The following is a 72,089-nucleotide window of genomic DNA, read 5'->3' as shown; positions in this document are numbered from 1 at the left end:
AATATATATAAAAACATTTCGTTGAAGAACCAAATAACATAACGAATGTGGGCCAAGAAGTGGTAGGCAATAGGCTGATCCATAAGTAGGCTATATGCGATAGGCTATAACCTCCTCTCCCTGCCCAGAGGGAAGAAACCTTTAATGGTTAATTATTTGCATAATTTCAATCTTACACTTAGACTATCTTTCTCATCCACAGAACTACATGTAATGCATAGGCTACCTGATATAGATTAGTTTCTTTACGAAATAAGTTAATGACGAAATACGTTTAATAAATGCCTATTAAATATGTGGAACCATAAACTCATTTTCAATTAACGGGCTTGAATGCCTTTTAACCTAGGTCATGTCTTTCATAGAGATAATAAGCTATTGCAAATGGTGACAATATTTGACAAAAGATAATAAAATTGTCTTGAATTTGATTAAAATACGAAATTACAATGGATATACCCAGTACCTACTTGTCATGCAAGACATTACGCGCGCCTGTGGCAAGGGAGCATCACTGTTACTTACTGTTACTCTGGAAACCAACTTTACCTTGTCATTTCGTTATAGCCTATCGCATATAGCCTACTTAGTGGTCCTCTGTAGCTCAGCTGGTAGAGCACGGCGCTTGTAACGCTAAGGTAGTAGGTTCGATCCCCGGGACCACCCATACACAAAAATGTATGCACGCATGACTGTAAGTCGCTTTGGATAAAAGCGTCTGCTAAATGGCATATTATTATTTCTAGCACAAGATGAACACTAATCCACATAATATCTTATTTTACAAACAGCCTACTTTTCTATGTCTTTCCACAACAGATATGGTTTCACGGACTAAAATAAATGCACACAAATTACGCGCTAATTGAGTGGTTCCATGCACCGTTTCTAAGTAGGCTAATTGCATCCATCAATTGATAGTTTTGCTGTGTTTTCTATTGGTATATTTGAAGGGGATGAAAATGGATTGCATTGTTAATTGTGTAAAGATACTTTTAATAGGCTACATTTGTTACTTACAACAATTGGTGACGGCAAAACTGTTTGCTACTTCCAGATTGTCAATATGGGGCGTCAATCTGAATTCGGGTGTGCCGAATTGAACCATTCCTATCCGAAATGCACTGTACTCCTGATCAGCACCCCTTGGAAAGAGTCCACCTGTAATAAAAACAATTGGAGATCTCAATATACTTGTGTATAGCCTATTCCAATATTTTATATTGTTGATTTATTCGATCAATTGACATGACCAGCTTTCATCATGCATTGGCAAAATCACTAGCCTACTTGCTGGAGCTATGTCCAAAAAATATAGGCTTTTATTGAAATTAACTAATTTGCTTGATACATACCAATTTGTACACTTTGAGAGCCACCAAGCACCAAACCCCATAAAACAGGTAGAACGAAAACCGATAAATTCATAATCTTAGGCATTTCCATGAAAAAAGGTTCCCACAACCACCCAAAAATGTAGATATTCATTGTTTCTCAATAATAGTCTATGTTAGAGCCGACACATATCGGACACTTGATGTCAGGAAAAATGCACTGGTGACAATTTTCTGCAGGTGTATTTTGTATAGAAAATGAGGGCTCCTGCTCCAGGTTTCCAGGTCCAGCAGTGAAGGAACGCTATAATGTAAATTAACCGTCTCTTCCGCTCCTCCTTCTCGCGCTGTCCTCCTGCGAGTCGTCGATACCTCCTTTAATGCACAGGAACACTGCTCGTCTCCGCTCCGTGCGCTGGAGATCCTTTCAGCATCATGGAATAGCGACGAATGTTAATGAGAAGCGTAAAGACACGAGAGGAGCCGAGCGTGCGCTCCACTTCACTGCCTCGCGACTTTAGTGTGTGTATGCACAGGTTTGTTTGTTGAGCATATATGTATAATAGGAGATGAAATATGTGACTTCGACTTTTTGAACCTGCTACGATTCATGGCAGACCATAAGGCAATCTCATTATCTCAGGCGTTGCCTTCGTGTTATACAAGTCATTATTGAGGGTTCAGCAGACTCACTCAAAAAATTAGGGGTTCAACAAGGGTTCTTCTCAGAACCTTAGTGTTCTTGGCACTGAAAATGGCCCTCAGAAAGTTATTCCAAGAACCCCATAGCAGGTGGGGTTCATTGAGGAACCTCCTTAGTTGGTGGGGGTTCTAGCAGGAACCTAACTGCCCAACTGAAACATTTGGATTTGAAATTGAAAGGACAGCAGGTGCTGTAAAGATCTCCTCAATTTAAGGTAAGGTTTGTCCCTTGTATGATCTAAATTGATATTGTTTTATGATGATACCATCTATCTATTAATATTTGTGCAAATCTTTCTAAAACATTAAATGGACACAATTCAATTGATATCAATCAACACAGAGGTAAGAATATGTAAGCTATAATAATATGTTGAAGGCTAGCTGTATTGGGTGCAGATGACTGAACTGCTCACTTTTGTTTCTGTGTCTGCAGGTATACAGACGAGGAGGCATACAAAGGTATGTCATTTGGTATGTTATGCAGATCACATTTACCATCCTCCTCCCTTACCCCTTCAATGAATATCCCATAAGCCTCTACATTATGGACAAGGTATGTGTATGAAAACCATCATCAAAACAGTTTTTTTCATTCACATTCACCACAAAAACCAAGGTATGAATACTGTTGTGTTAAAAAATGTACCCCTAAAGGTTCTTCAAAAGGTTCTTTGAGGATCCATTAAAAGTGGTTCTTTCTTATAGGGGTTCCCCCACAGTTTCAATTTGAAGAACCCCTAAAGGATACTCCAGGAACCTTTTCTTTTTAGAGTGCTGTATCACTCTGCACTAACAACATGGAAAAGTATGACATTAATTACATATTGACTTAACCTGTGTGTATCCTGCGGCTTGCAAGTCCACCCCTTTTCCTCCAAACATAATGATGGTCATTATGGCCAAACAGTTATATTTTTGTTTCATCAGACCAGAGGACATTTATCCAAAAAGTACGATATTTGTCCCCATGTGCAGTTGCAAACCGTAGTCTGGCTTTTTTATGGTGGTTTTGGAGTAGTGGCATCTTCCTTGCTGAGCGGCCTTTCAGGTTATGTCGACATAGGACTCGTTTTACTGTGGATATAGTTACTTTTGTACCTGTTTCCTCCAGTATCTTCACAAGGTCCTTTGCTGTTGTTCTGGGATTGATTTGCACTTTTCGCACCAAAGTACGTTCATATCTAGGAGACAGAATGCGTCTCCTTCCTGAGCGGTATGACGGCTGCATGGTCCCATGTTGTTTATACTTGTGTACTATTGTTTGTACAGATGAACGTGGTACATTTAGGCATTTGGAAATTGCTCCCAAGGATGAAGCAGACTTGTGGAGGACTACTGATTTCTTTGGATTTTCCCATGATTTCAAGCAAAGAGGCACTGAGTTTGAAGGTAGGCCTTGAAATAAATCCACAGGTACACCTCCAATCGACTCAAATGATCTCAATTAGCCTATCAGAAGCTTCTAATGACATGACATCATTTTCTGGAATGTTCCATGCTGTTTAAAGGCACAGTCAACTTAGTGTATGTAAACTTCTGACCCACTGCAATTGTGATACAGTGAATTATAAGTGAAATAATCTGTCTGTAAACAATTGTTGGAAAAATGACTTGTGTCATGCACAAAGTAGATGTCCTAACCGACTTGCCAAAACTATAGTTTGTTAACAAGACATTTGTGGAGTGTTTGAAAAACGAGTTTTAATGACTCCAACCTAAGTGTATGTAAACTTCCGACTTCAACTGTAGCTGTGCCAGCTGTTGTGTCTATATCTCTGAGACAGTTAAGTTGCACTTGATGAACTAAACAAGATTCACTTTATCTAGCTTGTCCAATAGAAAAACAATACTGTTGCTTACCTTCCAACCAAAATATAAGGAACAAAAAACAAACTGAAGATATTCATGGTTGAATCAAAGAGGAGCTGTCCTCCAGTCAATAACGGTTTGTACAGGCAGACATTTAGATGCATTTCGCTTGTAGCTTGTCAAGTGAATCTCGTCAAGGTGCGTGTGTGTATATGCGAGTGGGTGTGCAGGCATGTGTGTGTATATACATGTGTGTGTGTATTTGTGTGAGTGTGGGTGTGCGTGCGTGCATGCGTGCTCGACTACCCGTGTGTGTGCATGCATTCGTGTGTGTCTCCCTCCACTCCCATCTCGCTGGGATTAACCATCAAATGAATGCACTCTTTACCTTTGATCTATTGCTTGTTTTCCACTATACCATGCATACTAATTGGAGCCGAATCTGTGTGGCGCTTGTTATTGCCATTTTACACGGGGTAAAGTGGAACAGGAGCTCCCCTCCAGTCAATAAAAATAAATGTCATCCCTGTTCCCCGGTTTATGATATACAGGCTATAGCTGCAACTAGCTCTCACAGTCTCACGTCAGAATTAGACGTTCATCCATGTTTCTCAAATGTCGAAGTTTCAAAAGTCAAATTTCAAAGTGTTTAAGGTTAAGTTTAGGCATTAACTCCACATTTTTAGGGTTAGGGTTAAGTTTTAACTCAGAAAATGTAAGGTTAGACATTAACTCTGAATGGTTAAGGTAAGGGTTAAGGTTTGGGATAGGCTTAAAACAAAAAAAGCAAAAACAACTTTGTATCACTGGATTTGAACTTACAACCTTTGTAATCAGAGGCAGATGCTTACGCCCATCCACCATCCCTGTCCACAATGCCCCAGCAAAACCGAAACCTACTTGAAGGTAACATCACTCACTGTTGCCCCTAGTGGCCAGTTTCCATGTAATCTCCCAACATCCTCAGACATGGATGGATGTCGAATACTGACTTGTGTCACGGGTGACCTGGCTGATATCTCAGCCTCCTGAGACATACACATATTAATCAATGGGAGGTGCAAGATGTTAGAGTGGTGGAAAGCTAATGAGATTGAGAGTACAGGAGGTTAGGATGTTGGCGTGGTGGCATTCTTTAAGCAGTACGGTGGGAGGGGAAATTAAATGGTCTCATATCGTTCAGCACCATGGACAGTGGTGAAATTATATTCTCTCATAGCTTTCAGCAACATGGATAGTGGTTCACTTGCTAACTTCTTGACCTTGCTGGGGTTGACGTATCTATGGGTGTCTATGATGTGAATGGGTGCACTTCTGTGTTTATAGCGTTAAGTCATGTTCCTCCTTGACTACATTACATCTATTTCGTCACCAACAGCTGGGGCTCTGAGTCCCTTCCACATAACTAAATAAGATATTGTTTGGTTCACACATACACTGTTTTAGTAGAGATGACGTTATACTATGTTTAGTGAGTGTAAGCTATGTTTATGCATAAAACATGATCTAATTAGAGATGCAAATACATTTATATTCCAGTCAGTGTTTACTAAAATCTATAAACCAGAAATGTCAGATGAGGGTTTACTCTGTACACTGTCTTGTGATAAAAGCCAAACCCAAACAATTAATCTTTATACAAAGACCCATTACACAGCCACCCATGTATGTTTTACACCCAATTGTTACTGTCAAGTAAATACCAAGTAAGTCATTGACCTTTTGACAATTTTTTCATCTGCTTTGCTTTGTACATTTACATTTTTCATTTTCATCTTTTGAGCTTCTAGTCATGAAACCTATGCAGCCTACTCAATCACTTCTTATAGCTACTGTTTACAGGCCTTCTGCGTATACAACGTTCCTCACTGAGTTCCCTGAACTCCAATTAGACCTTGTAGTCATGGCAGATATTCTAATTTTTGGTGACTTCAATATTCACATGGAAAGGTCCACAGACCCACTCCAAAATGCTTTTGGAGCAATCGTTGACTCAGTGGGTTTGTCTCCGGACCTACTCATTGCCACAGACATACCCTGGATCTAGTTTTGTCCCGTGGAATAAATATTGTGGATCTAAATGTTTTTCCTCATAATCCTGGACTATCTGACCACCATTTAATTAAATGTGCAATCTCAACAAATAATCTGCTCAGACCCCAATCAAGGATCATCAAAAGCTGTGCTATAAATTCTCGGACGACCTAAAGATTCCGAGATGCTCTTCCAGACTCCCTCCACCTACCCAAAGACGTCGGATTACAAAAATCGGTTACCCACCTAACTGAGGATATAAATGTAACCTTGCGTAATACCCTAGATGCAGTCGTCTCAAATAAACTTTGAAAGACCTCGGCGTTACTCTGGACCCTAATCTCTCTTTTGACGAACATGTCAAGAATATTTCAAGGAAAGCTTTTTTCCATCTTCATAACATTGCAAAACTCTGAAATGTTCTGTCCGAAAATGATGCAGAAAAGCTAATCCATGCTTTTGTCACTTCTAGATTAGACTACTGCAATGCTCTACTCTCCTGTTACCCGGATAAAGCACAAAATACACTTCAGTTAGTGCTAAACACGGCTGCTAGAATCTTGACTAGAACCAATTTCCCGGACATTTCTGGGGGGAATGGCCCTAGCCCTCACCCTCCGATCCAACAGGTCCCAGGCATGTTCAATGGGATTGAGATCCGGGCTCTTTGCCTGCCATGGCAAAACACTGACATTCCTGTATTGCAGGAAATCACGCACAGAACGAGCAGTATGGCTGGTGGCATTGTCATGCTGGAGGGTCATGTCAGGATGTGCCTGCAGGAAGGGTACCACATGAGGGAGGAGGATGTCTTCCCTGTAACGCACAGCGTTGGGATTGCCTGCAATGACAACAAGCTCAGTCCGATGATGCTGTGACACACCGCCCCAGACCATGACGGATCCTCCACCTCCAAATCGATCCCGCATCAGAGTACAGGCCTCGGTGTAAAGCTCATTCCTTCGACAATAAACGCGAATCCGACCATCACCCCTGGTGAGACAAAACCACGATTTGTCAGTGAAGAGCACTTTTTGCAAGTCCTGTCTGGTCCAGCGACGGTGGGTTTGTGCCAATAGGCGACGTTGTTGCCGGTGATGTCTGTTGAGGACCTGCTTTACAACAGGCCTACAAGCCCTCAGTCCAGCCTCTCTCAGTCTATTGTGGACAGTCTGAGCACTGATGGAGGGATTGTGCATTCCTGGTGTAACTTGGGCAGTTGTTGTTGCCATCCTGTACACCTGTCCCGCAGGTGTGATGTTCGGATGTACCGATCCTGTGCAGGTGTTGTTACACGTGCTCTGCCACTGCGAGGACGATCAGCTGTCCATCCTGTCTCCCTGTAGCGCTGTCTTAGGCGTCTCACAGTACGGACATTGCAATTTATTGCCCTGGCTACATCTGAAGTCCTCATGCACATACATGCTGATGAGAAGGGACCCTGTGCATCTTTCTTTTGGTGTTTTTCAGTCAGTTGAAAGGCCTCTAGTGTCCTACATTTTCATAACTGTGACCGTAATTGCCTACCGTCTGTAAGCTGTTAGTGTCTTAATGTTCATTAATTGTTTATGGTTCATTGAACAATCATGGGAAACAGTGTTTAAACCCTTTACAATGAAGATCTGTGAAGTTATTTGGATTTTTACATATTATCTTTGAAAGACAGGGTCCTGTAAAAGGGACATATTTTTTTTTTGGCTGAGTTTACTATGTTGAAGTTTGAATAAGTCAGACTAAACCTACCTAATTCTGTTCTCCCCATCGACGACCATTTGTGAGCAGGCAAGAGGTGAGGTCTTTGCCAGAGCCCCATTGATGGGCATAGCAGCATAGATCAGCTCCTGGCCCTTCATCAAAGATACTGGTCGGTCACACACAAACAGAGCACTGATTACATTATCAATGGTGGTTATGATTAGCCTGGTGTAACCAACCTGATGGCTGCGTTCACCTTTCTATTTCACTTCAGATATGATAAAATGTGAAGTGAAATAGAATGGTGAACACAGTGATCAAGCTGGTTCCACCAGGCTAGGTTATGCCCGGGACATTACACTGAGTGTATACAACATTATGAAGCTATGATCCCTTATTGATGTTGCTTGTTAAATCCACTTCATTTCAGTGTAGATGATATTTCTTAGCCTTGAGACAATTGAGACATGGATTATGTATGTGTGCCATTCGGAGGGTGAATGGGTAAGACAAAATATTTAAGCACCTTTGAACGTCGTATAGTAGTAGGTGCCAGGTGCACCGGTTTGAGTGTGTCAAGAACTGCAACGCTGCTGAGTTTTTCATGCTCAACAGTTTCCTGTGTGTATCAAGAATGGTCCACCACCCAAAGGACATCCAGCCAACTTGACAACTGTGGGAAGCATTTGATTCAACATGATCAGCATTCCTGTGGAACGCTTTCGACACCTTGTAGAGTCCATGCCCCAATGAATTGAGGCTATTCTGAGGGCAAAAGGGGGTGCAACTCAATATCAGCCCTTTGACGCGTATGATCACGTATTTGTGATCATTGTTGAGTGGTCCTTGCAGCATATGATCTCAAATATGTGATTGGAACAGTAGCAACAGAACGTATGACGCAACAAACGCGTCTAAACAGCATTGTTGTCTGAACAGCATCTAAATATTTTTTTGTACTGATCAATTGTACCTTTTATTGTAAAAGATAAATGCGAACTTCATCATTCAAGAATCACCTTTTTATTATTTTTGTTTCTTTTTTTTCTTTATTTAATTTTGTGATTTATTTTTTTTTTTTTTTTGTCATAATTTGTTTTTGTTTTTTTCTCAACACTTTTTTTGTTGTTTTATTTTTACTTTTTTGTTAAAAATAAATGCACTGTTGGTTAAGGGCTGTAAGTAAGCATTTCACTGTAATGTCTGCACCTGTTGTATTCGGCGCATGTGGCCAATAACATTTGATTTGATTTGATCACACGGAACACATCCACAGCCAAACTCATTCCATAAACCAGTCTAAATAATAGGTTGCGCTGACAAAAAAACTAAACATAAGTTAGCGACCTAACAGCTAGACTAGTTTACAATGTACCACATCTCTGGTGAGCACAAGAGACTAATGTAATGTTGTTTAGAAAATAAATCTGTGTCAGTTTATGATGGCAGCCATGTTTGTTGATGTTTGACTTGGCGAAAACTCCCTAATCCCAGAATGCCATTCACTATAAGACGCAAATAAACAAAGTCAAAGGCTCATTGTCTGAAAAATATTAACTTAGTTTAGCCACTTTTCAGCATATTACAAATCGTTGATGTATACAAAAACCGGAGCACATGACTTGACAAGTCGTTTACCGGTTTTGACAAATAACAATGCAAATAAAATGTTTTCACCTCACAGATCATCACACCAAATACAAGCCTACTGCCTAGCCTAACCGTAACGTGAAAGCTAAACAGGGATGAAACCATTTTAGGGGGGTTTGTGGGGGGGTTTTCAAGTCCATGGGGGGTAGAAATGGGGGAAGGTATCATGGGGGGATATGATGTAGAAAATATTACTATGATGGGGGATTTATCAATAAATGGGGGGCAAACACAAGAAAAGTTTATACACTAAATAAAAATTAAACCCCTGGAAAGGGGGGTCTGAGCTGGCAACCCTGAGGTACCCAAGTTACAATCTGATGCCGCATTCAAATCAACTGGGAACTGGGAAATCTCTGAATTCCGAATTCAGTGCGTTCAAGACAACTGGCAACTCAGGGAAAAAACGAGCTCCAACTGGGAAAAATTGTTTTGAACGGTCATCCAACTCGGAATTCCAACTCGGGAACTCGGGCCTCCGACTTTCCGACTTGAAGATCATTGACGTCATGATTTTACCTAGTACCAGAGTTCACAGTTGTCTTGAAATCACCATAAGTCAGTCAAGTGAACTATCCCTTGTTATAACATCTTTGGTCTGACAGACGCTTACGTGACTACCAGAATGCATTGTATAATGTCAACAAACATGGCGCCACACATAGCTGGCAAATAGCTTAGCTCATCATAATCAGTACAACATTCCAAAAAGTATTTAAACACATCATATGTGTCCATTACAATCTATGCAAGAATCTGAATGCATGATTTGTCACCAGTACTTGAAAACATGTAAATTAAAACAGTAAATACATTATGATCCATACATTCATACGGTGTGCTACAGCAGAAACGACAACACAATATGCAGAAAATAAGCGACTTACTTTAATAGGAACTCACACAAAAGCCTCAAAAATAAATTGTCCACAACAGTGAAATGGGCTACTTCTTATGTGAATTAACGAGGAGGCGGAACACACCTCAATTCAAACTTGTTCGAAAATAATTTGTTAAATTGAAACATAGCCTATAGATAATTAGCAGGCAGCATGCCTTGGTTTGAGGGGAGCGCGAGTAACTGTCTTGTTGCCTAACAATCACATTTTGGAACAGTGAGAGCATTCTGACATCACACACATGAAAAAATCTAAGAAGTAGAACATAAGCAACAAATAATGTCAGTTTACATAAATGATGTTTCACAATTGGGTTATCAAATGTATCAAAGTAATGAAGTGGGTTACCTTCTGTATTTGTACAAATAATGAGCCTGTGAAACTGCTGACGCTGACAGGTGAAGGTTGCTGGCCGGATACTCGCAAACATGTGGCTGACTGTTCCATTCATAGGAATGCTCACAATGAGGGCATGTCTGCATGATGCTGATGAGGGCCCCCTTGCTGGTCTTCTCTATGCTGCATGTTCGGCTGCAAACTAGACATCTCTCGAACAACTGCAGCAGACAATATTATGAGGTGTGTTGACTAGGAGGGCCTGTGACAGGGTGATATAATTGACTGCCACATGGTAAATTGCACTTTGTTCTGAAGAAAGGACAAAGCTTTTTGCTAATGCAATTCACAACCAAAATGACTACTAGCTATATCTGCTTGGCTAGGGAATTAGCCTACTATTTTGTCAAGCCAGATATTTTTGAGTACTTATTCTGAGGTCTTGCCTGACAAGCTGTAAAAATAGCAAGTGAACAGTGAATGAAATTATTTTGAGATGTTGCTAAACCATTGCACTCCCATTGCTGGACATTTTATGATACCCACCTTTGCTCCTTCTGGTAGGACCCGGCATCTATTCATGACCAGGGGATCGGTATGGCACCCAACTGTGCACTTTGTATAACAGAAAAACAGGGTTAATAATTGTCATCATCCCTCAATTATAAACATTGCTCGAGGAATAACGTCATCTCGTTTGGAAGCTAATTCTATGCTTTATAGAGGTAGACTGACTGGCTCCAGATTGGATAAGATTCAGGACGGTGATGCCGTTACACTATGCAACCAACTGTGACATGTTTTGCTATGGCCCTGGGTTTGAGCTTGTTGCTGCTAGTTAGTACACTGCTGTAGTCAGACATGAGTTAGCTAGTACCACCATAGCTGCATCCAATATGTATTTGTGCCCTGGACATGGGTTGCACCTCGGAGGCTAATGTGACTGTTTAGTCTCAATTACACTAACTTACAGTGGCATGGAAATATGATGACATTGCTAAAGTAGGCAAATAATCAATAGGAAACAACTTTGCATAATTGTGATGTCGTCAAATTTACTTTAGAGAGATGGCAATGTTGCCATTACTGTTACTGTCACGGATTCTGCCGAGGCTGCTCCTCCTCCTTGTACGAGCAGGCGTCGGCGGTCGCCGTCCCCGGAGTACTAGCTGCCACCGATCTTTGTTCTGTGTGTGATTGCTTTTGTCTGTCTGTCACACCTGTGTCCAATTGTTTATTGATCACCTGTCCTATAAGTTCTGTCTGTTTGCTTAGTAGGATTGTGTGTTGTTGTTCGCCTGTCGTAGTGCTGCGTGTTTCGTTTCTTGTTTTCTGTTTTAGTGTTTTACGCATTGTTGCGTAATGCTCGCCTCTGTGTTTTTCGAGGCAGTTTGTTTACCGTTTCCTTGTTGGATTATTTGAGTAAACTCTGTTGGACTGAGCCTCGGTGTCCTGCGCCTGACTTCCACCCCACATACACCTCACCTCTTGACAGAACAACACACCATTATGGAGTCAGCAGGAGCAGTAGCGGCACCCAGGTTGCCGGAGGAGCAGTTACGCTCTCAAGACATCTTGTTCCAGCAACTTGAGGCCGCCCTTGACGAGGTGTCCAACAAGATGAGTCGCTGGTGACGAGGGAAGTGCCCACGCCATCACCCACGATCCCATCACCAACGACCAGTCCTCCTCTCTCAGCACCGGAACCCAGTGGCATTCGGCTCTCGCTCCCGAGGGCATATGACGGTTCTGCAGCCGGGTGTCAGGGTTTCCTCCTGCAGATAGAACTATACCTGGCTACTATACACCCAGCGCCCTCGGGATACGAGAGCGTCGCCGCCCTCATCTCCTGTCTATCCGGTAAGGCGTTGGAATGGGCCAACGCCGAATGGAGGAGAATAGACGCAGCTACCATCACCTACGCTGAGTTCTCCGGGCAGTCTTCGATCACCCACCTGAAGGGAAGGCGGCGGGGGAGCGTCTGTTCTACCTCCGACAGGAGAAGAGGAGCGCACAGGAGTTCGCACTGGAGTTCCGGACGTTAGCTGCGGATGCGGGATGGAATGAGAGGGCCCTCATCGACCAGTATCGGTGTAGCCTGCGAGAGGACGTTCGTCGTGAGCTGGCCTGCAGGGACACCAACCTATGCTTCGACCAGCTGGTGGACATCTCCATCAGGCTTGACACCCTGCTGGCCGCCCGCGGACGTCCCGAGTGGGGGTCGTCCATTCCATCCTCCAGCACCTCTGAGCCAATTCCTATGGAGCTCGGGGGTGCTGGCGCTAGAGAGAGGAGGAGGGAGAACCCGAGGAGGGCCAATCCCTGCACCAACTGTGGCCGTGGAGGACACACCGCGGCCAGGTGCTGGGGAGGGTCTTCTGAGAGAGGGGACAACAGGTCACGCACTGGGGAGTCATTTCAGGTGAGTAGGCGCCCCACTTACCCAGAGCTCTCTGTTGGTCACATGAGCATTCCTGTGCGTTTTCCACAGGTGGCACCTCATTCCCAGCATAAGGCGCTAGTAGATTCAGGCGCAGCTGGGAACTTTATTGATCGGGCATTTTGTGCTAGGTTAGGAATTCCCCTTCGGCCGGTAGAAGTTCCATTCCCTGTCCATGCGTTAGACAGCCGGCCGTTGGGGTCGGGTCTAATCAGGGATGTCACGGCACCGCTGACGATGACTACGCAGGGGGTCATGAGGAAATCATTCAGTTCTATCTGATTGACTCTCCTGCGTACCCAGTGGTGTTGGGGCTTCCCTGGTTAAGCACCCACGATCCTACCATAGCGTGGCAACAGAGGGCTCTTATGGAGTGGTCTGCCCAGTGTGTAGGGAGATGTCTAGGTGTTTCCATAGGGGCGACCTCGGTAGAGAGTCCGAACCAAGTGCCCGCACTGCGCATTCCCCCAGTATGAGGATTTAGCACTAGCGTTTAGCAAATCGAGAGCAGCACGGCTACCTCCTCATAGACAGGTGGACTGTGCGATAAATCTCCAGACCGGAGCAGCTTTTCCCAGGAGTCGTGTGTATCCCCTGTCTCAAGAGGAGACTGCGGCTATGGAGACTTACATAGCCGAGTCCTTGGCACAGGGATACATACGGCCCTCTACTTCTCCGGTTTCTCGAGTTTCTTCTTTGTGAAGAAGAAGGACGGGGATTGCGCCCGTGTATTGATTACCGTAGTCTCAATCAGATCACAGTAAAATACAGTTACCCACTTCCACTGATTGCGACGATGACGGAGTCATTCACGCGGAGCGCGTTTCTTCACAAAGTTGGATCTCAGGAGCGCGTACAATTTGGTGCGCATTAAGGGGGATGAATGGAAAACAGCATTTAGCACCACCTCGGGTCATTACGAGTATCTCGTCATGCCGTATGGGTTAATGAATGCTCCTTCAGTCTTCCAATCCTTTGTTGATGAGATTTTCCGGGACATGCATGGGCAGGGTGTAGTGGTGTACATTGACGACATTCTAGTGTATTCTTCTACACGAGCCGAGCATGTAGCCCAGGTGCGCCAGTATTGAGACGACTGTTGGAGCATGACTTGTATGTCAAGGCAGAGAAATGCCTGTTCTTCCAGGAGTCCGTCTCCTTTTTGGGTTATCGGTTGTCCGCGTCTGGCGTGGAGATAGAGGTAGATCGGGTATCAGCTGTGCGTAATTGGCAAACTCCAACCACCGTAAAAGAGGTGCAGCGGTTCTTGGGTTTTGCTAATTACTACCGGAGGTTTATCCGGGGTTTTGGACAGGTTGCAGTTCCCATTACGTCCCTGCTAAAGGGGGTCCGGTGCGCTTGCGGTGGTCAGCTGAGGCGGACAGGGCATTTGTCAAGCTGAAGAACCTGTTCGCTCGGCCCCGGTGCTGGCACATCCGGATCCCTCTTTGCCTTTCCAAGTAGAGGTGGACGCGTCCGAGACCGGTATAGGGGCAGTCCTGTCACAACGGTCCGGCACGCCACCTAAGCTCCGCCCCTGTGCGTTCTACTCCAAGAAGCTCAGCTCGGCGGAGCGCAATTATGACGTTGGGGACAGGGAGCTGTTAGCTGTAGTCCAGGCCCTAAAGGTGTGGAGGCATTGGCTTGAGGGGGCTCAACACCCTTTTCTCATTCTGACTGATCACCGCAACCTGGAGTACATCCGGGCAGCTAGGAGATTGAACCCTTGTCAGGCTAGGTGGAACATGTTCCTAACCCGGTTTGTGTTTAAGATCACATACATCCCTGGGTCCCAGAACGGTAAGGCAGACGCACTGTCCCGACAGTATGACACGGAGGAGAGGTCCATTGAGCCTACTTCCATACTGCCGAAGTCTTGTCTGGTGGCTCCGGTAGTATGGGAGGTCGATGCGGAAATCGAGCGGGCGCTGCGTACCGACCCTACTCCCCCCGAGTGTCCTGTGGGGCGGACGTACGTTCCGCTCGAGGTTCGTGATCGGCTTATTTCGTGGGCTCATACATCACCCTCCTCTGGACATCCTGGTATTGGTGGGACGGTGCACTGCCTTAGCATGAAATACTGGTGGCCAACGTTAGCCAGGGATGTGAGGGTTTATGTCTCCTCCTGCTCGGTGTGTGCCCAGTGTAAGGCACCTAGACATTTGCCCAGGGGTAAGTTACATCCTCTGCCCGTTCCACAACGACCATGGTCCCACCTATCTGTAGATTTTGTGACCGATCTACCCCCTTCCCAGGGTAATACTACCATTTTGGTCGTTGTGGATCGGTTTTCTAAGGCCTGTCGTCTCCTCCCACTGCCGGGTCTCCCTACTGCCCTACAGACCGCCGAGGCCCTCTTTACCCACGTGTTCCGGCACTATGGGGTCCCCGAGGATATTGTGTCCGACCGAGGTCCCCAGTTCACCTCCAGAGTCTGGGGGCTTTTATGGAACGCCTGGGGGGTCTCGGTTAGCCTTACCTCGGGGTACCACCCAGAGAGCAATGGGCAGGTTGAACGTGTTAACCAGGATGTGGGTAGGTTTTTGAGGTCCTATTGCCGGGACCGGCCGAGGAGTGGTCGAGGTATATCCCCTGGGCAGAGATGGCCCGGAACTCTCTCCGCCACTCCTCCACCGGATTAACACCTTTCCAGTGTATTTTAGGGTATCAGCCGGTCCTGGCACCGTGGCACGAGAGCCAGACCGAGGCCCCTGCGGTGGACGAGTGGATTCGGCGCTCAGAAGAGACGTGGGACGCTGCCCATGTCCATCTGCAGCGTGCCATCCGTCAACAGAAGGCGAGCGCCGATCGCCACCGCAGTGAGGGGCCGGTGTACGCACCGGGAGATCGAGTCTGGCTCTCGACTCGAAACCTGCCCCTCCGCCTGCCCTGCCGGAAGCTGGGTCGGCGGTTTGTGGGGGCCCTTCAAAGTCCTGAGAAGATTGAACGAGGTGTGTTACAGATTACAACTGCCTATTGAGTACAAAAATATTAACCCCTCGTTCCATGTGTCTCTTCTCAGGCCGGTGGTAGCTGGTCCACTCCAAGAGGAGGAGATAGGAGAGACCCCTCCACCCCCCTTTGGACATCGAGGGGGCACCGGCGTACAGGGTCCGGACTATATTGGACTCGAGGCGCCGGAGGAGTGGTCTCCAGTATCTCGTGGAGTGGGAGGGGGTACGGTCCGGAGGAACGGTCCTGGGTGCCCAGGAGGGACATCCTCGATCCATCCCTCCTGACTGAGTTCCACCGTGGGCATCCCACGCGCCCGGGTCCGCGTCCTCCTGGCCGTCCCCGAGGCCGGGGTCGGTGCACGGCTGGAGCCGCGCGTCAAGGGGGTACTGTCACGGATTCTGCCGAGGCTGCTCCTCCTCCTTGTGCGAGCAGGCGTCGGCGGTCGCCGTCCCGGAGTACTAGCTGCCACCGATCTTTGTTCTGTGTGTGATTGCTTTTGTCTGTCTGTCACACCTGTGTCCAATTGTTTATTGATCACCTGTCCTATAAGTTCTGTCTGTTTGCTTAGTAGGATTGTGTGTTGTTGTTCGCCTGTCGTAGTGCTGCGTGTTTCGTTTCTTGTTTTCTGTTTTAGTGTTTTACGCATTGTTGCGTAATGCTCGCCTCTGTGTTTTTCGAGGCAGTTTGTTTACCGTTTCCTTGTTGGATTATTTGAGTAAACTCTGTTGGACTGAGCCTCGGTGTCCTGCGCCTGACTTCCACCCCACATACACCTCACCTCTTGACAGTTACTAGCAAAGTTAGTCCAAAATAGCTAGCAATGCTAATGTTAGCGAGCTAAAATATGGTGGTCCCCTCAATCTTAGTTAGCTGGCTAAAGTTATACTGCATCTAAAGTTAATCTGGTGACATCACAATCATCAATCTATGGTAGTGTGTTGTATCGACTACATTGAACAGGGCTCGCAAATATCGATGGTCACAGACAGTCCAATTAGCATTATGCGATGGAGAATGAGGATGCTAATGCTACAATGCTTGTTAGGGTGGCAGGTAGCATGGTGGGTAGGAGCGTTGGGCCAGTAACCGAAAGGTTGCTGGGTCGAATCCCCGAGCTGACAAGGCAAAAATCTGTCGTTCTGCCCTGAGCAAGGCAGTGAACCCACTGTTCCCCGGGTGCCGATGACGTGGATGTTGATTAAGGCAGCCCCCCGCACCTCTCTGATTCAGAGGGGTTGGGTTAAATGTGGAAGACACATTTCAGTTGAATGCATTCAGTTGTACAACTGACTAGGTCTCCACCTTTCCCCGAAGCTGTATACAGTGAGTTATTTTTTACTTCTCACCCTATACTATTAGGAAAGGTTCCACTACTACTAAGTACTGTGGTGAGGATAAATGTGTTGGGCAACAGAGACACAGCTCTGTTTGTTGCTCAACCTCCCAAGGCTGATCTGAGAAACCCCTACAAAAACAGGTATTTCCTACCTGTTACCATTGGCGAACTTACCAAGAACTTCTCAAACTTCTTGTGAAAAATGGAAGAGGGGTCCGAGGCTAGGTTAGAGATGGAACATTAAAAAAAATAAGTTGCTGAGTTGACAGAGAGATTGCAACAGCAATATCGAGTGCTGCAGAAGGCACGTGAGGATCAGCGAGAAGCTATGTCGCTGGCTCATGTTGTAATCGAGCAGCAAAAGAAGGCTGCTGCACCAACTGTGTACATTCCTCGAGAACTAAAGGTAGTGGGGCCGCAGGGGAGCAGACTGTTGTGGAATGGATCGCTCTAGTAAAGTCGACCATCCGGGTCTCCCGTGTGCCGGTAAGTGATCGGGCTGAGCTAATCAAACAGCATCTGAAAGGAGAGGCCAGTGCAACGGTGAAGCTGATGTTAGAAGACGATGAAGAGGATGATGTTGCCAGCATTCTTACACTGCTTCTGGATACGTATGGGGATAAGGTTCCTCTCGGGACCTTGTTTAAGGAATTCTGCAAACAAAATTCGACAGAGTGAGGAAAAAAGATCCCAAACGTGTTGCAGACCCTGAAGAAATACTCAAAGAACAGCTGGTGTTGGGATTCTGGGATGATGCATTGCGCCGGGAGATGAAGAACACAGTCTTGAATGAGAAGAAAATGTCCTTCATCAATGTGATGAATGCTGCCATCACTTGGTCAGAGGAGTAGGAGAACCACACTCTAACCCCAGCGGTTCAGGCAGGAGCTACTTGGAGGACCATGCCCATGTTGGGCCAACTAACAGACATTGATGGCCAGGATGAGAGAAGCCCATCAACCATGGGCGGTGTGTTCAATAGGGCGATATGGGCGACGCACTGCCAAACGGGAAAAGGAAGGGATTTTTTTTCTAATCAATTATATCATGGCAACAGTAGTTCAGTGTTCACGTCTGATCTGCCAGCCACTAAATGTCCAATCAGGCTAAAGTCGTGCTTCAAATGTCCCCGCCCGTTTTGGGGCGATTTCAGTCAGGTTGAAAATCGCCCAGAAGTCTCTCATAGCCTCTAATGTAAAATATTTTTTTTTCAAATTTCTGAGCTTTCAATACATTCTCTATGGGTGTCTGAGGGCTTGCACTTACGCGCTTTCGTCATACGTAACGTAACGTAACCATGAACGGCAGACAGCAACGCTTGGACAGCGACTGGTGTAACCGACATGCACCATCTTTCAGAAAAGATTAAGAAAAATGAGCTGTCAAAGACCCACATTGATAGCTGTTTGAGATTGTCTGCTTTGGTGAGAGTGAATATTGCCACTCAACTGGATGAGGGATACAGGCTAGCTGTCCGCCGCCACAACGATGAGGTTAGCAACAGCAGAGTCGTGAACACTGTCTACGAGAATCGAGACGACCTCATAGAATGTTTTGAAGCCATCCGGACGGGTTCATTGGGTTCATTTGACCAGCCCACCGTACCAGAAGCTACAGAATAAGGACATCGATGCTGTCTTTATCAAACGTGCCCTCGACAGCTTCGCAAGCAGTGTGCAGGCCATAAGGTAAGATAAAGATTAAACAATATCATTCGATCTTTCTCAAAGCAGAGCTTTATTTGAAAATGTATGCATGAAATGAGACTGCATTTGTGTTTGAAATTACATTATTGTCATTATATATGGCCAGTGGTGTAATCTATCTTATTTTATATACTATGTGTACTGTACAGTGGTGCTCATAAGTGTATGAACACATTCTAAAGCTGACTAAAAAGAGGAATAAAAAAATAAAAAAATCATCTTTTGGAAATTGATCTTAATGACTTAATTAAAAAAGTTGGAAAATCCAACCTTTAAGGACACCAATTTTCTTTTCTTTTTTATTCCTCTTTTAGTCAACTTTAGCATGGGATCATAAGCTTATGAGCACCACTGTATACTGTGCTGAACATCCAGGCTATGTGAGACACAAAGGCTAACTTAAACACTAAAGACTTTATGCATCCCTGCCCATTTTAAGTGGAACTGAAGTATTTGTACTATACATGGATACATTGCATATACCTGTGCATCACATAGACAACAATACTGTACAAAGCCAACAAACACATTGGTCTGTTTGCCTTCAGGGACTCCTCTCAACAGCAGCTGCAAGAAGCAACAGGAGCCAAAAGACCCAGAACAGCTTTGAGAGAAGAGGAGAAGCAGAGGCTGTCTGAAGAGGTCTGCAACACCATCCTGGATCACACCAAAGAAAGGTTCTCTTTCTCTGGCCACCTTGTGAGTGCTACCTTACTGCAAGCAGACATGTTTGAAAGGTACTGCCATTCAAAAAAATAAAACATCTGTTCATGTTCATTTTTACAAATCTATACAATTGGCCAGAATATGGTTGTTCATATTTACAAATCTATACAATTGGCCAGAATATGGTTGTTCATTTTTACAAAGCCATACATATTGTTTATGCAGTGTTGAGGAATGTGAAAGAACACCCTTGATTATTTTTACTGTGATAACTTATTTTGCTTTTGTAAGCCAACACTTTTGAGATCAGTCAATAAATGCTTCTGGTATTGACTTATATGCTGCCCCTGTCTTCATGTTGTTGCTGGACATATCTTTTTAAAAATGTGTGTAGGTCACCTAAATCATCAGAAAAATTGCCCCTCCTGAGAATTTTTTCAGGAGCCGCCACTGCCATCAACCATCAGTAGTCAGTCTGCTGGTAACAACTCTTTGAAAGAAAACCAGGCTAGTCAGACCTCTAAAGCTTACAGCGGGGTGAACAGGCAGTGGCTAGGGTGGTTGATGTCCTTGATGATCTTTTTGGACTTCCTGTGACATTGGGTGCTGTATGTGTCTTGGAGGGCGGGTAGTTTGCCCCTGGTAATGCGTTCAGCAGACCGCACCACCCTCTGGAGAGCCCTGTGGTTGTGGGCGGTGCAGTTGCCGTACCAGGTGGTGATTCAGCCCGACAGGATGCTCTCAATTGTGCATGTGTAAGTTTGTGAGGGTTTTAGGTGATAAGCCAAATTTCATCAGCCTCCTGAGGTTCAAGAGGCTCTGTTGCGCCTTCTTCACCACACTGTCTGCGTGGGTGGACCATTTCAGTTTGTCAGTGATGTGTACGCCAAGGAACTTGAAGCTTTCCACCTTCTCCACTGCGGTCCCATCGATGTGGATAGGGGGGTGCACCCTCTGCTGTTTCCTGAAGTCCACAATCAACTCCTTTGTTTTGTTGATGTTGAGTGAGAGGTTATTTTCCTGGCACCACACTCCCAGAGCCCTCACCTCCTCCCTGTAGGCGGTCTCGTCATTGTTTTGTTGGTAATCAAGCCTACTACTGTTGTGTCGTCTGCAAACTTGATGATTGAGTTGGAGGCGTGCTTGGTCACGCAGTCATGGGTGAACAGGGAGTACAGGAGGGGGCTGAGCACGCATCCTTGTGGGGCCCCAGTGTTGAGGATCAGCGAAGTGGAGATGTTGTTTCCTATCTTCACCACCTGGGGGCGGCCCGTCAGGAAGTCCAGGACCCAGTTGCACAGGGCGGGGTTCAGACCCAGGGCCTCGAGCTTAATGATGAGCTTGGAGGGTACTGTGGTGTTGAATGCTGAGCTATAGTAAATGAACAGCATTCTTACATAGGTATTCATTTAGTTCAGATGGAATAGGGCAGTGTGCAGTGTGATGGCAATTGCATCGTCTGTGGATCTATTGGGGCGGTAAGCAAATTGAAGTGGGTCTAGGGTGACAGGTAAGGTAGAGTTGATATGATTCTTGACTAGTCTCTCAAAGCACATCATGATGACAGAGGTGAGTGCTACAGGACGATAGTCATTTAGTTCAGTTACCTTTGCTTTCTTGGGTACAGGAACAATGGTGGCCCACTTGAAGCATGTGGGAATAGCAGACTGGGAAAGGGAGAGATTGAATATGTCCATGAACACACCAGCCAGCTGGTCTGCGCATGCTCTAAGGACGCGGCTAGGGATGCCGTCTGGGCCGGCAGCCTTGCGGGGGTTAACATGCTTAAATGTCTTAATCACGTCGGCCATGGAGAAGGAGAGGCCACAGTCCTTGGTAGTGAGCCTCGTCATTGGCACTGTGTTATCCTCAAAGCGGGTGAAGAAGGTGTTTAGCTTGTCTGGAAGCGAGACGTCGGTGTCGGTGACGTGGCTGGTTTTCTTATTGTAGTCCGTGATTGTCTGTAGACCCTGCCACATACGTCTCATGTCTGAGCCGTTGAATTGTGACTCCACTTTGTCTCTATTCTGATGTTTTGCCAGTTTAATTGCCTTGCGCAGTGAGTAGCTACACTGTTTGTATTCTGCCATATTCCCAGTCACCTTGCCATGGTAGAATGCGGTGGTTCTCGCTTTCAGATTTGCGCGAATGCTGCCGTCTATACACGGTTTCTGGTTAGGGTAGGTTTTAATAGTCACAGTAGGCACAACATCACCTATACACTTCCTGATAAACTCAGTCACTGTTTCAGTGTATATGTCTAAATTATTTTCGGAAGCTACCTGGAACATATCCTAGTCCGCGTGATCAAAACAATCTTGAAGTGTGGATTCCCATTGGTCAGACCAGCATTGAATAGCCCTGTTTGAGTTTCTGCCTATAGGAAGGGAGAAGCAAAATGGAGTCGTGGTCAGATTTGCCGAAAGGAGGGCAGGGGAGGGCCTTATAACCATCCCGGAAGTTTGAATAGCAATGGTCGAGGATTTTAGCAGCGCAAGTACAACAGTTGATATGTTGATAGAACTTCGGCAGCCTAGCTACAATAAATGCAGCCTCAGGATATGTGGTTTCCAGTTTGCATAAGGTCCTGTGAAGTTCTTTGAGGGCCGTCGTGGTATTGGCTTGAGGGGGGATATACACGGCCGTGACTATAACCAAAGAAAATTATCTTGGGAGATAATACGGTCGGCATTTGATTGTGAGATATTTTAGGTTGGGTGAACAGAAGGACTCAAGTTCCTCTATGTTACTACATTAACAACCTAAATAAAACAGGTGGGGTTCTAGGAGAGGTTCTCAAAGACGCTCATGGGGGTGTCCACTGAAAGTTGACTAGCAACAACAACTGGGACCTAAAAGACACCATGAGCACCCACTAAACTTGCCCAAGAAGATGCAAACAAAATTAAAACCCACACCAAACCTAAAGACATGAAGCAAACCTAAAGTTGGAGCAAAATCTTTTTTTTATCAAATAGGGAGAGCTAACTAAAGGTGTTAATCCTCCCCATCTCTCTAGCCATCTGGAGCATTGGGCCAGCCGCTCTTAAGTATCATACTGACTGACGAAATGACAAGTCAGCACAGGTGTAACACATACTGACTAACGAACTGGACCAACGTGGAACGTCCAACCTCTAAATATAAATGGAAAAACCAAGGCCTGTAACAAACCCAAAACAGTCAACCTGAAATCCAGTGACAACATCTGTAAACCTGAGTAATAATTTCATAGAAGAATAAACTGAAATATTTGCATATTAAAGGCCGAGTCACTGACAAACCATGGATGTGTCACACCCTGGCTCTGGGGACTCTATATGTTGAGCCAGGGTGTGTAAATTCAATGTGTTTGTGTTCTATGTGAATTATCTAGTTGTTGTATTTCTATGTTGGCCAGAGTGGTTCTCAATCAGAGGCAACGAGTGTCAGCTGTGGCTGGTTGTCTCTGATTGGGAACCACATTTAAACAGGCTGTTTTCCCACAGTAGTTGTGGGATCTTGTTCCGTGTTGGTTTATTTTGTAGCCAAGGACTTCACGTGTCGTTTTGTTTTGTTCTTGTTATCACTATTGATAATAAAGTATGTCCGCTCATCACGCTGCGCCTTGGTCCACTCACTCTAACGATCGTGACAGAAGATCCCACCATACCAGGACCAAGCAGCGTGTCCAGGAGCAGGCAGCCTGGACGTGGGAGCAGATATTGGACGGGCAGGGGTCCTGGACCTGGGAGGAAATCCAGGCCGGGATGGATCGCCGTCCATGGAAGGAGACGGTAGAGGCACGACGGAGAGAGGAGCAACGGCGTCAACAGTGTCGTCGTTGGACGGACGAGAGGCAACCCCAAAACATTTTTAGGGGGGGGCACACGGCATGGGCGACGGGGCAGCAGGAGGCAGCTACAGGGCGTATTGGGAGGTTAGGTGAGGAGGCCACCAGGTTAAGGGGGCTATTGGTCCAGAGGGAGCAGGAGTTAGTGGTTCAGAGGGTGGAGCTACTGGAGGCGATAAGGGAGAAGGTGAGAGTAGAGGCACGGCGAGAGGAACTGTGTAGGCAGCTGAGGGAGCGGAGGGTTATGAAGAAACCCAGTCCCGCTCCTCACACCAAGCAAGTGGTGTGTGTCACCAGTCCGGTCCGGCCCGTTCCTGCTCCCCGCACTAAGTTGATGGTGCGCGTCGCCAGCCCGGCCCGGCCTGTTCCTGCCCCTCGCACCAAGCCTACGGTGCGCGTCGCCAGCCCGGCCCGGCCTGTTCCTGCCCCTCGCACCAAGCCTACGGTGCGCGTCGCCAGCCCGGCCCGGCCTGTTCCTGCTCCCCGCACCAAGCTAAAGCTGCGCGTCGCCAGCCTGGCCCGGCCTGTTCCTGCTCCCCGCACCAAGTTAATGGTGCGCGTCGCCAGCCCGGCCCGGCCTGTTCCTGCTCCCCGCACCAAGCTAATGGTGCGCGTCACCAGCCCGGCCCGGCCTGTTCCTGCTCCCCGCACCAAGCTAATGGTGCGCGTCGCCAGCCCGGCCCGGCCTGTTCCTGCTCCCCGCACAAGCCAATGTGCGCGCCGCGGGTTGATGCACAGCCTCGGTGCGTCGCCAGCCCGGCCCGGCCTGTTCCTGCTCCCGCACCAAGCCTACGGTGCGCGTCGCCAGCCCGGCCCGGCCTGTTCCTGCCACTCGCACCAAGCCTACGGTGTGCGTCGCCAGCCCGGCCCGGCCTGTTCCTGCCACTCGCACCAAGCCTACGGTGCGCGTCGCCAGCCCGGCCCGGCCTGTTCCTGCCACTCGCACCAAGCCTACGGTGTGCGTCGCCAGCCCGGCCCGGCCTGTTCCTGCCACTCGCACCAAGCCTATGGTGCGCGTCGCCAGCCCGGCCCGGCCTGTTCCTGCCACTCGCACCAAGCCAGGGGTGCGAGTCGTCAGCCCGGTACGGCCCGTTCCTGCTCCACGCACCAAGCCAGGGGTGCGCATCGTCAGCCCGGTACGGCCCGTTCCTGCTCCACGCACCAAGCCAGGGGTGCGCATCGTCAGACCGGTCCGGCCCGTTGCTGCTCCACGCACCAAGCCAGGGGTGCACGTAATCAGTCCGGCACAACCCGTGCCTGGGTCACCGGTGCCTGGTCAGGTACCGGTCAGCTGCTCCACACCGGAGCCTAAGCAATCCGCTCCTACGATGTCCAGTCCAGCTCCAGCCAGCGGGGCCAGACCGGACCAGGGGCGCTACGGGGGGATGGTTGAAGGGTGGTGGTCAAGCCCGGAGCCGGAACCGCCTCCGAGGAGGAATGCCCACCCAGCCCTCCCCTGTTTGGTTTATGTTGAGGCGCGGTCGCAGTCCGCGCCTTTGGGGGGGGGGGGTCCTGTCACACCCTGGCTCTGGGGACTCTATATGTTGAGCCAGGGTGTGTAAATTCTATGCGTTTGTGTTCTATGTGAATTATCTAGTTGTTGTATTTCTATGTTGGCCAGAGTGGTTCTCAATCAGAGGCAACGAGTGTCAGCTGTGGCTGGTTGTCTCTGATTGGGAACCACATTTAAACAGGCTGTTTTCCCACAGTAGTTGTGGGATCTTGTTCCGTGTTGGTTTATTTTGTAGCCAAGGACTTCACGTGTCGTTATCGTTTGTTGTTTTGTTCTTGTTATCCCTATTGATAATAAAGTATGTCCGCTCATCACGCTGCGCCTTGGTCCACTCACTCTAACGATCGTGACAGGATGACTTAAATATAATTTCTTGGCCCACTTTTGAAGACATTCCGTTCAAATTGAGCTTCTTGGGGAAATTAGTCCACCGCGACCTTGTCAATTGATGACCTGAGGACACTGTGCATCTGCCACTGTCTTCTAATGGCAGTCGCTGATGCCTCAGTGACTGAAATGCTCCTTGAGTATATAGTGTATACAACGAGGTGGCGGCAGGAATGCACAAAAAGGCATGAGGCAAAAAACGTATTAGGCCAAGCATATTACAAACAGCGACAATTCCCACGAGCCAACCTATCATGGATCAGCAACAAGGTCAGGAAGAGTGCTAAGATTGGCTACTCATTCTGAATCAGTTTACATTAAATATGTGTGAAAGTCTATATTACATTAGAATAGGTCATAGGCCTCTACTGTATGTGACCTTGTATAACATTTAAAGAGCAACTTCCCCTAAAAAACTACTTCTCATTTAGAAAACAGCCTATGTGGTGCCGATTGAGTCAAACATTTATTATACTGTCAAAATTGACTAGAAGGTGTAAATGGAATCATTTTGGTCATAAAGTCCATCTCATCCAAAACAGAATTTTGTGAGACTTGTGGTCGTGACTGCATCACAACGTAAATGTAGGTTGGGTTTGTTTCAATCCTGCCCACATGCCCGCAGCTGGCAGCAAACAAGTAATCACCAAATTAGAGTGCAGTTGCATGCGACCCGATCGTAATGCCTGTGGTACATTTGGATTGGCTTTGGATATCCCTATGGGGCTAGTTAGGGACCATCGGTAAATTACATAATGTACATGGGACAATATGTTACAATTCCAATAGCTCCAAATTTAAATGACTTAACCTCAAACCAACTATAAATAGAAGAAATTCATATACAAATATTGAAAGCATTTAAAGACAACTGAAAGGTGTGCAACATGAAAATATTGTCTTATTTACATTGTGTAATTATTAACTAGCCCCGGAGATAGGCTATCCAGTCAAACCAACTTTGCCATGGTCGCATACCAGTCGGCTGAATCTAATTGGCAAAATAATTTGTCTAACTCTTCCCACCTGCGAACACACACGAAACACCCACATCAAACCACACCCTGAAACCAATTCATATTTGAATTCAGTCATGGCTGATAGCATTTCTTATTAATGAACCTAATCTAAAACTAGGCCAAATTAAGACGTTTAGCCGCCCTTTAACACCTGTGGTCTCTGGGCTGTGGATTGAAAGCATCACGCATTAGAGATTGTGTAATACTGTATGCTTTCTAATGTAAGTTCCCTGTGCTTGGAATTGTAATGGTACTCAAGTATGCACATTAGAGATAGCTGAACTATAACACACTCAGAATATATACAATATGATCCCTTATTGATGTCACTTAAATCCATTTCAGTGTAGATTAAGGGAAGGAGACAGGTTAAAGAAGGATTTTTAAGCCTTGAGACATGGATTGTGTATGTGTGCCATTCAGAGGGTGAATGGGCAAGGCAAAATATGTATGTGCCTTTGAACGGGGTATGGGGGTATGTGCCAGGCGCACCTGTTTGTATCAAGAACTGCAACAATGCTGTATTTTTCATACTCAACAGTTTCCCGTGTGTATCAAGAATGGTCCACCACCCAAAGGACATCCAGCCAACTTTACACAACTGTGGGAAGCATTGGAGACATGGGCCAGCATCCCTGTGGAACGCTTGACACCTTGTAAAGTCCATGCCCCAATGAATTGAGGCTGGTCCGAGGCCAAAAAGGGGGGTGCAACTCATTATCATTGTTCATGGTAAAATAATGCTTGAGACTGTAATGGCCTTATCTAGAAGAAGAGCCCTGAGACTATTTCAGGGAGTTGAGGGGGCGTAAATGGCTGAGGTTGGAGATGGTTAACACTCTTTATTAATTACATGTTTAATAGCACTTCCAGATTTCTAGATGGTTCTTCTCTTCCATTTCTCTCCTCTCTCCCTTTCTGTGTGACTCCAGTAATATTCCATGATAATTTGTGTTCCCTTCCTCTCTAACACACACCCACAAACTCCTTCCTTCTAACTCCATTCATCCCTCCCTTTCTTCACTCTCAGGTCTGAGCAGAACTAACTTGTTCACTCCTGGTAACCGAGCCAGGAGTCATGGACAATTTGGCAATTGCTTCAGTCTGCTCAGCCCAAGCCTTTTAAAATGACCCAAATTCAACTGTGACCTATGAAAATATACTGTAAAAAATGGATGCTTCTCAGGCTTGATGCCCCAAGTTATTTGCCAGGTAAATTTAAAGAAATGGGTCAGTTGCAATGAACATAATCTAGATACCCTAATTTAATCTGCATCTCATTAACACACACACACCTTACTCAAATTCAGACTAAGGTACAGTAATTGGTGCGTTAACCTTATCGAATACAGCAATTGAGAATGTTAAATTAAGAGATACATCAATCATTAGAATTATCTCTGTGGTTAAATCTCTCTACCATTTCAGAGGATGAGCTACAGAAAAAAAGTACAAAATAATTTCAGAGTTGAAGATGATCTAATGTCCCAAAATTACCACATAATCTCCAGGAAAGCTTTATCACAATTAACCCTATGTTCCATAACCTGTAATCTATAGAGTGAAGTGGAAGGAATAATTGAACATACAGTGCATTTAAGAGACAAACAACTCAGCAATCACTCCTATGTTAGCTAATCATCTATTACTATCATCCTGGTTCCTCACAATTAACTTTGTACCATCTTGTGAACCTGGCACTCATAGGGTTATGTGGGGCTGATAATTGACCGCATGTAAATCCTAAAATAAGAGGCAGTGTGGGAATAGCTCTTATTTTAGCTCATCAGGTCTAACTGTCACTCAGGTCTGTTGGTTACCTGTGTGTCCCAGGGGGGGAACGGGGTTGGGGGAGGTTGTCCCCCTGTGAAAGGTCAGGTTGGATTAGAAGACAGTCTGTGAGTTATAGGATATAGAGCTGTGTTAGCAGCATGGGGAGGTGCAGATACAGAGATGTGTTAGCAGCAGGGGGCTGGAGGAGGGTAGGGGTGGTGGATATTCAGAGTTATCACGGTTACGTCGGTGATGAGAGATGTGAAATGGAGACGAGTCATGCCATTGGTTATAATAACATTGTTTTTAGAATAGCAATAAATAAGACAAGTTCTTGTCTCATAATGCTGTCTCTATGGGAACAAGGCATCTGACTGACCCAAAATAATAACCTAGATTGCATGTTGATTTGTAGTGAAGGAATAAGACAAAATGATAAGACACAATAAGGTGATCAAAATTTCTATCTGATCAACTGGCTTCTGGTATATTTGTTTCTGTGGTATTTGACTACATATTCCCCCAGCATCACTTGTTTATTTTCTGTTCCAAGGGAACCTTCTAGATTCTAGATCCATGTGGGGGACATCCATGGGAGGAAATTCCATGGGAACCAGTCGATATTAATGACAAACCGATAGATTTTTGGCATAATCAATATAACCAACACATTTTGGCCCTAAAAACAGTGCATTTCCAGAATAATATTTGTCACGGTTTCGGCCGAGGCTGCTCCTCCTCCTGGTTCGGGCAGGCTTCGGCGGTCGTCGTCCCCGGAGTACTAGCTGCCACCGATCTATGTTTCATGTTCGTTTGGTTTGGTCTTAATGTTGTACACCTGTGTCTAGTTAGTCCTCGTTAGTGTTCTATTTAGTTCTCGTTGTGTGTGTCTGTGTTTGTGTGTGATTGCGCTTCTGTTACGTGTTGGAGCTACTATTTCCCTCCAGTGTTTTGGAGTGGTTACGTTGCACATGTTTTGTGCGCCGTTTATTTTGTCGCCTGTGTGCGCCTTGTATTCGCCTTCAGGCTTATTGTGCTTTTGTTTTGTGTGTAATTTGCACTAAAGCCTTTGGACTGAGCCTCTGCGTCCTGCGCTTGATTCATACACCACACCCACCTTCAGCACCCTATGACAATATTATTATACCTTTTAACGAGGAGATTATTTTAACTCATTTGTCATTCTCGTTTAACTCCCGTTTTTATTGTTTTGTCTAGACTTTACCATCTGGCACGTGTCCTCATTCCAGAAACATCCGTCGGCGAGATTGGTTGCCTTCAGTGACCACTGAAATCTTCCCTCCATTATGTCTGTTACCATGACAGCAACAGGAAAGAAGTCATATTTTCTTGGTAAATAAGCATATAATCAAAACATGTCATTAATGAATCTATGGTCCAACCCCAAGTAATATAACCACTGAAATGACTCATTTTCTTCTGTCCTTTCCATCCTCAACAAACCAGATCTCCTTCTGCTTCATTTATATGGGCCATTTGTCATGACATGAGGTCGGCATCTATCTTGGTTCATTAAGTCAGAGACAGACTTCATATTGAGGAGTCTCGCAATTATACTCTGAGGTCAATATCCAAACACATTTCCAATGCATAATTAATGACCAGTTGGGGGATTAGGAGAGGGGCAAGACTCTCGTGGAGGAAACAGCTGTGTGGCGTGCTTAATGTGCAGGTTGCATGTTGGGAAAATATGGGTCAGCCCACGGGGGAGGAGAAAGATGGATAGATATTCCCCAATTATCAATCTTACTGGGAATGATCTTTCACAAATGTGACTGTTTTTACGGGTAGAAGTTAATCTTTTGATATCATGTGAATAATTTAGGGGAAAGGGGGTTATGGTTCAGATATCTGGCGAAATCCTTGAGTTTATTTTAATGAGCAATGGTTATACTGTCTTCCAAAATGAGATCAATTTTACTTTCTTTAGTTATTGTAGTAAATCTGTGATAAATGTGTGTAGGGACAGACATATTTACACTACTACAAATATCACAAATACATAATTGTGTGATTCATATAAACATTTATTGGTTAGTTTGTAAATAGTAAAGTTGTAAATGATATATACATGGTCAGTTTGTTAACCCATTTACACATGATATGTAGTCAATGTGAGAGATCGTCAAAAGTTACAATTCTCATCGTGGCAATGTCATATAACCATCCGAACAAGGACAATGTGTTTCAAATATCAACAGGAGTATTGGATATATTTTTTAATCATATTATTAATAAACTTTGATAGTATTAATATACTGTATTTATATTCATAATACATTTTTTTACATGCAATTGTAAACTTTGTGCCAATGCCATCTTATCAAACTTGCAAGCAAGTTCCCGCACTTAGCGCCAAAAAGCAGAGGACCTGGCTATTTACACAAATATTTTCAATAAATAATTTATTGTATCTATTTTTTATTGATAATAATTTTATAAATTCTTAAAAAGTATTTAGTCAGCCACCAATTGTGCAAGTTCTCCCACTTAAAAAGATGAGAGAGGCCTGTAATTTTCATTATAGGTACACGTCAACTATGACAGACAAATTGAGAGAGAAAAAATCCAGAAAATCACATTGTAGGATTTTTAATTAATTTATTTGCAAATTATGGTGGAAAATAAGTATTTGGTCACCTACAAACAAGCAAGATTTCTGGCTCTCACAGACCTGTAACTTCTTCTTTAAGAGGCTCCTCTGTCCTCCACTCGTTACCTGTATTAATGGCACCTGTTTGATCTTGTTATCAGTATAAAAGACACCTGTCCACAACCTCAAACAGTCACACTCCAAACTCCACTATGGCCAAGACCAAAGAGCTGTCAAAGGACACCAGAAACAAAATTGTAGACCTGCACCAGGCTGGGAAGACTGAATCTGCAATAGGTAAGCAGCTTGGTTTGAAGAAATCAACTGTGGGAGCAATTATTAGGAAATGGAAGACATACAAGACCACTGATAATCTCCCTCGATCTGGGGCTCCACGCAAGATCTCACCCCGTGGGGTCAAAATGATCACAAGAACGGTGAGCAAAAATCCCAGAACCACATGGGGGACCTAGTGAATGACCTGCAGAGAGCTGGGACCAAAGTAACAAAGCCTACCATCAGTAACACACTGCGCCGCCAGGGACTCAAATCCTGCAGTGCCAGACGTGTCCCCCTGCTTAAGCCAGTACATGTCCAGGCCCGTCTGAAGTTTGCTAGAGTGCATTTGGATGATCCAGAAGAGGATTGGGAGAATGTCATATGGTCAGATGAAACCAAAATATAACTTTTTGGTAAAAACTCAACTTGTCGTGTTTGGAGGACAAAGAATGCTGAGTTGCATCCAAAGAACACCATACCTATTGTGAAGCATGGGGGTGGAAACATCATGCTTTGGGGCTGTTTTTCTGCAAAGGACCAGGACGACTGATCCGTGTAAAGGAAAGAATGAATGGGGCCATGTATCGTAAGATTTTGAGTGAAAACCTCCATCCATCAGCAAGGGCATTGAAGATGAAACGTGGCTGGGTCTTTCAGCATGACAATGATCCCAAACACACCGCCCGGGCAACGAAGGAGTGGCTTCGTAAGAAGCATTTCAAGGTCCTGGAGTGGCCTAGCCAGTCTCCAGATCTCAACCCCATAGAAAATCTTTGGAGGGAGTTGAAAGTCTGTGTTGCCCAGCGACAGCCCCAAAACATCATTGCTCTAGAGGAGATCTGCATGGAGGAATAGGCCAAAATACCAGCAACATTGTGTGAAAACCTTGTGAAGACTTACAGAAAACGTTTGACCTGTGTCATTGCCAACAAAGGGTATATAACAAAGTATTGAGAAACTTTTGTTATTGACCAAATACTTATTTTCCACCATCATTTGCAAATAAATTCATTAAAAATCCTACAATGTGATTTTCTGGATTTTTTTTTCTCATTTTGTCTGTCATAGTTGACGTGTACTTATGATGAAAATTACAGGCCTCTCTCATCTTTTTAAGTTGGAGAACTTGCACAATTTGTGGCTGACTATATACTTTTTTTCCCCACTGTATGTTCTTATTGTCAATAATTTCATATATCATGAATTACACCTGTGATGCTTTTCCGCTTTTCCTAGTGCCAACCATGGATTATTGGACGATATGATTTTTCTAGTGCCAATAATGATAGTTAATAATATATAGATTCATATAAATACAGTGGGGAGAACAAGTATTTGATACACTGCCGATTTTGCAGGTTTTCCTACTTACAAAGCATGTAGAGGTCTGTAATTTTTATCATAGGTACACTTCAACTGTGAGAGACGGAATCTAAAACAAAAATTGAAAAAATCACATTGTATGATTTTTAAGTAATTAATTTGCATTTTATTGCATGACATAAGTATTTGATACATCAGAAACGCAGAACATAATATTTGGTACAGAAACCTTTGTTTGCAAAAACAGAGATCATATGTTTCCTGTAGGTCTTGACCAGGTTTGCACACACTGCAGCAGGGATTTTGGCCCACTCCTCCATACAGACCTTCTCCAGATCCTTCAGGTTTCGGGGCTGTCTCTGGGCAATACGGACTTTCAGCTCCCTCCAAAGATTTTCTATTGGGTTCAGGTCTGGAGACTGGCTAGGCCACTCCAGGACCTTGAGATGCTTCTTACGGAGCCACTCCTTAGTTGCCCTGGCTGTGTGTTTCGGGTCGTTGTCATGCTGGAAGACCCAGCCATGACCCTTCTTCTATGCTCTTACTGAGGGAAGGAGGTTGTTGGCCAAGATCTCGCGATACATGGCCCCATCCATCCTCCCCTCAATACGGTGCAGTCGTCCTGTCCCCTTTGCAGAAAAATCATCCCCAAAGAATTATGTTTCCACCTCCATGCTTCATGGTTGGGATGGTGATCTTGGGGTTGTACTCATCCTTCTTCTTCCTCCAAACACGGCGAGTGGAGTTTAGACCAAAAAGCTCTATTTTTGTCTCATCAGACCACATGACCTTCTCCCATTCCTCCTCTGGATCATCCAGATGGTCATTGGCAAACTTCAGACGGGCCTGGACATGCGCTGGGTTGAGCAGGGGGACCTTGCGTGCGCTACAGAATTTTAATCCATGACGGCGTAGTGTGTTACTAATGGTTTTCTTTGAGACTGTGGTCCCAGCTCTCTTCAGGTCATTGATCAGGTCCTGCCGTGTAGTTCTGGGCTGATCCCTCACCTTCCTCATGATAATTGATGCCCCACGAGGTGAGATCTTGCATGGAGCCCCAGACCGAGGTTGATTGACCGTCATCTTGAACTTCTTCCATTTTTTCCAATTTTCTAATAATTGCGCCAACAGTTGTTGCCTTCTCACCAAGCTGCTTGCCTATTGTCCTGTAGCCCATCCCAGCCTTGTGCAGGTCTACAATTGTATCCCTGATGTCCTTACACAGCTCTCTGGTCTTGGCCATTGTGGAGAGTTTGGAGTCTGTTTGATTGAGTGTGTGGACACGTGTCCTTTATACAGGTAACGAGTCAAACAGGTGCAGTTAATACAGGTAATGAGTGGAGAACAGGAGGGCTTCTTAAAGAAAAACTAACAGGTCTGTGAGAGCCGGAATTCTTACTGGTTGGTAGGTGATCAAATACTTATGTCATGCAATAAAATGCAAATGAATTACTTAAAAATCATACAATGTGATTTTCTGGATTATTGTTTTAGATTCCGTCTCTCACAGTTGAAGTGTACCTATGGTAAATATTACAGACCTCTACATGCTTTGTAAGTAGGAAAACCTGCAAAATATGCAGTGTATCAAATACTTGTTCTCCCCACTGTACATAAACAACTTGAATTAAGAAGAATGGATCTAAATACGAGATCACAGGGCAAAGATGGAAATTAGTAGAAAATGTGGTCTACAAGCTCAGCTGGCTGTGCCCAAAATCCTTAAATTCCATCCCTGATCACAAGTACACGGACCAATAGATGACGTTGAAGAAGAGGAAGGAGAAGGGGAAGAGGGCTCGGGCGTAGAGGTCGACCCCCTTGGCGGCTGAGGGGATGACGGGCTTGGGCGGTGGCGGTTTCTTGGCCTTGGCCTGGCTTTTGCTGAGGCCGTGAGGGAAGGTGATGGGCTTCCCATAGCAGTCAAAGTTGGAGAGCTCAAAGTCCCGCGGCAGTGAGCCAACAATGCTGAAGTCGTTGCTGTGCAGGTCTGACTTGGAGGTACACACCTTTTTGCACTGGGTCTCTCCCACCTGGAAAAGGGAAAGGTGGTGAATGAGTGGCGCAGTGGTCTAAGGCACTGCATCGCAGTGCTAACTGTGCCACTAGAGATCCTGGTTCGAATCCAGGCTCTGTCGCAGCCGGCCGCGACCGGGAGACTCATGGGCGGCGCACAATTGGCCCAGCGTCGTCCAGGGTAGGGGAGGGAATGGCCGGCAGGGATGTAGCTCAGTTGATAGAGCATGGCGTTTGCAACGCCAGGGTTGTGGGTTCGTTTCCCACGGGGGGCCAGTATAAAAAATAAAAAAAAGTATATATATATATATATGTATTCACTAACTGTAAGTCGCTCTGGATAAGAGCGTCTGCTAAATGACGTAAATGTAAATGTAAATGTGAATAAAACATGGTTAAAGTATCCACCCCACAATCATTGGAGGAGCACAGGGTCAGCCAAAGAGCAGGTCCCCTCGAGCAGGTAAGGGGTTAAGTGCTGTGCTCAAGTGCACAATGGCAGTGGGTGGTGAGGTGGTGATGGGAGCAATTGAAAACATTGCATTAGTCCCACTACTCCAAACATTCCCGTCCAGTCACTCTCCAGCTCTCTGACTTTCTCTCAGTTAATGGCATCATACATCTCGGCAGCCAATGCAAAAGGAGTCAGCTAGAGCTCCAATCACATCCCATTCCTTCTCCCTTGCCACAGATGGCAGCTACCGCCAACGCTGAGCCATAGCGGCCAGAGCCAGAGAGACGTCGACAGTAATGTTAAGCCGACCCGAGAGGAGCCTGACTCTACGAGGGAAAACTCAACAAACGCCCTGTTCTGTTTCTGTCATACCCAGTGACTCAGAGTCTCACATTTAAGGAGTCGTGGAAGCGCTGGAGGAACACAAATGGGTGCCACAGATCACCTGGCCCTTATTACTAGGGGAAAAGGGAGACGATGGAAGAGTTGAGGACTTGTCTGGCTCGACTTTGGAAAGGAATGGTGATAATGCTTACCATACCCTTTGTACGTCTCAAAGCCTGTCCTCCGACCACCTCCAATTGAAGAATGCCTTAATTCGTGTGACATTCTGACATGAGCTGATTTATGACTGTGCTTTGCCAACCCTGTCAGGACCTTTTGGTGTGGTTTCGGTCAGATCTGTTCTGTTCTTTGATATGGTTCTAGTGTGGTTGGAGGGTAGGATGGAGACATATGGAGATGATCACTCTTGCACGTCCATATATACAGTGCCTTTGGAAAGTCTTCAGACCCCTTTACTTTTTCCACATTATGTTACGTTACAGCCTTATTCTAAAATAGATTAATATTGTTTTTTCCCTCATCAATCTACACACAATACCCCATAATGACAAAGCAAAAACAGGTCTAGAATTTTTTGCTAATTGCTAAAAAACTGAAATAGTACATTTACATAAGTATTCAGACCCTTTAGTCAGTACTTTGTTGAAGAACCTTTGGCAGCGATTACAGCCTCGAGTCTTCTTGGGTATGACGCTACAAGCTTGGCACACCTGTATTTGGGGTGTTTCTCCCATTCTTCTCTGCAGATCCTCTTAAGCTCTGTCAGGTTGGATGGGGAGCGTGGCTGCACCGCTATTTTCAGGTCTCTCCAGAGATGTTCGATCAGGTTCAAGTCCAGGCTCTAGCTGGGCTACTCTTGGATATTCAGAGACTTGTCCCGAAGCCACTCCTGCATTGTCTTGGCCGTGTGCTTAGGGTCGTTGTTCTGTTGGAAGGTGAACCTTCGCCCCAGTCTGAGGTCCTGAGAGCTCTGGTGCAGGTTTTCATCAACGATCTCTCTGTACTTTGCTCTGTTCATCTTTCCCTCGATCCTTGACTAGTCTCCCAGTCCCTGCTGCTGAAAAAAAAAATCTGCCACCACCATGCTTCACCGTAGGGATGGTGCCAGGTTTCCTCCAGACGTGACGCTTGGCATTCAGGCCAAAGAGTTCAATCTTGGTTTCATCAGACCAGAGAATCTTGTTTCTAATAGTCTGAGAGTCTTCAGGTGCCTTTTGGCAAACTCCAAGCGGGCTGTCATGTGCTTTTTACTGAGGAGTGGCTTCCGTCTGGCCACTCTACAATAAAGGCCTGATTAGTGGAGTGCTGCAGAGATGGTTGTCCTTCTGGATGGTTCTCCCATCTCCACAAAGGAACTCTAGAGCTCTGTCAGAGTGACCATCGGGTTGTTGGTCACCTCCCTGACCAAAGCCCTTCTCCCCCGATTGCTCAGTTTGGCTGGGCGGCCAGCTTTAGGAAGAGTCTTGGTGGTTCCAAACTTCTTCCATTTAAGAATGATGCAGGCCACTGTGTTCTTGGGGACCTTCAATGCTGCAGAAATGTTTTGGTACCCTTCCCTAGATCTGTGCCTTGACACAATCCTGTCTCGGTGCTCTACGGACAATTCCTTCGACCTCATGGCTTGGTTTTTACTCTGACATGACCTGTCAACTGTGGGACCTTATATAGAAAGGTGTGTGCCTTTCCAAATCATGTCCAATCAATTGAACTTACCACAGGTGGACTCCAATCAAGTTGTAGAAACATCTCAAGGATGATCAATGGAAACAGGATGCACCTGTGCTCAATATCGAGTCTCATAGCAAAGGGTCTGAATACTTATGTAAAGAAGGTATTTCTGTTTATACTTTTTTATACATTTGATAAAATTTCTATAAACCTGTTTTTGCTTTTTCATTATGGGGTATTGTGTGTAGATTGCTGAGGATTTGTTTTTATTCAATCCATTTAAGAATAAGGCTGTAACGTAACAAAATGTGGAAAAAGTCAAGGGGTCTGAATACTTTCCGAAGGCACTGTATATACTGTATCTATCTCGGCATATACAAAGGGTGCAATTTTGACAGTGCAGTGGTGTTGTGCAGTGGTGTTGTCAAACTAGACCACATTACTTCAATACTAACTGGCAGTTTCTTTCAGTATGAGATGAGAATGCAACTGATACACAATTACCTCATGCATTGCAGAATGTCCCTAATGTTGTTGTTTTGGAGCTGTAACTGGATTTTTGAAGTATTTTCTAGTTTTTTCTTTGTTGAATCAACATGCTGCTACAATAGATTGCTACAACAGAATCAGTGGGAAGTAGCTTCTGAAAACCCACATTTCGATCTTTCTCATCGGCTTCCCTCAAGGGCTACAGGGCAAATTAGATACTAATCATACAGTTGCTACTTTTTCACTCTAACCATTAAGCTCATTAAATTGGCGTTCATTTGATTTACTGTCACGCCCTGACTCTGAGGACTTGTATTTGTTGAGCCAGGGTGTGTATTTTCCGTGTTGTGTGTTGCTATGTTGATTTCTATGTTTTAGATCTAGCATGTGCAGATCTATGTTGGCCGGGGTGGTTCCCAATCAGAGGCAGCTGTAGCTCATTGTCTCTGATTGGGGACCATACTTAGGTAGCCTTTTGGCACCAGTCAGTTGTGGGATCTTGTTCCGTGTAAGGTATGTTGTTTGTATGCTACCTTGGACTTCACGTTTCGTTTGTTGTTTTGTCGTGTGTTTAGCCGTAAATAAATATGAATGCATATCACGCTGTGCCTTGGTCCTTCTCGTCCGTAAACGATCGTGACAGAAGATCCCACCAATCCTGGATCAAGCAGCGTGACGAGGAGAGAGGATGGACTTGGGAGGAGATGAGCGAGAGTCTGGCAAGAGGGATGGAGGTCATGATCACGGGGGAGAGACAATCCCCAAAAAAATTTAGGGGGGGGCTCACGCTGTGGACGACGAGGCAGCAGGAGGCCGCGATAGAGCGGTTCCGCTGTTTAGCAGAGGAGGCCACCATATTAGGGGGGTCATTTGGTCAGAGGGAGCAGAAGGAAAGTGTAGAGGCACGGCGAGAGGAGCTGGTTAGGCAGCAGAAGGAGCGGGGGTTAATGAAGGAACCCAGTCCCGCTCCTCGCACCAATCAAGTGGTGCGTGTCGCCAGTCCGGTCCGGCCCGTTCCTGCTTCCCGCACTAAGCCAGTGGTGTGTGTTCCCAGTACGGTTCGGTCCGTTCCTGCTCCTCGCATCAAGCCAGTGGTGCGCGTCGCCAGCCCGGTCCGGCCTGTTCCTGTCCCTTGCACCAAGTCAGTGGTGCGCGTCGCCAGCCCGGTCCGACCTGTTCCTGTCCCTCACACCAAGTCAGTGGTGCGCGTCGCCAGCCCGGCCCGGCCTGTTCCTGTCCCTCGCACCAAGGCAGTGGTGCGCGTCGCCAGCCCGGTCCGACCTGTGCCTGTCCCTCGCACCAAGCCAGTGGTGCGCGTCGCCAGCCCGGTCCGACCTGTGCCTGTCCCTCGCACCAAGCCAGTGGTGCGCGTCGCCAGCCCGGCCCGGCCCGTTCCTGCTCCCCGCACCAGGCCAATGGTGCGCTTGCCAGTCTGGTACGGCCCGTTCCTGCTCCCCGCACCAAGCCAGTGGTGCGCGTCGTCAGCCCAGTCCGGCCCGTTCCTGCTCCCCGCACCAAGCCAGGGGTGCGCGTCATCAGCCAGGTTCGGCCCGTTCCTACTCCCCGCACCAAACCAGTGGTGCGTGTGTCCAGTCCGGCACGGCGCGTGCCGGTTCCACCGGTGCCTGGTCCGGCACCGGTCAGCTGCTCCACTCCGGAGCCAGAGCAATCCGCTCCACCGGGGTCCAGTCCAGCTCTGGTCAGCGGCTCCACTCCGGAGCCAGAGCAGTCCGCTCCACCGGTGCCTGATCCAGCTCCGGTCAGCGGCTCCACTCCGGAGCCAGAGCAGTTCGATCCACCGTCGTCAGGTCCAGCTCAAGTCAGCGGTTCCAGACCAGACCAGGGGCGCAACAGGGAGGTGGATAATAGGTGGTGGTCACGCCCGGAGCCGGGGGGGGACTCTGAGGACTTGTATTTGTTGAGTCAGGGTGTGTATTTTCCGTGTTGTGTGTTGCTATGTTGATTTCTATGTTTTAGATCTAGCATGTGCAGCTCCATGTTGGCCGGGGTGGTTCCCAATCAGAGGCAGCTGTAGCTCGTTGTCTCTGATTGGGGACCATACTTACGCAGCCTTTTGGCACCTGTTAGTTGTGGGATCTTGTTCCGTGTAAGGTATGTTGGTTGTATGCTACCTTGGACTTCACGTTTCGTTTGTTGTTTTGTCGTGTGTTTAGCCGTAAATAAATATGAATGCATATCACGCTGCGCCTTGGTCCTTCTCGTCCGTAAACAATTGTGACATTTACGTTTGATGAGAACATAATTGACTAGTGTTATCTTCTCGAAAATCTCAGCACAATACTCTGCACAAGTCTTGACTAACATACATTACGATGTAAATTAATTTCTATGAAGTGTATGATTGAAAATAACATTTCACAAGCTAAATCTGTACCTGTGTCAATCTTTTTCCGTGCCAGGCCAGAGAGCAGAAGATGTTAGCATTTATGAATGATTGGATCGTCCTACCTATTTATCTATTGGTATCTCTAACTTCACTCTCATCATGCCTAAGGATATGTCCAAGGTTAACCATTCCTCATTCAACTGTGAGAGAAGTGGTTAGGGAAAACTTCATCTTGACCGTAGATCTGTGTCTGGGGGCAACTTATTTCTAATCACAGTAACTGAACACACGTACACACAAACCTTCCCCCATTCATCAGAAACACGCCAATCCCATCCCCTCCCCACCTTTCCCTCACCCACCACACACAACCACCCCTCACCCACCTGCAGCGTGCTGACATGACAGGGCATCCCGCTGGTATCGTTGACCGTGTTGTTCTTGCCTGCCGCCTTCTCCTTCCCCTCTGCCTTTGCCTTGGACGCCATCTTGGCCATCTCTGCGCTTAGGGCTGTTGAGCTTCACCTGTACCACGGCGTACTCCACCAACGACGCGAAGCCGAACAGCAGACATTCGATGAGCCAGATGTCGATGGCCTTCGCATAGGACACCTTGGGCAGCTCCGAGGCCAGGGACGTGCACTCAGAAGACAGGGAGAGCACTGAGAGGATCCCTGGTAGGTTAACAGGGAGGGAGTGAAGAGGTGACCTTGTCAATTAAACATCCAAGGAAGGAGAGCAGAACTTAGTGTTGGGGATACTTCTAGAGGTGTCTTAGGATCTTAAATTAGCATTTGACCCCTGGACTCTCTAATGCTCAACATAAAATGCACAGCAGACAAGGTGATTCAACTTCAGACCCTGAGGGTCGCAGTATTTGATAGTTTTCATCCCTGCCTTTAAAATCAGAGGTCTAGTCTTTGATCTAAACCAGGTGAGTGGTAAATAGCAGGGAGAAGACACAGCAGCCCTCGACAGTTGGAATTGAATACCCCTGGTGTACAGTACAGATTAATGGATATATGAATCACCTAGACTAGCAAGTGGTAACGAAACACTCACATTCAATCCCATGATTTACAGTCCAAAGAGCCCAATTATACACCCATGAACCTACCTTTACCTCTCTATCTTTCTCATTCTAGTGATGAAGCGGGTTCAAATAGCCACCGATAATAGAGGTCTATTTTTTATTTGATTGTTTTCTCTCCGATTGGACAATTAATCTAGGTGGTTGTATGCCTACAAATCTTTATATAAAAGCAGAGTCCTTATTTCGGATGATTATCTAACCCCATCCGAGTTCGCTGAGCTCCGAAATCCTTTTCATCACAGCATGTAAACTGGCCTATTTTACATAACACAGGGAAGGTGTTGGCTCTGTTGAAACAGCATAATACTTTGTTTGCTGATGCTTGGCCCCCGATGGGGCACTTTATTGTGGGAACAAAATGAGTCTGAAACCGACACACATAGTAGGAAGCATATATGGAAGTATTCCACACATTTAATAACATGTACGCTAACATACACACACACACAGAGAGATGAATGAACGACATATGTCAATGGTCACACGCGGGAGATGACTGACCTGTGCTGATCCCATTTACTGAGGTGTCATGAGGTGGCCCTCCAGAGGGATGGGATGAAATTGACAAACAGCTGGAGGTGGATGGTCCTCTTATTCACAGAGCTCTTTCCAGACCCATCGGATTGGATGAAGTGACGTCAAATGGGTGAGAAGTTGACATTTCCGACTCATGCAGGCTTGTTTACAATGGACCAGGTGAGTTACCCATACAAAATATTATGTATCATTATCTATTATTTATCATGTAGGGGCGACAGTGGAATGAAAATTGGTGGTCCCATTGCTATTCACATTGCACTCCCTCAGGCAGACAGTGAAACAGTAACATGGGAGACTAGATTATATGAAAAAGTGGAAAGCGCTCATGTCATCATGCATTGATGTAAAATGGATGGCTATATTAGGCTGCATTTGATGCCTCAATACGTCAGACTAGCTCGAAATCCAAACTGAATTACATTCACTATTGCTTCAATTAGTGAAGTGAAACACTAGTGAAACTTGCCATGATTCAGTTTGGATTTGGAGGCTAAAGTCAGACAATACCACAGTGGGAGACTAAAGCAGGCTTGTCTGTTACCCACAGGAACCAAGGAATCACTGCTTTCCGAGTAAGGCTAGGATAGGGGTTTACGGTCACTGGTTAGGATAGGGATTAGAGGTCTTACCCAGAGGGACCCTGGCAGCGCTGGCATCAGGGTTGATCGAGAAGAAGAGCCAGGAGAGGACCATGATGAGGTGGGGGCATAGACACCCATCATGTAGAAGCCCACCTGCCTCCTCAGGGTGAAGATCACCTCCACACGTGTAGTAGCCTAGAGAAGTAAAGATAGGGGGGCAGAGGACTGTGAAAAGCCTGCACAACCAGATTAGTGTTGGCCATCCCTGGTTTAAGACGAGTATAAGTATGTGCATTCACAAACTAAAGTGTACCAAGTTTTTCAAGCTACTGGTAGGGTAACACACATTCATAACAAAGTAATCTAAAATTAATTTGGGTATACAATAATATGACCACTATATTACTGTTGTGATAACTAACTATCATTGCTGAATAGCATTGCATTACATCAGTCTATGAATGGAATCATAAGAATGAACAACACGTATTTTACAAGAGTTTGACTGTGGACAAGCAGAGAGATAGAACGCATCATCATCAAGATACCCTAATATACAGTGGGGGAAAAAAGTATTTAGTCAGCCACCAATTGTGCAAGTTCTCCCACTTAAAAAGATGAGAGAGGCCTGTAATTTTCATCATAGGTACACGTCAACTATGACAGACAAAATCAGAAAAAAAATCCAGAAAATCACATTGTAGGATTTTTAATGAATTTATTTGCAAATTATGGTTGAAAATAAGTATTTGGTCAATAACAAAAGTTTCTCAATACTTTGTTATATACCCTTTGTTGGCAATGACACAGGTCAAACGTTTTTTGTAAGTCTTCACAAGGTTTTCACACACTGTTGCTGGTATTTTGGCCCATTCCCCATGCAGATCTCCTCTAGAGCAGTGATGTTTTGGGGCTGTCGCTGGGCAACACGGACTTTCAACTCCCTCCAAAGATTTTCTATGGGGTTGAGATCTGGAGACTGGCTAGGCCACTCCAGGACCTTGAAATGCTTCCTACGAAGCCACTCCTTCGTTGCCCGGGCGGTGTGTTTGGGATCATTGTCATGCTGAAAGACCCAGCCACGTTTCATCTTCAATGCCCTTGCTGATGGAAGGAGGTTTTCACTCAAAATCTCACGATACATGGCCCCATTCATTTTTTCCTTTACACGGATCAGTCGTCCTGGTCCCTTTGCAGAAAAACAGCCCCAAAGCATGATGTTTCCACCCCCATGCTTCACAGTAGGTATGGTGTTCTTTAGATGCAACTCAGCATTCTTTGTCCTCCAAACTCGATGAGTTGAGTTTTTATCAAAAAGTTATATTTTGGTTTCATCTGACCATATGACATTCTCCCAATCCTTTTCTGGATCATCCAAATGCACTCTAGCAAACTTCAGACGGGCCTGGACATGTACTGGCTTAAGCAGGGGGACACGTCTGGCACTGCAGGATTTGAGTCCCTGGCGGCGTAGTGTGTTACTGATGGTAGGCTTTGTTACTTTGGTCCCAGCTCTCTGCAGGTCATTCACTAGGTGTCCCCCCCGTGTGGTTCTGGGATTTTTGCTCACCGTTCTTGTGATCATTTTGACCCCACGGGGTGAGATCTTGCGTGGAGCCCCAGATCGAGGGAGATTATCAGTGGTGTTGTATGTCTTCCATTTCCTAATAATTGCTCCCACAGTTGATTTCTTCAAACCAAGCTGCTTACCTATTGCAGATTCAGTCTTCCCAGCCTGGTGCAGGTCTACAATTTTGTTTCTGGTGTCCTTTGACAGCTCTTTGGTCTTGGCAATAGTGGAGTTTGGAGTGTGACTGTTTGAGGTTGTGGACAGGTGTCTTTTATACTGATAACAAGCTCAAACAGGTGCCATTAATACAGGTAACGAGTGGAGGACAGAGGACCCTCTTAAAGAAGAAGTTACAGGTCTGTGAGAGCCAGAAATCTTGCTTGTTTGTAGGTGACCAAATACTTATTTTCCACCATAATTTGCAAATAAATTCATTAAAAATCCTACAATGTGATTTTCTGGATTTTTTTTTCTCAATTTGTCTGTCATAGTTGACGTGTACCTATGATGAAAATTACAGGCCTCTCTCATCTTTTTAAGTGGGAGAACTTGCACAATTGGTGGCTGACTAAATACTTGTTTTCCCCACTGTACCTGGCTAAATGTGTATGTTCACACACTCTTCTAATACCGGGGATATTTCCTCTTGGATATTTTTTTCAGAAGCAGAACAGAAGAGAGGAGGGGCAGCCCGTGGCATGTTCCATTTTGTCCGATTCCTCTCTCTTTCCCTCTCTCTGCTAATGCTCTGCTGTTTAATTGCCTTCATGAATAACCATGGTATCTAACTTCCCAGACAGACTGCTGTTTCACCGTTTCTTTCCCTCGTTATCGGCTTTGGAGTAACTTCATTAAAACATGTCAGTCAGTCACTCGGTATAACATACTATATGGAGTCAACGACCAATCATATTCACCTGAAGAAAACTGAAATCACTCCCAATGGATGCCGAGCCCGCCCTCGGAAGCCCTGCCTTCCTGGCTATAATATCGGGGCTCGCATTCATTTCCTAAATTCTTCGCTCTTCAGCTTGTGTCACGCAATTAACAAACCTTTCAAGCACACGAAGACTACGAGATTCGGCTCCGACTTAGGTGTCTGTTAGTGGGGACAGAGTGTACTCCTCCCCCTAAATCAGGAGTCTCCAACAGGTCGATCGTGAGCTACCAGTAGAGCTTGCAGCCCACCTATGAGTAGCTCGCCAAACAATTCTGAAAGTACATGCAATTTTCAGGTGTTCCACCACAAACTTTCATTAACAAATCTCACAAGTATCAGACACCGCAAGCCCCATCTACTTCCTAATCAACGCAACATCAAATCAAATTTTATGTGACAAGCGCAGAATACAACAGGTGTAGACCTCACCGTGAAATGCTTACTTACAAGCCCTTATTGGTTAATACAGTTCAAGAAAGAGTTAAGACATTTTTTACTAAATAAACTAAAGTAAAACAAAATAAAAAGTAACACAATAAAATAACAATAACGAGGCTACGTACAGGGGGTACCGGTACCGAGTCAATGTGCAGGGATACAGGTTAGTCGAGGTCATTTGTACATGTAGGTAGGAGTAATGTATATAGTCCGGGTGGCCATTCAATTAATTGTTCAGTAGTGTTATGGCTTGGGGGTAGAAGCTGTTAAGGAGCCTTTTGGTCCTAGACTTGGCGCTCCGGTACCGCTTGCCATGTGGTAGCAGAGAGAACAGTCTATGACTTGGGAGTCTTTGACAATGTTTGGGGCCTTCCACTGACACCGCCTAGTATATAAAGTTGAAGTCGGAAGTTTACATACACCTTAGCCAAATACATTTAAACTCAGTTTTTCACAATTCCTGACATTTCATCCTAGTAAAATTCCCTGTCTTAGGTCAGTTAGGATCACCACTTTATTTTAAGAATGTGAAATGTCAGAATAATAGGAGAGAGAATGATTTATTTCAGCTTTTATTTCTTTCATCACATTCCCAGTGGGTCAGAAGTTTACATACACACAATTAGTATGTGGTATCATTGCCTTTAAATTGTTTAACTTGGGTCAAACGGTTCGGGTAGCCTTCCACAAGCCTCCCACAATAAGTTGGGTGAATTTTGGCCCATTCCTCCTGACAGAGCTGGTGTAACTGAGTCATTTTTGTAGACCTCCTTGCTTGCACACGCTTTTTCAGTTCTGCCCACAAACTTTCTATAGGATTGAGGTCAGGGCTTTGTGATGGCCACTCCAATACCTTGACTTTGTTGTCCTTAAGCCATTTTGCCACATCTTTGGAAGTATGCTTGGGGTCATTGTCCATTTGGAAGACCCATTTGTGACCAAGCTTTAACTTCCTGACTGATGTCTTGAGATGTTGCTTCAATATATCCACATAATTGTCCTTCCTCATGATGCCATCTATTTTGTGAAGTGCACCAGTCCCTCCTGCAGTAAAGCACCTCCACAGCATGATGCTGCCACTCCCGTGCTTCACGGTTGGGATGGTGTTCTTCGGCTTGCAAGTCCACCCCTTTTCCTCCAAACATAATGATGGTCATTATGGCCAAACAGTTATATTTTTGTTTCATCAGACCAGAGGACATTTCTCCAAAAAGTACAATCCTTGTCCCCATGTGCAGTTGCAAACCGTAGTCTGGCTTTTTTATGGTGGTTTTGGAGCAGTGGCTTCTTCCTTGCTGAGCGGCCTTTCAGGTTATGTTGATATAGATACTTTTGTACCGGTTTCGTCCAGCATCTTCACAAAGTCCTTTGCTGTTGTTCTGGGATTGATTTGCACTTTTCGCACCAAAGTACGTTCATCTCTAGGAGACAGAACGCGTCTCCTTCCTGAGCGGTATGACGGCTGCGTGGTCCCATGGTGTTTATACTTGCGTACTATTGTTTGTACAGATGAACGTGGTACCTTCAGGCATTTGGAAATTGCTCCCAAGGATGAACCAGACTTGTGGAGGTCTACCATTTTGTTTCTGAGGTCTTGGCTGATTTCTTTTGATTTTCCCATGATGTCAAGCAAAGAGGCACTGAGTTTGAAGGTAGGCCTTGAAATAAATCCACAGGTACACCTCCAATCGACTCAAATGATGTCAATTAGCCTATCAGAAGCTTCTAAAGCCATGACATCATTTTCTGGAATTTTCCAAGCTGTTTAAAGGCACAGTCAACTTAGTGTATGTAAACTTCTGACCCACTGCAATTGTGATACAGTGAATTATAAGTGAAACAATTTGTCTGTAAACAATTGTTGGAAAAATGACTTGTGTCATGCACAAAGTAGATGTCCTAACCGACTTGCCAAAACTATAGTTTGTTAACAAGACATTTGTGGAGTGGTTGAAAAATTAGTTTTAATGACTCCAACCTAAGTGTATGTAAACTTCCAACTTCAACTGTCGGTCCTGGATGGCAGGAAGCTTCGCCCCAGTGATGTACTGGGCCGTGCACATTACTCTCTGTAGTGCCTTACAGTCAGATGCAGAGCAGTTGCCATACCAGGCGGTGATGCAACCGGTCAGGATGCGCTCGATGGTGCAGTTGTAGAACCTTTTGAGAATCTGGGGACCCATGCCAAATATTTTCAGTCTCCTGAGGAGGAAAAGGTGTTGTCGTGCCCTCTTCACGACTGTCTTGGTGTGTTTGGACCATGATAGTTTGTTTGTTATGTGGACACCAAGGAACTTGAAACTCTCGACCCGCTCCACTACAGCCCTGTCGATGTTAATGGGGGCCTGTTCAGCCCGCCTTTTCCTGTAGTCCACGATCAGCTCCTTTGTCTTGCTTACATTGAGGGAGATGTTGTTGTGTTGCAGATGTGTTGTTGCCTACCCTTACCACCTGGGGGCTGCCCGTCAGGAAGTCCAGGATCCAGTTGCAGAGGGAGGTGTTTAGTCCCAGGGTCCTTAGCTTAGTGATGAGCTTTGTGGGCACTATGGTGTTGAATGCTGAACTGCATAGGTGTTCCTTTTGTCCAAGTGGGAAAGGGCAGTGTGGTGTGCGATTGAGATTGCGTAATCTGTGGATCTGTTGGGGCGGTATGCGAATTGGAGTGGGTCTAGGGGTTCCGGGATGATGGTGTTGATGTGAGCCATGAAAGCCTTTCAAAGCACTTCATGGCTACCGACATGAGTGCTACGGGGCGGTCATCATTTAGGCAGGTTACCTTTGCTTCCTTGGGCACAGGGACTATGGTGGTCTGCTTGAAACATGTTGGTATTACAGACTCGGTCAGGGAGAGGTTGAAAATGTCAGTGAAGACACTTGCCAGTTGGTCCGCACAGGTTAGCCATTGACATTATCCCACCCCTGGTTAGCCACTATTGGATTAAAAAGACAAACCTAGCACAATATCTGCCAATATATTTCCAGCAATATTGCCCATCGGTCTGTGTGGTGCGTGCGTTTGTCTATCACTCAGTGTGCAGCCAGTTGATGTGATAACGGTCTTGTGGGTTGATAGAAATACTTTCCCCCAAACCTTCGCAATTAAATGTTAACTGGAAAGTAAGCTTACCTGGCAGAAGTATATCATGAGTGAGTTTGAACCTCTGACCGTGCCCTAGGGCCTTAAAAGATACTCCGTGAATGCTGTTCTGTTTGCCTTGGGTGAAAACACGCTCGGGAGGGAGGCCGGGAGGGATCGGCAGTGGTAGTCGGAGTTGATAGGGGTGTCATCTTAGCCGAGTGAGACTCATTCCAGTTTCTCTGGCAGTGTTTACAGTACGGATTCTGGGGATTATATACTATCCCTGGTAGGCTCTAGAGAGTTTTCAGAGTCTGAATCGGATGTGGATCAGTCCAGGGCAGCCTAAAGCTCCTGCTTTGGATTGAACGGGGAAGAGTGAACCATTAGTGGTTAATGTGCCTTTGATGGAGCTGTGTCATAGGGCATCAGATCACCTGGGGGCGGATTGGCAGTCTTCTCCCCCGCAGCAAAGTTCCTCCATGTTTGGGGGAAGATATTTACCTCCTGTCCCTGCAGCGGTGAAGCGTCGCTTACTGCTGTTTAAAGATTTTGCCGATGAGCTAAAGGCGACCTAGGATTTCCCTCATTCAGCCAGCCTGGTGCTACCAGGTTATGGCGAGTACATGAATGTAGAGGGTATGGCGGTGGCGGTGCTTGTTTGCACACTGCCGATGGATGGAAAGCTGGCAAGTTACTTAACTCCAGAGGTTAAGAATGGGGATAATCCTAGCATGGTGCTTCCAAATAAACAGTGTCGGTTCTCGGCAGATCAGCTGGACAAAGTGTACCAGGCTGAGCGCTGGTGTCCAGGTCGTTGAATGTGGTCACAATGCTGCAGATTTATCCTATCGGTTTGCTGCAATAGCTGAATAGGACTGTGGAGGCGGAGAAGCCAGTTTCAGAGCTTCTCGACGCAATCCGTGCCATGGGTGATTTTGTGCTGCGTCTGTCTCGCTGTATTATCCTGGCTGTGGGAAAAAATGGGCCGACAATGGTGGCTTAGTGCCACCTCTGGTTGACATTGTCCCGGATTCCTGAGAGGGACAGGCGGATGTATTTGGATGAGCCAGTTTCGCCAACAAGGTTGTTTGGCTCGGCTATGGAGTCCTTATAGGCCCGTTTCGAGGAGAAACAAAAACAGGACGCAGCTCTACGGTTCCTTTTCCCACACAAATCATTTGTGGGGGCGGCTCAGAGTTTCCCGAGGCATAAAGGAAGGGGTCCAGGCCAGAGGTGGGTTGCCCCGGGCTGGGGGGCATCGAGGTCAGTTTTTCACCATCTTGGTGTTTCTGGGCAGCGGTAGACACAGGCAGTACTGCACAGATGCCGTGCTGGGTCAAAGGAGAACAGGGTGAAAGCAGATTCTTCAGCGGCGCGGGGGGAAGAAGCAGACCTCGCAAACCTAGCTGGAGGCCGAGGTAGGAGGTGTGTTCTCGGGGCTCTCATCCCCAAGCATTTACTGTGGCAACAGTGCTCCCAGGTGGCTCGGTCAATGGGGGCAAGTTACTGGTTGCCGAAATCCCCGAACCCGGTGTGGGCCGAGTATTAGAATAGAGGGTCCGTCAGGAGGGTCTGTTGTTGATTCTGGTGGCTCCCTGTTGGCCCAGACAACCCTGGTTCGCGGAGATCATCCGCGTTTGAACCACTGGAGTCACCAGAAGTCTGTGGACCTGAAGGTCCTTTCATACAAGACTTCCCTGCTCATGGCCTTAGCATCAGCCAAGCATGTTGGGGTTCACCACACGTACACCCTTCCTGTTGGGAGTTCGCACCTGGTGACTCCAAAGTGATGTTACGTCCTAATGTAGCATTTGCTCCCAAGGACATGCCTTACAGGTCCCTGGCATTCGAGCTGTTCCCTTTCTCACCTCCTCCTACCAGTGAACAACGGAGGTTGCATGGCCTGTGTCCGGTACGTGCTTTATGCACGTATATGGATAGAAGCAAGGATATCCGCGTTCTTGACCAGCTTTTTGTCTGTTTCGCTAATCCAGCTCAGGGTTTCTTTCTAAGCAGCGTCTTTTTCATTGGATTCTGGAGGCCATCTCCCAGGCATATGACAGGAAAGGACAAGGGTTGCCTAGCGGTGTGCATGCTCACTTCACTAGTGGTGTGGCAGCTTCTTGAGCATTGTTCAGGGGCAGGATGATGGGTATTTTGTATTTATTAAGGATCCCAATTAGCTGCTGCCAAGGCTGCTGCCAAGGCTTCGTGTGCTTGAAAGGTTTGTAAATTGCGTGACACAAGCTGAAGAGCGAAGAATTTAGGAAATGAATGCGAGCCCCGATATTATAGCCAGGAAGGCAGGGCTTCCGAGGGCGGGCTCGGCATCCATTGGGAGTGATTTCAGTTTTCTTCAGGTGAATATGATTGGTCGTTGACTCCATATAGTATGTTATACCGAGTGACTGACTGACATGTTTTAATGAAGTTACTCCAAAGCCGATAACGAGGGAAAGAAACGGTGAAACAGCAGTCTGTCTGGGAAGTTAGATACCATGGTTATTCATGAAGGCAATTAAACAGCAGAGCATTAGCAGAGAGAGGGAAAGAGAGAGGAATCGGACAAAATGGAACATGCCACGGGCTGCCCCTCCTCTCTTCTGTTCTGCTTCTGAAAAAATATCCAAGAGGAAATATCCCCCGGTATTAGAAGAGTGTGTGAACATACACATTTAGCCAGGTACAGTGGGGAAAACAAGTATTTAGTCAGCCACCAATTGTGCAAGTTCTCCCACTTAAAAAGATGAGAGAGGCCTGTAATTTTCATCATAGGTACACGTCAACTATGACAGACAAATTGAGAAAAGAAAATCCAGAAAATCACATTGTAGGATTTTTAATGAATTTATTTGCAAATTATGGTGGAAAATAAGTATTTGGTCACCTACAAACAAGCAAGATTTCTGGCTCTCACAGACCTGTAACTTCTTCTTTAAGAGGGTCCTCTGTCCTCCACTCGTTACCTGTATTAATGGCACCTGTTTGAGCTTGTTATCAGTATAAAAGGCACCTGTCCACAACCTCAAACAGTCACACTCCAAACTCCACTATTGCCAAGACCAAAGAGCTGTCAAAGGACACCAGAAACAAAATTGTAGACCTGCACCAGGCTGGGAAGACTGAATCTGCAATAGGTAAGCAGCTTGGTTTGAAGAAATCAACTGTGGGAGCAATTATTAGGAAATGGAAGACATACAACACCACTGATAATCTCCCTCGATCTGGGGCTCCACGCAAGATCTCACCCCGTGGGGTCAAAATGATCACAAGAACGGTGAGCAAAAATCCCAGAACCACACGGGGGGACCTAGTGAATGACCTGCAGAGAGCTGGGACCAAAGTAACAAAGCCTACCATCAGTAACACACTACGCCGCCAGGGACTCAAATCCTGCAGTGCCAGACGTGTCCCCCTGCTTAAGCCAGTACATGTCCAGGCCCGTCTGAAGTTTGCTAGAGTGCATTTGGATGATCCAGAAAAGGATTGGGAGAATGTCATATGGTCAGATGAAACCAAAATATAACTTTTTGATAAAAACTCAACTCATCGAGTTTGGAGGACAAAGAATGCTGAGTTGCATCTAAAGAACACCATACCTACTGTGAAGCATGGGGATGGAAACATCATGCTTTGGGGCTGTTTTTCTGCAAAGGGACCAGGACGACTGATCCGTGTAAAGGAAAGAATGAATGGGGCCATGTATCGTGAGATTTTGAGTGAAAACCTCCTTCCATCAGCAAGGGCATTGAAGATTAAACGTGGCTGGGTCTTTCAGCATGACAATGATCCCAAACACACCGCCTGGGCAACGAAGGAGTGGCTTCGTAAGACGCATTTCAAGGTCCTGGAGTGGCCTAGCCAGTCTCCAGATCTCAACCCCATAGAAAATCTTTGGAGGGAGTTGAAAGTCTGTGTTGCCCAGCGACAGCCCCAAAACATCACTGCTCTAGAGGAGATCTGCATGGAGGAATGGGCCAAAATACCAGCAACAGTGTGTGAAAACCTTGTGAAGATTTACAGAAAACGTTTGACCTGTGTCATTGCCAACAAAGGGTATATAACAAAGTATTGAGAAACTTTTGTTATTGACCAAATACGTATTTTCCACAATAATTTGCAAATAAATTCCTTAAAAATCCTACAATGTGATTTTCTGGATTTTTTTTCCTCATTTTGTCTGTCATAGTTGACGTGTACCTATGATGAAAATTACAGGCCTCTCTCATCTTTTTAAGTGGGAGAACTTGCACAATTGGTGGCTGACTAAATACTTTTTTCCCCACTGTATGTTGCGGGTCATTACTTCACAGGAGAGCCATTTGAACGTAAACTTTATATTTTTATCAAAATGCGTTTTTTGGCAGAAATGCCTTCTGGAACATGTACTTGAACTTTCATGTGCCTTAATAATAAACTTGTGTGCCATCTGTAAATACGAATACAATTGTTAAATTACGAGTCTAGTTGGTTTAGCCACAGAAAAAGACAGCAACCTTCCCACTAGCCATTATTGGCTGAGATAATGAGTGGGCTGGACATGCCGAGAGATGAGTTTGGATTGGTCGGCAATGTAGCAGGCTTTGGTCTATAATATGAGCTGGTGAGTATGTGTAGGTCATCCTTTCTAACAGGGCTTCTTTGAAAGATATCACGTAGTACAACTTCATAAGTGTTGCTCTCCACTTTCTGCAGGACCGAGTTTGAGTATGATAGCTAAGGAGATGGAGAAAACACCCGTCTCCGGATTACATCTTCAAACTAAGGGCGACCATGGCATCCGTGACAGGGAGAAGCGTCCAACCATGATGTATACGGGCAAGATAGTCTAGCTGAATACATTTTCAGATATTACACGTTTCAAATTTGAACAGAAAGTCATTTTCATTTCAAGTTAAAGTGTACTGTTAGATAGCTAGCTAACATTAGCTGGATGGCTCGCTAGCTAAAATTACATGTATGATCTTATTATTCGTATCTCAGAGCCATATACTTGGCTAGTTATAGCCTAATGTTAGCTAGCTAACATTGAATCTGGTTGGTTAGCTACCTGCAGATTCATGCAGGGTTGTAATGTCATGAGTTGGGATTATGGTTCATTGTTTAGCTACATGTCTTAACAAAAGACTCCTCTATGCAAGTATCCATTTCAATAGAATGTCACTACGACAACTGTTGATAGACGTAGCTGGTAAATTCGCTCTGGCTATGTACTCCGATTTCAGAGCACGAGTAAAATAGTCTAGCTAGCTACATTTTCAGATATTACACGTTTCTAATTTAGACAGAAAGTTGTTTTCATTTCAAGTTAAAGTGTACTGCTAGATAGCTAGCTAACGTTAGCTGGCTGGCTCGCTAGCTAAAATTACATGTATGATCTTATTATTCGTATCTCAGAGCCATTTGCTTTTCTAGTTATAGCCTAATGTTAGCTAGCTAACATTGAACCTGGTTGTTTAGCTACCTGCAGATTCATGCAGGGTAGTAACGTCATGAGTTGGGATTATGGTTAATTGTTTAGCTAGCTAGCTAGCTACATGTCTTAACAAAAGACTCTGCTATGCAAGTAACCATTTCAATACAATGTTCATGATGTCAATGTGACAACTGTTGATAGACGTAGCTGGTAAAGTCGCTCTGGCTTTCACCTCCGATTTCAGAGCACTCTCGTTTGATTGCCACTGTGCCAGAGCACAACTGATGAATTTACGAATGCTCAACACCCGTTGAATATGGCCGGTGTCAGTAAACGTTGGCAAAAAAGCGTAATTACATTGTTGCCAGCAGCACAGTTGCAGTCACCAACACTCTGGATAACATAAAAACAGCCTAACCAGCTCTGCTAGGGCAAATAAGTAGCTAGCAAGCTAGCCAATGTTAGCTTGGGTGCTTGACTGCTGTTAGGACAGAGCGTTCAGATCAACCCTACTCCTCGGCCAGAGCATCCAGTGTGCGCTGTGAACGCTCCGAGAGCGAAACGCTCTGAATATACGAACGGACAATCTGACAATGCTCTGAGTTTAAGGGCGGGGCTATAGCTTAAGAGGGTGTGATCGATGCTGAATGGGTGTAGACAAAGAGGGCTCTCCAGCGGGTGTACCAAAACATTAAAAAGGCAATTTTCTCAAAAGTGAGGATACAAGTTTATCAACTTTCAAAGCAGAATTACTTTCCCATTGTTCTTTAACTGTAGTGTATGATATACAATTTTCTAGCTCCGAGTCTCTACATTTATCCAATGTAAAAAAACACCGAATCGAGCCGGTCGGTCACATATAGTCCGCTATTATACTCAGTAATTTTCCATCCAAGTTGTCAGACCTCGGTGGATTGTCATTGTTGATTGACAACAATCATTTTTTTCACTTCTACACTCACCTTACGGAATAGAAAATGACAATGCTTGTCTTTCATAGTTTGATCAGTTACAGTGCATTCGGAAAGTATTCAGACCACTACCCTTTTTCCACATTTTGTTACATTACAGCCTTATTCTAAAATGGATTAAATGAATAAAAATCCTCATCAATCAACACATAATACCCCATTATGACAAAGCAAAAACAGATTTGTAGAAATGTTTACATAAGTATTCAGACCCTTTGCTATGAGACTCGAAATTGAGCTCATGTGCATCCTGTTTCCATTGATCATCCTTGATGTTTCTGCAACTTGATTGGAGTCCACCTGTGGTAAAGTCAATTGATTGGACATGATTTGGAAAGGCACACACATGTCTATATAAGGTCCCACAGTTGACAGTGCATGTCAGCGCAAAAACCAAGCCATGAGGTCGAAGCAATTGTCCATAGAGCTCCGAGACAGGATTGTGTCGAGGCACAGTTCTGGGGAAGGGTACCAAAACATTTATGCAGCATTGGAAGTCCCAAAGAACACAGTGGCCTCCATCATTCTTAAATGGAAGAAGTTTGGAACCACCAAGACTTGGCCGCCCAGCCAAACTGAGCAATCGGGGGACAAGGGCCTTGGTCAGGGAGGTGACCAATAACCCGATGGTCACTCTGACAGAGCTCCAGGGTTCCTCTGTGGAGATGGGAGACCTTCCAGAAAGACAACCATCTCTGCAGCACTCCACCAATAATAATAATAATAATAATATGCCATTTAGCAGACGCTTTTATCCAAAGCGACTTACAGTCATGCGTGCATACATTTTTTTTTTTTGCGTATGGGTGGTCCCGGGGATCGAACCCACTACCTTGGCGTTACAAGCGCCGTGCTCTACCAGCTGAGCTACAGAGGACCACCATCACGCCTTTATGGTAGAGTGGCCAGACGGAAGCCACTCCTCAGTAAAAAGGCACATGACAGCTCGCTTGGAGTTTGCCAAAAGGCACCTAAAGGCCTCTCAGACCATGAGAAACAAGATTCCCTGGTCTGATGAAACCAAGATTGAAATCTTTGGCCTGAATGCCAAGTGTCAAGTCTGGAGGAAACCTGGCACCATCCCTACGGTGGTGGCAGCATCATGCTGTGTGGATGTTTTTCAGCGGCAGGGACTGGGAGACTAGTCAGGATCGAGGGAAAGCTTAATGGAGCAAAGTACAGAGATATCATTGATGAAAACCTGCTCCAGAGCACTCAGGTGTGCCAATCTTGTAGTGTCATACCCAATAAGTCGAGGCTGTAATCGCTGCCAAAGGTGCTTCAACAAAGTACTGAGTGAAGGGTCTGAATACTCTTGTAAATGTGACATTTCCGTTTATTTGTTATTTTTTTGGGTGCTCCAACCTGTGTACCCTCTGAGCCGGCTTGGGGCGTGATTATATGTCCCCATAGTATGCCATACTGAGTGACCAACTGAAAAGGGAACATATAGTAATGAAAATATCTCAGAAAGTGCTTTCATAAAAAAGTAATTCCACAATTTGTTGTGTTAAAGCCTGAATTTAAAATGTATTAAATTGAGATTTTGTGTAACTGGCCTACACACAATACCCCAGAATGTTAAAGTGGAATTTTGTTTTTATTTTTAATTAAAAATGAAGAGCTTAAATGTCTTGAGTCAATAAGTAATCAACCCTTTGTTATGGCAAGCCTAAATAAGTTCAGGAGTAAAATGTGCTTAACAAGTCGAATGGAGTTGAATGGACTGTGCAATAATAGTGTTTAACATTATACTTTTATGACTACCTCATCTCTTTACACCACATACAGATAATTGTAAGGTCCTTCATTTGAGCAGTGATTTTCAAGCACAGATTCAACCACAAAGACCAGGGCGGTTTTCCAATGCCTCTCAAAGAAGGGCACCTATTGGTAGATTAGTAAAAAATAAACATAAAAAATCTGACATTGAATATCCCTTTGATCATGGTGAAGTTATTAATTACACTTTGAATGGTGTATCAATATACCCAATCACAACAAAGATACAGGCATCCTTCCTAACTCCGTTGCCGGAGATGAAGGGAACTGCTCAGGGATTTCACCATGAGGCCAATGGTGACTTTAAAACAGTTACAGAGTTGAATGGCTGTGATAGGAGAAAAGTGAGGATGGATCAACAACATTGTAGTTACTCCACAATACTAACCTAATTGACAGAGTAAATAGAAGGAAGCCTGTACAGAATAAATATATTCAAAAAAATAAATCCTGTTTGCAAAAAGGCACTAAAGTAATACTGTAGTGTGGTAATATTTAATGTATGGTATATTATATATACCTCTCATGCGGTCCGTAATAAGACTAAGCAATTAGCCTATTAAAATGTTTATCTGAATCCATAAGATAATTAGTAATATGCAAGAGACTACAGTTGAACCATGTGCAATCAAGTATTATGCATTCAGCTGACTAACATCAAGGAATAGTCATGAGAATGGAAATCTAAATACAAGTGTATTTAATTACATTGTAAATTTAATTTAATCAAATACAAGGCATAAAGCTTAAGTTACAAAGCATTAACAAGCATTACAAGGCATTATTCTAGGCATATAGATCTTAGGTTAACTTACAAGACAAAGCATAAACAAAGCCTAGGAAAAGAGAATTGATCATACAACCCTCCTCCATGGACTGGATACAGGATAAGAGAGAGAACAATGCCATGTAATTCAATTCATAACACCTGAAGACGTAACCTTCTCAACAAAAACCAACGACCATTGACCAATCAAACGTTACCAAGTTTACAGAGAAACCTGGCCAACAAGGCACAATCTCCACAGGGTGTCACAGCATCTAAAGCAGTGGTCAGCACCCTTTTCAGAGTAAAGATCACTGTCTGAGTCTAAATGCAAGCAGAGATCTACCGCTCTGATTTGAAAAACAATTCTGTAGCAATGAGGTTTGTGCAGTAGGCTATAGGCCCAATACATTGTCACTGCATATTGGCTATGCTTGAATTGCCCTGCCAATGTTGTTATTCTCAGACCATTTTGAAATTAAATTTTAATCTTTAGGTATATGATCACACTGGTAATAGATCATTTGTTGTATTACTTGTGAGGCACAGCTAAGTGAGCAAAATAATTAGCCTTTCTTTTTTACTGGACTGATGGCCCTGCATCTGATGGTCAGTCTGAGGGGAGGGAGGGAGAAGCGGTGAGGCTGACTCTCACCCGACTCACCGTCCCTCCCTCCCTCCCTCCACTGAGAAAAGGGGATAGTCTTCCAGCTGATGGCGAAACTTAAGTCGCACTGCATTATTTCTGCCTCATGCCTCAATTCATGTTGTTACTCCTATGACCAGAGAAAGTGAAATATTCCTTGATATTAAAAAAGACAAGCCACAAATAATAACAAAGCAAGCTTATTGAAACATGCACATTTTATGGCTTATAAAACTGTTGAACAAAGTGTTGACAGTGCTGAATAACAACAAACATTAACTCACTCATAAAAACACAGCAGCTCCTAGCTGTATTCGTTGAGTCTCTTTCTAGTCATGGTTTTAAATGTTTTGAAATCTCACATTATCAACTTTGCTGTGCATTCGAGGCTTCTTTTTACAGTCTATGGCGCGAGGAAACTGTGCAGACGCGGTGATCTGAGCTATCTGATTGGCCAGCGGTAGGCCTATAGGTAAACTTGATTTGCTCTCTGTGCCTGCCGGGAGTTCTACCTTCAATCAATCAATCAATCAATTTTATTTTATATAGCCCTTCTTACATCAGCTAATATCTCGAAGTGCTGTACAGAAACCCAGCCTAAAACCCCAAACAGCTAGTAATGCAGGTGTAGAAGCACGGTGGCTAGGAAAAACTCCCTAGAAAGGCGAAAACCTAGGAAGAAACCTAGAGAGGAACCAGGCTATGAGGGGTGGCCAGTCCTCTTCTGGCTGTGCCGGGTGAAGATTATAACAGAACCATGCCAAGATGTTCAAAAATGTTCATAAGTGACAAGCATGGTCAAATAATAATCAGGAATAAATCTCAGTTGGCTTTTCATAGCCGATCATTAAGAGTTGAAAACAGCAGGTCTGGGACAGGTAGGGGTTCCATAACCGCAGGCAGAACAGTTGAAACTGGAATAGCAGCAAGGCCAGGCGGACTGGGGACAGCAAGGAGTCACCACGGCCGGTAGTCCCGACGTATGGTCCTAGGTGCTCAGGTCTCTCAGTTGGCTTTTCATAGCCGATCATTAAGAGTTGAAAACAGCAGGTCTGGGACAGGTAGGGGTTTCGTAACCTCAGGCAGAACAGTTGAAACTGGAATAGCAGCAAGGCCAGGCGGACTGGGGACAGCAAGGTGTCATCATGCCCGGTAGTCCTGACGTATGGTCCTAGGGCTCAGGTTCTCAGAGAGAAAGAGAGAACGAGAGAATTAGAGAGAGCATACTTAAATTCACACAGGACACTGGATAAGACAGGAGAAGTACTCCAGGTATAACCAACTAACCCCAGCCCCCCCGACACATAAACTACTGCAGCATAAATACTGGAGGCTGAGACAGGAGCGGTCCGGAGACACTGTGGCCCCATCCGAAGAAACCCCCGGACAGGGCCAAACAGGAAGGATATAACCCCACCCACTCCGCCAAAGCACAGCCCCCGCACCACTAGAGGGATATCCTCAACCACCAACTTACAATCCTGAGACAAGGCCGAGTATAGCCCACAGAGGTCTCCACCACAGCACAAACCAAGGGGGGCGCCAACCCAGACAGGAAGATCACGTCAGTAACTCAACCCACTCAAGTGACGCACCCCTCCCAGGGACGGCATGAAAGAGCACCAGCAAGCCAGTGACTCAGCCCCTGCAACAGGGTTAGAGGCAGAGAACCCCAGTGGAGAGGGGAACCGGCCCGGCAGAGACAGCAAGGGCTGTTCGTTGCTCCAGAGCCTTTCCGTTCACCTTCACACTCCTGGGCCAGACTACACTCAATCATATGACCTACTGAAGAGATAAGTCTTCAGTAAAGACTTAAAGGTTGAGACCGAGTCTGCGTCTCTCACATGGGTAGGCAGACTGTTCCATAAAAATGGAGATCTATAGGAGAAAGCCCTGCCTCCCGCTGTTTGCTTAGAAATTCTAGGGACAATTAGGAGGCCTGCGTCTTGTGACCGTAGCGTACGTATTGGTATGTACGGCAGGACCAACTCGGAAAGATAGGTAGGAGCAAGCCCATGTAACGCTTTATAGGTTAACAGTAAAACCTTGAAATCAGCCCTTGCCTTAACAGGAAGCCAGTGTAGGGAAGCTAGCACTGGAGTAATATGATACAATTTCTTGGTTCTAGTCAGGATTCTAGCAGCCGTATTTAGCACTAACTGAAGTTTATTTAGTGCTTTATCCGGGTAGCCGGAAAATAGAGCATTGCAGTAGTCTAACCTAGAAGTAACAAATGCATGGATAAATTTTTCTGCATCATTTTTGGACAGAAAATTTCAGATTTTTGCAATGTTACGTAGATGGAAAAAAGCTGTCCTTGAAACAGTCTTGATATGTTCGTCAAAAGAGAGATCAGGGTCAAGAGTAACGCCGAGGTCCTTCACAGTTTTATTTGAGACGACTTTACAACCATCAAGATGAATTGTCAGATTTAACAGAAGATCTCTTTGTTTCTTGGGACCTAGAACAAGCATCTCTGTTTTGTCCGAGTTTAAAAGTAAAAAGTTTTCAGCCATCCACTTCCTTATGTCTGAAACACAGGCTTCTAGCGAGGGCAATTTTGGGGCTTCACCATGTTTCATTGAAATGTACAGCTGTGTGTCATCCGCATAGCAGTGAAAGTTAACATTATGTTTTCGAATAACATCCCCAAGAGGTAAAATATATAGTGAAAACAATAGTGGTCCTAAAACGGAACCTTGAGGAACACCGAAATGTACAGTTGATTTGTCGGAGGACAGACCATTCACAGAGACAAACTGATATCTTTCCGACAGGTAAGATCTAAACCAGGCCAGAACTTGTCCGTGTAGACCAATTTGGGTTTCCAGTCTCTCCAAAAGAATGTGGTGATCGATGGTGTCAAAGGCAGCACTAAGGTCTAGTAGCACGAGGACAGATGCAGAGCCTCGGTCTGACGCCATTAAAAGGTCATTTACCACCTTCACAAGTGCAGTCTCAGTGCTATGATGGGGTCTAAAACCAGACTGAAGCATTTCGTACACATTGTTTGTCTTCAGAAAGGCAGTGAGTTGCTGCGCAACAGCTTTTTCTAAAATTTTTGAGAGGAATGGAAGATTCGATATAGGCCGATAGTTTTTTATATTTTCCGGGTCAAGGTTTGGCTTTTTCAAGAGAGGCTTTATCACTGCCACTTTTAGTGAGTTTGGTACACATCCGGTGGATAGAGAGCTGTTTATTATGTTCAACATAGGAGGGCCAAGCACAGGAAGCAGCTCCTTCAGCAGTTTAGTAGGAATAGGATCCAGTATGCAGCTTGAAGGTTTAGAGGCCATGATTATTTTCATCATTGTGTCAAGAGATATAGTACTAAAACACTTAAGTGTCTCTCCCGATCCCAGGCCCTCGCAGAGCTGTGCAGATCCAGGACAGCTAAGCCCTGGAGGAATACGCAGATTCAAAGAGGAGTCCGTAATTTGCTTTCTAATGGTCATGATCTTTTCCTCAAAGAAGTCAACTTTGCTGTGCATTCAGACACATTAAATGTCCTTCAGACACATTAAATGGTTCAAAATGGGAACACTTTGCCTTCCCGGCGCTAGGGCTGCTGAATCAAGTGCACCTACCGTCAACAGTGCAAAACAAAAACAAAGAAAATAGGAACGCAAGGCTTTATCGTTGGGTTTTTTATAAAATGTTTGGCGATCGACTAGGAATGGCTTGGAGATCGACCGGTTGGTGACCACTGATCTAAAGGCTTGCATGGGGGATCAGACCAATGTAAATAATAAATAATTCCTGAGAAGACAACAAAATCCTTTGCATAGAGTAATTCAGAGTTCATCCTGTACAAACACAAGTAACCACAGAGATAATACATCCATATAGATAACATCAGCTATCATCAGTGAACAAGTGTGTGAATACTTACGTAAATGAGATTTCTGTATTTCATTTCCATTACATTTACAAACATTTCTAAAAACATGTTTTAACTTTTTCATTATTGTGTTGATAGATGAGAAAAATCCATTTTTAATTCTGGCTGTAACTTTCTGAAGGTAACTGTTCCCTGAAGGATGTAAGGAGGTATAAGATATTTTGGCCCCACGGGGTCAGGGGGTTTCGGCTCACTGAAGAACGGTACTGAATTGAGGAAATTAATGTGAGCCCCAGTATTATAGCCAGGAAGGCAGGGTTTCCGAGGGAGGACTTGGCATCCATCTGCCCATTGGGCATGATATCAGTTTTCTTCATTTGAATATGATTGGTCGTTGACTCCCTCATAGTATGTTATACCTCGTTCAGTCCTTCAGGGAACAGTAGTTATATCAACCTGTTCTCAGTGGTCCTCTGTAGCTCAGCTGGTAGAGCACGGCGCTTGTAACGCCAAGGTAGTGGGTTCGAGCCCCGGGACCACCCATACACAAAAATGTATGCACTCATGACTGTAAGTCGCTTTGGATAAAAGCGTCTGCTAAATGGCATATTAATTTAATTTAATTTATTAATTTAAAAGCATTTCGTATATACGTAAATCCAAGACACTCCATTTAGTATGATATGTTACATTTCGTATGGTATGTATTAAATTGTGGATGTCCATCACACATTTCGTATGATACGTTACGAATTAGAAAAACGTACAATATGTTACGAATATGCTAAACGTATGATATGTTACGAATTTTAGCTAGGTGGCTAAATCGCTAACGTTAGCTAGCTGGCTAATGTTAGCTAGCTGGCTAATGTTAACTGGGTTAGGGGTTAATGTTAGGGTTAAGTTTAGGAGTTAGGTTAAAGGGTTAAGGTTAGAAGAATGGTTAGCAAAAAGGGTTAGGGTTAGGGAAAGGGTTAGCTAACATGCTAAGTAGTTGCAAAGTAGCTAAAAACTAGTAAGTAGTTGAAAAGTTGATAATTAGCTCAAATGAAAAAAGTTGTGTGTGATGAGATTCGAACATTTACTATGATACGTCTAGTCTATGAAACCAGGCTGGTTATATTAATAACTGTATGTTTTCACACCCTGTTTCCTGGCTACTGTCCCTATCTTTTCCTTCAGTAGAGCCGGTATTTAGTGTTTTATTAGGATCCCCATTTGCTTTTGCCAAGGCAGCAGATACCCTTCCTGGGGTCCAAACATGTAGCGATGCCCATGCCATTCCTCTATGTGGACCTGGGTTCAAATAGTATTTGTTTATTTTTAAATAATGTGTTTGGTTGAGCATGCCTGGAGATATGGAACCAATGGAATAGTCCCAGAAGTGCAAATCCCTGCCCTTCTGGCACTCCAAAACAGGCTCAATCAAACACAAAGTATTTGAAAGAGAAGGAATACTACTTGAATCAGGCTTTGAGACCCTGTAGGGGTTTCGGGTGGACAGACTGAGGTTGTTTACCCACCTCCAGTCTCTCTGTGTGATCTTTATGCCATGCTAAAGGAGGGGGGATGTGGGGCTGTGTCATAGAACAGGCTCCCACCGGTCACAGACAAAGGTGATCTTTGTGTCTCACTGGGTTGTCACAACAATCCCATTGAAAGGTCAGCCTCACTGACAGCTGCATTGCTCTCCTGTGTGAGTGTGCTGGAGTTGTGTTCAAACTGTGTCGGCCTTTCGCTAACGGCGCTATGCTAGCCTCCAGTGACAATCTTTGCTTTGTTTTTAGCGTTAGCATTTAGCTACTCACACTGACAAGTGAGTAAAAGGCCCGCATTTTTAAAGTGCTTTAGAGAAGCGTGACCTATCAAAGTTTTAATATCTCCGGGCTACATTGAGCATGAGGGCAACCCATGTAGGCTACTATATGTTTCTTCCATGTGAAAGTGCAGGACAAGCGTAAGAAACACTATTTAAGCTTTGGCCAAAGCTAGTTAGCTACATACAGTGATGCAGTGATGAGGATCGTAGGGAGGACTTAGTTACAAGGTTACGCTTAAATTATTATTGAAATGTGGTGTGCTTTTTGGTGCCACGTGACTGCTGTAGCTTCACCCAAGTGGGTGCTTTATTTTGGTAGTAGTGAAGGAGTAGCTAGCTAACTACACCTACTACGGAGTCCATGAATTGCAGAGGCTGAGATTAAACTTCATCTGAGTCCTACTATGGAGAAGCCACACAGACGGCAAGGACGGCGAGACACCTTGATGACACCATTCTGCCTGCCCCCCCACTGGACTTGCTCCAGAGACCATCTTTATTTGCTCTCCCCCTTTGAACACCTCCCGCCGATGACCACTCAAGCATGCACTTTCCCGACCCTCAACATGACCCTCTATCTCATGAATGATATTGTTGTTTTTCTATATTGCTTGTCTTTTGTGTTTCTTTAAAGCACTTTGAGATTCTTTATGTAATGAATAGCGCTATAAAAGTTGATTAAATGATTATTATTTGCGTTACTATCGAGCGACGTAAACATTTTCATTGACAGGGAATAATTAATGAATAGATGAAAGGGAAGATCTAGAGCCTTACATTGTTAAGCCAAGCTCATGTAGGTCTCTGACACTCCAGCTAATGGCAAAGCTTAATCAGGAGACTGGAAGTTCATTGGTTCAAAGGATTTCTCACTGTGCTAATTTCTTATCAATAAGTAATGCCTTGCAACCGACGTCAAATGCAAGAGTCTGGCATAAGTAAAATAGATTAGACCAATATATTTTCAGTCACATATTCCTTAAAAATAAAGGCAACTATAGTAGGTAGTGTTTATGTCTAGCCGCATAGGCCTATAGTGCAGTAGATCCATTATAGTAGTGTATTATGGGCATTATGGGCTAAAAGCTACGTACAGTTGATATGAAAACCCATTTATACATGCTTATGACAAGTAATAATGCCTTATACCTGTAGTTAGCACAGTTTCACATATGCATGCATACGAGGAGCATACCTGCCCCTGCGTAGAATTTTTGCAGTTGCCGTACTCTAAATCCTCCTGTTTGATATCAAACTGGGGCAGGGCGATCTCTTCCATCTGGACAGGGTCCCCTGACTGCCACATAAACTGCAGGTCATCCGTTGTATAGCCAACTGTAGACACAGACAGACGGGTTCACACACACACAGAAGCATCCACAGGCCCACGTACACGGGCAAACACATGCACGCACGCACGTGCAAACACACACACCCACACATCGTCGTCATCAACAACAGTTAATACTATATATAAATCTCCATCCAGGCATGATTACAATATATCTCAATGTTGTTTGAAGTAAATTTTTCAATTAATAGTAATCACACTCTGCTAAGAAGATGCTTTTTCAGTAGTCATTTTCAATTACTTGTAATCCTGCCCTAACAAACATGACATATAGGCTGATTTACATCCTATACATTTAGTGTTTCGTTTTTTTTACCAGGCAAGTCAGTTAAGAAACATTTTTTATTTACGATTACGGCCTGGGAAGTGGTGTAGGGCAAGTGCAGCGCCAAATTCTTTTAAAATCTTCAACATAGAAATGCTACCAAATGCTACTATCGGCATTTCTATTTATTATGGCCATCGAAATGTTAGCTATTAAAATCAGATCCAACAATAATATCAAGGGATTAGAAATCAAGGGCTTAAAAACAAAGATGTCATTGTACACTGATGATTCATGTTTTATTTTAAATCCACAACTTGAATCCCTCCACAGCCTCATAGAGGATCTAGATACATTTTCTAACATCTCTGGATTACAACCAAATTATGATAAATGTACTATATTAAGTATTGGATCACTAAAAAAATAAAACATTTACATTACCATGTAGTTTACCAATAAAATGGTCTGATGGTGATGTGGATATACTCGGAATACATATCCCAAATGAAATAAATGATCTCACTCCAATACATTTTAATAGAAAGTTAGCAAAAATAGATAAGATCTTGCTACCATGGAAAGGTAAATACCTGTCAATTTGTGGAAAAAAATTAACTCTTTAGTATTATCCCAGTTGACCTATTTGCTTTTGGTCTTGCCTAAGCCTAGCGGACAGTTTATAAATTATATGAAAAAAAAATATTCCATGCATTTGGTCTGTTCCCAGGTTGTCTGTCACTCTATCCTGTCCCCTGGACCTGACCCTTTTCCCCATGGATACGCAGTGCTATAAAATGCAGCTGGAGAGCTGTGAGTAACTGATAATGACTCAGTTTACATTACCATATATGGTTTCTGTTAGAGAGGGATCAGTCTTTTTGAAATACAGGCCCTATGTGTATATATATATATATATATATATATATATATATATATATATATACACTGCTCAAAAAAATAAAGGGGACACGAAAATAACACATCCTAGATCTGAATGAATGAAATAATCTTATTAAATACTTTTTTCTTTACCTAGTTGAATGTGCTGACAACAAAATCACACAGAAATTATCAATGGAAATCAAATTTATCAACCCATGGAGGTCTGGATTTGGAGTCACCCTCAAAGTTAAAGTGGAAAACCACACTACAGGCTGATCCAACTTTGATGTAATGTCCTTAAAACAAGCCAAAATGAGGCTCAGTAGTGTGTGTGGCCTCCACATGCCTGTAAGACCTCCCTACAATGCCTGGGCATGCTCCTGATGAGGTGGCGGATGGTCTCTTGAGGGATCTCCTCCCAGACCTGGACTAAAGCATCCGCCAACTCCTGGACAGTCTGTGGTGCAACGTGGCGTTGGTGGATGGAGCGAGACATGATGTGCCAGATGTGCTCAATTGGATTCAGGTCTGGGGAACGGGCGGGCCAGTCCATAGCATCAATGCCTTCCTCTTGCAGGAACTGCTGACACACTCCAGCCACATGAGGTCTAGCATTGTCTTGCATTAGGAGGAACCCAGGGCCAACCGCACCAGCAAATGGTCTCACAAGGGGTCTGAGGATCTCATCTCGGTACCTAATGGCAGTCAGGCTACCTCTGGCGAGCACGTGGAGGGCTGTGCGGCCCCCCAAAGAAATGGCACCCCACACCATGACTGACCCACCGCCAAACCGGTCATGCTGGAGGATGTTGCAGGCAGCAGAACGTTCTCCACGGCGTCTCCAGACTCTGTCACGTCTGTCACATGTGCTCAGTGTGAACCTGCTTTCATCTGTGACGAGCACAGGGCGCCAGTGGCGAATTTGCCAATCTTGGTGTTCTCTGGCAAATGCCAAACGTCCTGCACGGTGTTGGGCTGTAAGCACAACACCCACCTGTGGACATCGGGCCCTCATACCACCCTCATGGAGTCTGTTTCTGACCGTTTGAGCAGACACATGCACATTTGTAGCTGGAGGTCATTTTGCAGGGCTCTGGCAGTGCCCCTCCTGCTCCTCCTTGCACAAAGGCGGAGGTAGCAGTCCTGCTGCTGGGTTGTTGCCCTCCTACGGCCTCCTCCACGTCTCCTGATGTACTGGCCTGTCTCCTGGTAGCGCCTCCATGTCCTGGACACTACGCTGACAGACAGAGCAAACCTTCTTGCCACAGCTCGCATTGATGTGCCATCCTGGATGAGCTGCACTACCTGAGCCACTTGTGTGGGTTGTAGACTCCGTCTCATGCTACCACTAGAGTGAAAGCACCGCCAGCATTCAAAAGTGACCAAAACATCAGCCAGGAAGCATAGGAACTGAGAAGTGGTCTGTGGTCACCACCTGCAAAACCAGTCCTTTATTGGGGGTGTCTTGCTAATTGCCTATAATTTCCACCTGTTGTCTATTCCATTTGCACAACAGCATGTGCAATTTATTGTCAATCAGTGATGCCTCCTAAGTGGACAGTTTGATTTCACAGAAGTGTGATTGACTTGGAGTTACATTGTGTTGTTTAAGTGTTCCCTTAATTATTTTGAGCAGTATATATATACACAGTTGAAGTCGGAAGTTTACATACACCTTAGCCAAATACATTTAAACTCGTTTTTCACAATTCCTGACATTTAATCCAAGTAAAAATTCCCTGTTTTAGGTCAGTTAGGATCACCACTTTATTTTAAGAATGTGAAATGTCAGAATAATAGTAGAGAGAATGATTTATTTCAGCTTTTATTTCTTTCATCACATTCCCAGTGGGTCAGAAGTTTACATACACTCAATTAGTATTTGGTAGCATTGCCTTTAAATTCTTTAACTTAGGTGTGTCACGATCGTTAGAGTGAGTGGACCAAGGCGCAGCATGATGAGCGAACATACTTTATTATCAATAGTGATAACAAGAACAAAACAACAAACGATAACGACACGTGAAGTCCTTGGCTACAAAATAAACCAACACGGAACAAGATCCCACAACTACTGTGGGAAAACAGCCTGTTTAAATGTGGTTCCCAATCAGAGACAACCAGCAACAGCTGACACTCGTTGCCTCTGATTGAGAACCACTCTGGCCAACATAGAAATAGAACAACTAGACTAATTAACATAGAACACAAAACACATAGAATCTACACACCCTGGCTCAACATATAGAGTCCCCAGAGCCAGGGTGTGACAGTACCCCCCCCCAAAGGCGCGTACTGCGACCGCGCCTCAACCTAAACCAAACAGGGGAGGGCTGGGTGGGCATTCCTCCTCGGAGGCGGTTCCGGCTCCTGGCTTGACCACCACTCTTCAACCATCCCCCCGTAGCGCCCCTGGTCCGGTCTGGCCCCGCTGGCTGGAGCTGGACTGGACATCGTAGGAGCGGATTGCTTAAGCTCCGGTGTGGAGCAGCTGACCGGTACCTGACCAGGCACCGGTAACCCAGGCACGGGTTGTGCCGGACTGACGACGCGCACCCCTGGCTTGGGTGCGTGAGCAGGAACGGGCCGCACCGGGCTGACGACTCGCACCCCTGGCTTGGTGCGAGTGGCAGGAACAGGCCGGGCCGGGCTGGCGACGCGCACCGTAGGCATGGTGCGAGTGGCAGGAACAGGCCGGGCCGGGCTGGCGACGCGCACCGTAGGCTTGGTGCGAGTGGCAGGAACAGGCCGGGCCGGGCTGGCGACGCACACCTTAGGCTTGGTGCGAGTGGCAGGAACAGGCCGGGCCGGGCTGGTGACGCGCACCGTTAGCTTGGTGCGGGGAGCAGGAACAGGCCGGGCCGGGCAGGCGACGCGCACCGTAGGCTTGGTGCGAGGGGCAGGAACAGGCCGGGCCAGGCTGGCGACGCGCACCGTAGGCTTGGTGCGAGGGGCAGGAACAGGCCGGGCCGGGCTGGCGACGCACACCATTAGCCTGGTGCGGGGAGCAGGAACAGACCGGGCCGGGCTGTGGAGGTTGATTGGAGGCCTGGAGCGAAGAGCTGACACAACCCGTCCTGGCTGAATGCCTACCTTCACACACTCTGTGTGAGGCATCAGCACAGGACGTACAGGGCTGTGTGCACGTACTGGCATAACAGCACGTGACACTGGCGCAGGATATCCGGGACCGAGGAGGGGTACTGGAGGCCACGAGCGCTGAGCCGGCACACTCCGTCCTGGCTGCCCACCTTCGAACAACACGTGCGGGGTGCTCGCACAGGACGTACCGGAAACTGCCCAGTCTCACGCTGCCATGCCTGAGTACGGGGAGTTGGCTCTGCTCTCCCTCTAGGCTCTGCCAACCTCCCTTTCGGCCCCCCAAACCCGGTGGCCTCCTCTCCTAATCTCCCAATTCGCCCTGTGGCAGCCTCCTGCTGCCCAGTCGCCCATGCCGTGTGCCCCCCCCTAATTTTTTTTTGGGGTTGCCTCTCGTCCATCCGACGACGACACTGTTGACGCCGTTGCTCCTCTCTCGCCAGGGCCTTAACCTTAGCCAATGGCCCTTTTCCCCCGAGCATGTCCTCCAGGACCACAATTGGCCCACCTGGGCCATCGCCAACCTCTCCAGCTCCTTACCTCCTTACCTTGGTCCTGGTCAGGTGGGATCTTCTGTCACGATCGTTAGAGTGAGTGGACCAAGGCGCAGCGTGATGAGCGAACATACTTTATTATCAATAGTGATAACAAGAACAAAACAACAAACGATAACGACACGTGAAGTCCTTGGCTACTTAAATAAACCAGCACGAAACACGGAACAAGATCCCACAACTACTGTGGGAAAACAGCCTGTTTAAATGTGGTTCCCAATCAGAGACAACCAGCAACAGCTGACACTCGTTGCCTCTGATTGAGAACCACTCTGGCCAACATAGAAATAGAACAACTAGACTAATTAACATAGAACACAAAACACATAGAATCTACACACCCTGGCTCAACATATAGAGTCCCCAGAGCCAGGGTGTGACAAGGTGAAACATTTCGGGCAGCCTTACACAAGCCTCCCACAATAAGTTGGGTGAATTTTGGCCCGTTCCTCCTGACAGAGATGGTATAACTGAGTCAGGTTTGTAGGCCTTCTTGCTTTTTCAGTTCTGCCCGCACATTTTCTATAGGATTGAGGTCAGTTCTTTGTGACGGCCACTCCAATACCTTGACTTTGTTGTCCTTAAGCCATTTTGCCACAACTTTGGAAGTATGCTTGGGGTCATTGTCCATCTGGAAGACCCATTTGTGACCAAGCTTTAACTTCTTGACTGATGTATTGAGATGTTGCTTCAGTATATCCACATAATTGTCCTTCCTCATGATGCCATCTATTTTGTGAACTGCACCAGTCCCTCCTGCAGCAAATCAGCCCCACAGCATAATGCTGCCACCCCCGTGCTTCACGGTTGGGATGGTGTTCTTCGGCATGCAAGCAACCCCCTTTTTCCTCCAAACATAACGATGGTCATTATGGCCAAACAGTTATATTTTTGTTTCATCAGACCAGAGGACATTTCTAAAAAAATATTACGATCTTTGTCCCCATGTGCAGTTGCAAACCGTAGTCTGGCTTTTTTATGGCGGTTTTGGAGCAGTGGCTTCTTCCTTGCTGAGCGACCTTTCAGGTTAAGTCGATATAGGACTTGTTTTACTGTAGATACTTTTGTACCTGTTTCCTCCAGCATCTTCACAAGGTCCTTTGCTGTTGTTCTGGGATTGATTTACACTTTTCTAACCAAAGTATGTTAATCTCTAGGAGACAGAACGCATCTCCTTCCTGAGCGGTATGAAGGCTGCGTAGTCCAGTGGTGTTTATACTTGCATACTATTGTTTGTACAGATGAAAGTGGTACCTTCAGGCATTTGGAAATTGCTCCCAAGGATGAACCAGACTTGTGGAGGTCTACAATTTACTTTCTGAGGTCTTGGCTGATTTCTTTTGATTTTCCCATGATGTCAAGCAAAGAGGCACTGAGTTTGAAGGTAGGTCTTGAAATACATCCACAGGTACACCTCCAAATGACTCAAATGATGTCAATTAGCCTATCAGAAGCTTCTAAAGCCATTATATAATTTTCTGGAATTTTCCAAGCTGTTTAAAGGCACAGTCAATTTAGTGTATGTACACTTCTGACCCACTGGAATTGTGATACAGTGAATTATAAGTGAAATAATCTGTCTGTAAACAATTGTTGGACATATGACTTGTGTCGTGCACAAAGTAGGTGTCCGAACTATAGTTGCCATAACTATAGTTTGTTAACAAGAAATTTGTGGAGTGGTTGAAAAACGAGTTTTAATGACTCCAACCTAAGTGTATGTAAACTTCCTTAGAAACGCTTCCTTGAATTTAAGTATGAGCTAGATGGACGCAGAAGGCAAATTATAGAGCTGCTGGGGATTCAGACTTCTAAAACTCTTTCCTCCAAAATCTGTTCATGAATACCGCAAAGCTACATTATTCAGCAGAATTAGGGCCTGTATTTCATCATTTCAGAGACAACGGAGAGTGCTGAATGATTGAAAAAGAGACTGTTCCTCCTGTACTAAAAAGCTTTTTTGTCGGCTACGGAAATACATTCTTAATGCAAGCGACGCCTTTATTGTGCATGAGCAGAGACAGAGTTGCATATTTATTTCCCAGCCTTCCATTTGCACATGAAAGCTTTGGGTTTGTGGGTGCTCTAGACTCTAGAGGAGAGCAACACCGCTGAAAGGGGTGGTGCTATTTTAGTATTTTTACAGCTTTTCCCATCCAATCCTGTGTATACACAGTACACACATACAGTAGATCACCACAAACACAGTAAAATTGGGGAGTGACTCCGAGCTTTTAGCCCTGAGTTACATGAAAATACATGTGGGGCATCCAATATGGGATCGAAAATAAGCAGCCAAGCTTCAGTACTTGAGAGTGTGAGAGGCTCAAGACTAAACATCCTCCTTTCTAGATACTGTAGTTCTTACAACAACTAATACCTTGTCAGGTGGCTTATAAGGAAATGACTAATGTCAAGTCTTGACTAACCTAACGTAGCAGACGTAAAATAAACACCTGAAACTAGATCCCCTACATACTGGTCTTCACAATAATAATAAACCATGTTGGGGGAGGTTCTCTTCTGCACTGTTCAACCAATCCAGTAAATGTGGAGGAGTTGTTAAGATGGAGTGTCGCCTTGTTAACTTCCAAAAGTGGAAGTCGTGTCACAGGCTCTCATTACATTTCTCCCACAAACAAGAACATCCGGTTGTTGGGGACTCAGCAGAGGCTTAGTCTTGACAGATGGGGAGCGAGTAGAGGGAGAACTGACTGGGGAGATGAACATTGGACTGTATTAGTGGGGGGAAGTATTTTTAATGTGCTAATCTTTGGGCTGGGTGGAGCGGAGTGGAGAGGGGCACTGTGGGAAAATACAAACTAGCAG

At 45.3% G+C, this 72,089-nt stretch overlaps 1 protein-coding gene and 1 pseudogene across 9 annotated transcripts in view; both read right to left on the bottom strand.

Annotated features, from left to right (window-relative positions):
- LOC121534602 (glutamate receptor 2) overlaps positions 1–1,810 on the bottom strand; it is a 92,355-nt gene extending 90,545 nt beyond the window's left edge. For 2 of the 9 annotated variants that reach the window (XM_041841238.2, XM_041841230.2), the window contains exons 1-2: positions 1,345–1,809; positions 1,021–1,161 (exon numbers count right to left, since the gene is read on the bottom strand). In XM_041841238.2, coding sequence (XP_041697172.1) covers positions 1,021–1,161; positions 1,345–1,396 — 193 coding nt within the window. In that variant the 5' untranslated portion in view covers positions 1,397–1,809. Of the gene's footprint in view, positions 1–1,020; positions 1,162–1,344 lie in introns of all 9 variants that reach the window. The other 7 variants (XM_041841208.2, XM_041841223.2, XM_041841194.2 and 4 more) reach the window with 5 other exon arrangements.
- A 32,234-nt stretch (positions 1,811–34,044) lies between these two features.
- Positions 34,045–64,549, bottom strand: LOC121535808 (annotated as a pseudogene).
- Between the last annotated feature and the right edge of the window lie 7,540 nt (positions 64,550–72,089).

The sequence above is a fragment of the Coregonus clupeaformis genome, chromosome 2 (genome assembly GCF_020615455.1).
Source record: "Coregonus clupeaformis isolate EN_2021a chromosome 2, ASM2061545v1, whole genome shotgun sequence".
In the NCBI taxonomy this organism is placed as follows: Eukaryota; Metazoa; Chordata; class Actinopteri; order Salmoniformes; family Salmonidae; genus Coregonus; species Coregonus clupeaformis.
This window is presented reverse-complemented; position numbering and strand designations above follow the sequence as displayed.